The 70,605-nt window shown below is 48.9% G+C and overlaps 2 protein-coding genes across 3 annotated transcripts; one reads left to right on the top strand and one right to left on the bottom strand.

The window, feature by feature from the left end:
• The first annotated feature begins 704 nt into the window (after positions 1 to 704).
• Positions 705 to 21,237, top strand: Tex33 (testis expressed 33). Its single transcript, XM_052161556.1, has 7 exons — positions 705 to 1,079; positions 3,167 to 3,253; positions 8,882 to 8,942; positions 12,794 to 13,224; positions 13,901 to 14,045; positions 20,791 to 20,901; positions 21,088 to 21,237. The coding sequence occupies exons 1-7, from the start codon at positions 1,011 to 1,013 to the stop codon at positions 21,177 to 21,179; spliced, it is 996 nt and encodes a 331-aa protein (XP_052017516.1). The 5' UTR covers positions 705 to 1,010; the 3' UTR covers positions 21,180 to 21,237.
• A 24,097-nt stretch (positions 21,238 to 45,334) lies between these two features.
• Csf2rb (colony stimulating factor 2 receptor subunit beta) lies at positions 45,335 to 70,349 on the bottom strand. 2 transcript variants are annotated; one of them, XM_052161567.1, is made up of 14 exons: positions 70,240 to 70,349; positions 61,168 to 61,409; positions 60,006 to 60,129; positions 57,416 to 57,603; positions 55,814 to 55,971; positions 55,563 to 55,731; positions 54,917 to 55,052; positions 54,636 to 54,793; positions 51,553 to 51,692; positions 50,610 to 50,769; positions 49,685 to 49,775; positions 49,397 to 49,454; positions 48,662 to 48,765; positions 45,335 to 48,071 (listed from the first exon to the last, which is right to left on the bottom strand). In XM_052161567.1, the coding sequence occupies exons 2-14, from the start codon at positions 61,253 to 61,255 to the stop codon at positions 46,958 to 46,960; spliced, it is 2,688 nt and encodes an 895-aa protein (XP_052017527.1). In that variant the 5' UTR covers positions 61,256 to 61,409; positions 70,240 to 70,349; the 3' UTR covers positions 45,335 to 46,957. The 2 variants fall into 2 exon arrangements, with proteins under 2 accessions (XP_052017527.1, XP_052017528.1); XM_052161568.1 differs by lacking the exons at positions 60,006 to 60,129; positions 61,168 to 61,409; positions 70,240 to 70,349 and adding an exon at positions 59,364 to 59,479.
• Between the last annotated feature and the right edge of the window lie 256 nt (positions 70,350 to 70,605).

The following is a 70,605-nucleotide window of genomic DNA, read 5'->3' as shown; positions in this document are numbered from 1 at the left end:
CAAGGCACCTGGTTGCAGACTTTTCCTAAGAAAACACACACATCTACTCACCCCAGAAAGGGAATCCATGACAGACCCAAGCAACAATGGTTACCAGACAGAATTGAAACTATGTTTCAGAATTGAAACATTTCCTCCAGATGGGTTCTTTTCTTTTCTTTTCTTTTCTTTTCTTTTCTTTTCTTTTTTCCTTTCCTTCCTTTCCTTTCCTTTCCCTTCCTTCCTTCCTTCCTTCCTTCCTTTCTCTCTCTCTTTCTTTCTTTTTTGAGGGGGTGGGATGTCTCAATCCAATGCCCAACTTATTGAACTAAGAAGTTTTTATTGGAGTTATTCAGGGGGCGAAGTGGGAAGGGTCACTTAAAGGGAATAACCCAGAAAAAGGTGCATTACCACAGCCCACCCCAACATGGAGGACAACTCAGAGGAGCTGCATCTCTGGAACTCTGCACAGCTTCCAGAAAACTCCACAGGGTAAGACCTGCTCTGCTGGTCCCGGGGCCTTCCCCCTGGCACTTTTGACTCCTGGTTATACTGCTGTGGAGGGGGCTCAGGAATCTTTCAATTTTTTTTATTCTTTCAGACTTGTGACCTCCATTTATCTCTTGAGACAACCCCACCCCCAGCCCCACCCCAAACACTCCTAGAGGAGATGTTTCAATTCTGAAACATGGTTTCAATTCTGTAACGTGGTTTCAATTCTGTCTTGTAGTACTAATTCTGTCTTGTAGTACTAAGTCAGCGATGCTCTCTCATACAGGATGCTAAGACCTGCCTGAGAGGGCACAGGAAGAGTGAGAAAGGCAGAGAGAGATGAAGTGGAGGCTAGCCCAGTCCTGAGGCTTCAGCTGGCCTCCTGCCCCAGGCCCAGTGAGTCTCGAGGAAGAGAAAAAGTTGCCTTCTGAAGACCAACCGAAGACGCATCATATGCCCACACACCTGCTCAAAAATGGGGAAAGGGGAGGTGGTCTCAGCCTTGACTCCCTTGCTGGCTCTGAATAGACCCTCTGGGGATGGTGGAGGGTGAGGCAGCTGTGGAGAGGGTCTGCAAGCCCGGCAGCAGCAGGAGGAAGCCACCAAAGGTGAGGACTCCATGAAGAGGCAGACGGGTCATTGCCGAATTGCCGAAGCGTTTTGAGTTTTCCAAAAACAAGCTTTGAGGTTGTGGGGTGAAATCCAGTCCCGTCTTCTAGAGATTCTGGGTCTCTCCTGTCCAGCCTTCCAGAGTGAAAGGGGGATGTGGAGGGTTAAGATCCTGTTCGGGAGGAAGCCTAACTCAGTGTGTGTGTGTGTGGGGGGGGGGGGGGCAAAGGGGCTCATGAGCTGCTGGGAGAGGCTGGGGAGGGGCTCTGTGACTGCAGGCCAGGCCTCATCTCTTGGAACCTGGATGGACCCAAGCATCCTTGGGTCTGAAGGACAAGTAGCCTTCTCCTGCTCTTGACACCTCCATTATTGCCTCAGCAAGTGTCCTGAGACTGGGAGGTGAACAGAAAAATCAGGTCCTGCAGCAGGCCCTGAAGGCGTCTGGGGGAAAGGAGGCGGCTCAGACGGGAGGACAGTACAAAGGCCCTGAGGCCACGGAGCACAGCTGGGGCCCGAGGTCACATTAGCAGAATGCGAGGATCCATGGCAGAGGAAAGGGAGCACGTTAGGGAGGCTGTGCAGGTCAAGAGGATGACCTTGGCCTTTACTCTGGATAAGATGGGATGGTACAGGAAGGTTCTAGACAGGGAGGTGACATCACTTGGCACAGGTTTGTCAGGGACCTATGGCTATGGGGGAGAGAAGTCTTCAAGGGGATTTGACTCACAGGATTTGTTGTGACCTTGTGTGGTAGGCACCTTCCCATTCCCTTAGAATGACAATGGGATGTGTGACTTGTTTATAGCCAACAAAACAAAGCAAAGTGGACAGGAAACCACTCCTAGGGACACACAACAAGAACGATGTCTGTTTTCTTCACTGGCTTTGACAACGTGTGTGGGGACTCACACAGTGAAGGGGCTTAGAAGCTAGCAGGACCCTAAGCCCTTATAACCCAGTAGAATACAAAGAAGTGTCCCACCAACAGCCATGTGTACCTGCAGACATATTTGTCCCCAAGGGAGTCTCAAGATGAGCCCCACCGGCTGTAGCCAGCACCTCCACTGCAGCCTTCTGAGATGCTGGGTAGCCATTCTAATACTACAGAATAAACTGAGAAGTTTGTGGGTGGGGCCAGCTCCGCCCCACAGGAAGATCCCTGAAGAATGTGGTGCAAGCTGCTCGCCTGCCGAGGCAAGATGGTGATGACTTTAAGGCTGGCCTGGGCCTTAACTGAAAGAGGAAAATGTTTATCTAACAAAGATCAGGCCCCGTGGATCTCAGATTTAGCTGAGTCTCTCTCTCTCTCTCTTCTGGGGAGATGCCCACCTGTGCCCACTGGGCAGCAGAGCTAGTAGTGGTCACACCCATGGTTCAGTCCCCACATCACCATGCAGGAATCACAAGTTTATTGAGCCCATCTGCAGCCAGCCCTGTAGTTTAAGGCGGAGAGGACCCTCACGGTCACACCCATGCTTTACATTTATTCCCTGACCTCCAACATCCAGCTTGGGTACTGAGGATTCACTACTCTGAACCACACTTGTGCTCCTAAACACCCTCTCCTGTTCTGTCTCTTCTAAACTAGTGAGCTCCTATTCATACATCAAGACCCAGCTCAAATGGCCCTTTGGGGAGCCCTGCCCCTTTTTCCCTAGACAGAGTTGGTCACGTTGTTTACTATTTCCTTACACTTCCCAGAGTGTCCTTTATGCTTGACCTGAGCCCTGTGAACCTGGCACATGTCTAGCCTGACCTCGGTGGCTGCTCAATGGTTAGTTCTGAGAGGGTGTATCAGAGAGTGGCACGTGAGAGTCTATCCTGTCCTTTCAGTCTTGGCCCCTCACCCTGATAGGGTGAGCTTATCAGCCTCTGAGGTAACAAAGGCCAGGGCATAGTGTCACCATGGCAACTCCAATGAGGAGCTTGGAATGCTGCTCCCTAGTAACCCACTGGCCCTCTTGGGTAGCAGTGCTACTCCTCTGACCCTCCAGAGTGGCTCACCTGGGGAGGTGAGGCAGAGGGACCTGTGAGGCAGTGGGGCTCCACCGCCACCTGGGGGTTCATTTTCTTTCTTCCCACTCAGCTGCTGGTGAGCGTCAGGTGCCCAGGCTGCCGTCGCGCGCATCCTCCGCCATCCCTGGCTTACACCTCTCAGGACTTTGCTCTCCAGGTCAGTGAGGCGCTGCGAGTTCACCTTCTGTGTGAGTCAGCGAGGGCTTCTCTAACTGGCCGTACCCCTGGGGCTTGTGACTGGGCATGGGGGGGCCGGCCACAATCAGAAAGCTAATTTGAAAGCGCTGATTTCAACTTCACGGTGGGTCACAGGGGCTATCACATGCTTTGCACTCACCCTTCTATCTAGTTCTACCCCATAATCCTACTTCTCTGACTCCCATCTTCTCCGTCATGACGGAATGGAAGCTCACAGAGACCCTGGCCACCTCTGTGGGTCCTTCTGAAAACACACTCATCTGCTGGTTAAGGGAGTTGAATCTTAGTCACTGTTCTACTGCTGTAAGGAGACACCATGACTGTGGCAACTCTTCCAAAGGAAAGCATTTAATTGGGGCTGGCTTATAGTTCAGAGGTTTGGGGAACTTATGGTGAAGGGGGAACCGGGAAAGGGAAAATCATTTTGAATGTAAACAAAGAATATTGAAAAAATTATAAAAATAAAAAATTCAAATATTTGAGCGTATGGGGGCCATTCCTATTCAAACCATCACTGACTGAGTACTCATGTGAGTTGTAGCAGTCAGCTCTTGCTGTGTAACAAATCACCCCAGAATTTTGCAGCTTAAAATGGTGTTTATGGCCTTGCAGTGGGTTGGGAAAATGGCTACAGTTGTGGTGGGTCCTGTTTCAGTGTCTCATGACGTGGCTGGGACTTTGGTCTCAAGGACTTTTTCCCCAAGGTTTCTTACATAGAAAACCAAACTCCTCATGCACCGTTGGACAGAGACGACCTCTGCAGGGTGCCTCTCTATGTGGCCACTGGCCTCCATCAGAGCCAGGGAGGCTAGCTGAGTCTGGGAGAGCACGGGAACAAAGACAGAGCCCGTTCTTTACAAGGAGGCGTCATTCCACCAACTACTAGGCCTGCCTGCCTCAAGGGGAGAGGATTACACTGTAGCAAGAGATTCCCCGGGAGCCTTTCAGCTGGTCCCCAGAAACAGGATGTGTTCCTCTCCCATGGACCACACATGGCACCCCTAGACGTCTCTGCCATCTCGCCTGCTGAGGGGTGACAGTAATGGAGAACTGGGGTATCTCTGAATTAGGTCCAGGCATGGGCAAGGCCCTGGTGTGGCTTCTCACTACCAACCTTCCTGAAGCTTCCAGCTCATGGGAAGTATCAGGCGTGAGGGACGCTGCAGGGGGTCCTGTTCAGAGTAAGGATGGAGGAGACCCACAGCCATGGGTCGCCAGTGATTCTGAGCCCCACATCAGATGCTGGGTGGCCCTTGAGCTGGCGGCAAGTCAGGAAAGCAATCCCCTCCTAAACAGAGCCCAGCAGTCCGGTGCTGTGAATTCGCTTCTTGGCTAAGTGATGTCTTAAAGATTTGGTCCGGTGGTGTCTGCTTGTTTCATACAGTTGGCATGGTTCCCAGTCGCAGCTGGTAATGCTTTGCCGACAGTTTGGTAACACACTGTCCAGCCCATGGGTCACTCTGACAGAAGTCGTGTCTTGTTTGTCAGAGGAAGTTTCCTGAAGAGCTTCTGTGAGGTGTTTCCTTCCATCTACTTAAAATGCTTCCCAGCCTTCCTAATGCTGTGACCCTTTAATACAGCTCCTCGTGGTGTGGTGACCCCCAAGCATAAAATTATTTTTGTTGCTGCTTCTGTAATTTTGCTACTGTAATATATGTTATATTTATATTATTTATGTGTGTAATATATGAATCAAAATATGTAAATATCTTATATGCAGAATGGTCTTAGGTAACCCCTATGAAAGCAGTCAGTCAACCAGTAAAGGGGTCTCGAACCACAGGTTGAGAATCACTGCCTTAAAGATTCAGTCCTTCATGTGGCTAAAAATAATGTTCTGGTCTTTTTTTTCTCCCATGATGTTAGTAAGTTGTATGTGTTGCTTTTGACCTTTGCCTGAAAGTGCTCTGAGCCTTTTCTTGTGTGTGTGTGTGCATTTGCATGTGTGTCTGTGTGTATATTCATGTATGTGTGTGCATTTGCATGTGTGTTCATGTGTGTATATGCATTTGCATGTGTGTGCCTATGTACATGCTCATGTGTGTGTGTGTGTGTGTGTACACACATGTGCATATCTGTTAACCCATGTGTGGATGGCCAGAGGTCAACCTCCAGGTGTCTCTCCTCAGGTGTCATCCACCCTGCTTTTTCTCACTGGTTGGTGGTGCACCAGTGAGGCTAGGCTGACCGTCCAGGGAGCCCCAAGGCTCTCCCAAGCTCCACCTCCCAACTCTGGGATTATAGCTACGTACCACCACTGCTGGCATTTCACATGGGTTCTGAGTATGAGCTCAGCCCCTCAGGTTTACACAGCAAGCACGCTATTAACTGTGCTGTCTCCTTAGCCCCCAGAACCGCCTCCTGGTTGTGCATCTTTTGGCACATGAGAAAGATAAGAACGTTTTCTGTTAAAAGACATTTCACTGTATTTGTTGTGTACACACAGACACATGTGCATATATGCGTGCATGAAGAAGAGAAAAAAAACTTGGAGTATTTCACTTCTTTCATAATGTGGGATTGAACTCAGATCATTAATCTTTTTGGCAAGCACCTTCACCTGTTGAGCCATCTTGATGGCCCAAGTATGAGAATTTTCAAGGCCTTGAAACCTGCCTCCTTTATGTTTAATGGTCCTCCCTACAAGCAGCCAGAGGGTACAGCTTACACCCCGAGTCTAGGTGTGGCTGGCTTCTCTATCGCATCACTTAGTCTGCAGCTTCACCACCTTCCTCCACGTCACTGCAGGCAATGACACCCTTGCGTTTCTACCACTGAATGCCCAGGGATACCTTCCTCTAAACTCTTCTGAAGGTGCCTGATGCCCAATGTGCTCTCGACAGCAGCATCCATTTCTTCATTCCTGCTCATCTGGGTCTCAAGATGAGCGGGAGGCTTTTCCTACCAAGCATCTTAACCTCCTACTTGGTGTACCCACTGCTTGGTTCAGAACATCTCATTTGTTTGTCCTGGCAACACCCCAATCTTGGTACCAAAATGGATGCTGGTGAGATATTGCCATGCAACACATGATCAGATAGCACATGTAACACATGATCAGATAGCACAGGTAACACATGATCAGATAGCACATGTAACACATGATCAAATAGCACAGGCAACACATGATCAGATAGCACATGTAACACATGATCAGATAGCACATGTAACACATGATCAGATAGCACAGGTAACATATGATCAGATATAACAGGCAACACATGATCAGATAGTACATGCAACACATGATCAGATAGCACAGGCAACACATGATCAGATAGCACAGGCAACACATGATCAGATAGTGAAGGTAACGTAATCAGATAGCAGTTTCAAATGTTTGTTTTTGGTTTGTTTTTTGGATTTGGTTTTTTCGAGACAGGGTTTCTCTGTATACCCCTGGCTGTCCTGGAACTCACTCTGTAGAGTGACCAGGCTGGCCTTGAACTCAGAAATCCGCCTGCCTCTGCCTCCCAGAGTGCTGGGATTACAGGCGTGCACCACCACTGCCCAGCCAGTTTTGTTATGTTTTGTTTTGTTTTTTAAGAAGTGTTTAAAAACAGAGGTCTCCCAAGGATCTCACAATTACCATGGCTACAGAGACTCAAATTTGGAAGGTCCCATGTGGAAGAACTTGTGCCCAAGAGATGTGTTGAGGAGAAAGAATGTGGGTTTATTGAGTGATGGACATAGCGTGCCGTGTGGTAGGTCAGGTCCCATGGATGAAGTGTCATTAGGGTCCTAAGCTGGAGGATCCACTTTTAAGTTCTTCCAGGTACTGGGCTCACTTGGTTCTCTGAGGACACTGTGACCCAGGGCCTGTGCTCCTCATCTACTGCCAGCCAGAGGCTGCCCACTCCCCTCCACATGGCTTCTGTCTGGGCTTCACGCATGGCCGCATGGCAGGTCAGGGTAAGCCAACTGGAGAGAGCCCAGGAGAGGACCAGCCAGGCAAATGCTGGGAACCTAACCCAGGAGTGCTTTAACCATTTTCATCACACTGTTTTGATTAAGAAACAAGTCACCAGGTCCAGCACATACTCTAGGACTAACTAGCCTGTGAACATTGTTCATTGGGAGTCATATCAGAAAATGCACAGTTGTCAAATGATAATTTCTACTTTGTGGTGCTGAGTATTGACCCAGGGCCTCATGCATTTTAGGCAAGTGTTCTCCAACTGAGCCTCAGCCTCATGTAATTTAGTCAAAACTAATAGGGCATTTGGACTAATATGTTTACAAGAGAATAAAATTGGTTTGTTTTCTACCTGATCTGAGTTTACCAGCAATTCAGCATGCTGGGTAACCTTACACCTCTCTCTCTCTCTCTCTCTCTCTCTCTCTCTCTCTCTCTCTCTCTCTGCCTCAGTCCTCAGAGCCCCCTTTTCGTGGTTACTTTTGTCAACTTGACCCAATCATATCACTGAGAGATTCTTTGGTTAACAGGTTGGCCTGTGGGTGTGTCTGTGGGAGATTGTTTTGATTATGTTAACCGAGGTGGGAGGACCCAGCCCACTGTGGGCGCCACCATTCCCTGGGCTTGGGTTCTGCACTGTGTAACAGTGGAGAGACTGAGCTGAGCAGCAGGCCCAGGCCCATTTACCTTTCTGCTCTCAGCTGTGGGTAGGATGTGAGTGGCTTTTACGTTCCCACCACCTCCACTTTCCCCTGCGGGGATGGACTGTAATGTGGAATTGCAAGCTAAAAGAAACCCTCTCTCCCCTAATTGCTTTTGACAGGGTGTTTTGTCACAGCAACAAAAATGAAATTAGGTCACTCTTGCGACTCAGACTTGATGCTTCTTTCTGTCCCTCCCTTATTTCAAAGGTGCTTATATCTCAGACCAGGCTTCAACGCAGAGGCATCACTACATTAGTAGAAACTTGGGAAACGTGTCCCATGTGCTTTAAATAAGGGAATACAAATGAGGAAAAGATCCTCTAGGAGAAAGGGACACAGGTGCAAAAGCTGTGGGGACTTTGGAGGGTGCAGAATGGAAGTTCTTGGGTCCTGGGTCCCTTTCCAGGCTCGCCTGCCTTCTTCAGTGAACAACCCATGGGTAACATGGGCTTGGGGTGAGGCTCGACCAGACATTCCTGAGGCGCCCCATGCTGCCACATTTTAGCTGTCCTATGCAGGGGCCATATGGAAGGAACCAAGGTATCTCAGGAGCACAGACCCTCCATCCAAGCCTCGGTGAAGAGCCGCGTGGCAGTGTTAACATAGCAGCTGATGCTTCTGATGACGACTTTCTATTTGAAGAAATAAAGTCAGAGCCTCCTGGAGCTGTTAGAAGAGAGGAGGAAGAGATGGGAAGGAAAAAGTAAGAGAATAGCAATGACATGGTGAAATGAGAAAGGTCATGGAAGCCCAGGTGGTGGCCTTGGCTAGCCAGAAGCATCTGGTGAAAGGCAGGTGGTTCTGGGGTCTGGTGTGTGCTAGATGATGAGCTAACAGCACAGCTGCAGCATGGGGAGCCTGGTCAGGGCTGGCTGGATCTCCAGGTCCTCCCTGAAGAGTTCTCAGATGTCATCCTTTATGGAAACTGTCACCCGAGATCACTCAGAATACGCTGCTTTGTCCACAGGGCCAAGCTCAGACATTACGGGTCCCAGAGTCAGCGTTGATGGAGCTGAGTCATCGACAAGGTAGGACAGGAAGATGGGACCATTACCTGCACAGACTGGCTTCCTGGAGTGGGGTGGGGGCGGGGCTCACCTCCTCATCTCCCTCAGTCTTGCTGAGGCCTGTGGATGGCATGGGCTGACCCACCCAGGGTACTCTGAGCACAGAAGAAAAGTGGAGGGAACAGCTGCTGAGCCTTCCCTCTGCCAGGCCTGGAAGCTCTAACTTCGTGTGTTCCTGGCCTCTGGCTTCTTTGGGTTAAGTTGTTGGAGAGCACTCTATGCACCTAAAGTGCAGGGCTATGGGAATATAGGGCAGGGTTGGTCCATCAGGCCTGATTGAGCCCCACCCAGATTGATATATGGGTTGGGGTTGGTGGTAGAGAGGGTGTGTGCATCTGTGCTCTGGGTAGTGCGTACAAGAGATGGCATGCCTGGAAGGGGAAAAGGGTCTTAGGCAGGTGTGAGTGAGCGAGGTCGGCTCTGGGAAGGTTCCCCAGGGCAGCTGGGAATGGCAAATACAGTGGGGGAGCATCAGGTGACTGGAGTCACCCCAAGAGCTATTTTAAGCCTTGGTTTCTAAGCCTTTCCTGGGAGTTCTGACGCAGGAATCTGTTTTGAGTGAGTGTGAGGGGCATATTTATTAAAAGGCCAAAGTCAGAAAATGCTGTTCATGGTCCTTCAGTGTTCACAGTAGTAAATGAAGTGGGGCTTACTTATTCTGCTCACGTGGCTGGCAAATGGATGATCAGAGATGCAATAAGATTTTAGAAGACCAGATGCAAGCAGGCAGACATCCATCCATCCATCTGTCCATCTGTCTGTCCATCCATCTATCCTTTCATCCATCCCATTCATCCCATCCATCCCATCCTGTCTCAACTCATCCATGCCAACCTATCCACCCATCCACCCCATCATATCATCCTATCCATCCTATCCCATCCATCCATCCATCCATCCATCCATCCATCCATCCATCCCATCCATCCCATCCCATCCCATCCATCCATCCATCCATCCATCCATCCATCCATCCATCCCATCCCATCCATCCATCCATCCATCCCCTCCATCCATCCCATCCCATCCATCCATCCATCCATCCCATCCCATCCATCCATCCATCCATCCATCCATCCCATCCATCCATCCATCCATCCATCCATCCATCCCATCCCATCCATCCATCCATCCATCCATCCATCCATCCATCCATCCCATCCCATCCATCCATCCATCCATCCATCCATCCATCCCATCCATCCATCCATCCATCCATCCATCCCATCCATCCATCCATCCATCCATCCATCCATCCTCCCATTCATCCTATCCAATTCCATCCCATTCACCCCATCCCATCCATCCTATCCATTCGTCCCATTCACCCTTCCTACCCATCCCATCCCATCTGCCCAATATCAGACCCCAAGGAATAATATGACCACCCTCAACACTTGTGGAAATCAGATACAAGCAGGAGGGTGCCCAATGGACAAAGGTAAATGATCTTTGCTCTTTGAGTCCAAGAACCTGGGACCCACCCAGGCTGGAAGTGCTACCAACCCTGAAGGCTGGCAGCAGACTTGGCTGCTTGCTATTGTTAGTTCATAATGGCTTAACAGATGAGGCAGCCAGGAGGGCAGGCTGGGAACATGGCATCACTGAACCTTGGGGTCAGGAAGGAGTGCAAATTCGCTCCCGCACAGACGTCGTCTTCCTAGGGGCAGGTGACATTTCAGCTGACCAGGCAGGTGCTGTGTATTCTTTTCTTTCTACCTCGGCTTGTATTCTTGCAGCCTAGTTGATCTTGGAGGCTCTACTGCCTGGCTGTCCGCTGCTTGTGGCAGAACCTAGGAGAGGAGGGCCGTATGGCTTCAGGAGACAATTTCTCCCTTTGGCTTTTGTGGGGGATAAGGGGAGGGGGACAAAAGGCAGGAGGAAGTGGGGAGACATGGAGAGAGAGCCCACTATTCTCTGCATCCTCTCCCTGGTGAAGCATCCACACCGTTTCCAAGGGGGCAGAGGGTTCTGGCATTGCCCTCAAGACAGCTGAGCTTGCCTTTGAGCAGGCAAGCAAGTCCCAGCAGTGAAGCCTGGTGCTCGCAACCAGTCTGTCCTAAAACCTCACTGGTGGCCACCAAGCAATGGGGTAGCAGCCCGCGTCTGTGAAGTAGGAAGGGACATTCCCTCCCTATCAATGGTGTGGACTCGACCATGAGGGGCAGGGATGTTTTTAAAGCAAGTCAGAATGCAGCATGAAGTCCGATTTCATTGATACACACAAGCTAAACCAACTGTTGTAGACCGGAAGACTCCTCTGGAACATTTTGGGGCAAGCTAACAAAACATTTCCAGCTGGCTCCTGGGGTTGAGGATGGGGGCAGGGCTGGGAGGGCCATGAGGACTCTCATGTACAGCACATGTACCGAGATACCCATCACCATATTGCTTTAGAGAAAACACTCCTGGTTAGCCAAATCCAGGACCATCGATGCAGCCAGCTGTCAGAGAAGGGGAGACTGGTGTCCTGGCTTGGATGAGGTGTTGTTATTCCTTGGGGTCTGATTTTGTGCAGCTCACCATTTGTCCTCTCCTTTATTGAGGGACTCAAATGTTCTGGGGGTGATGGGGGTATTGTGGAAGGCCTGAAACTGGCCCCTACATGGACTTTACCTGTGTGATCCTCTTCCCTTATCTATGGGGAGGAACCAGAGGCATTGTGGAGCTTGTAGCTGAGGGAGAATGGGAAAATCTAGGGCAATGAGGATGGACTGTGGATGGTGCTGAGCAGAGAACTGGACTAGACAGCTTGGGGCTGGTGGTAGGAAGTGTTCACGTGTGTGTGTGTGTGTGTGTGTTGGTCTGAACTTGAAGAAATAATCTGATTTGATTTTCAAGAAGAAGGGTGGTGGATGGTGGGAAGATGGCTCAGCAGTCCAGAGCCATAGCTGCTCTTCCAGAAGACCCAGGTTCGATTCCCAGTACCCGAATGGTGGCTCACAACTGTCTGTGACTCCAGTTGACTCCAGTTTCTGGGAATCCAACACACTCTTCTGACCTCTGTGGGCATGTGGTGCCTGGACTTAGATGCAGGGAGAACAGCCTTCTACACAAAAATAAACGTTAAAGAATTCAAAAATTTATAAAAAGAAGGGGACAACCTCAATAGGTAGTAGACCGATGTCTGGGTGATGCTGAGACGTGAAGCACCTCAGGGTGACCATGGAATGAGGCATCCCCAGTCTGAGCTGGAGATGACAGGAGTGGAAAGCCATAAGCTGAGGGCAGAGTTTGGGGTGATACAAGTGAAAAGGAGAAGGGGAGCCCCGAGATCCAGGAAGGTAGCTGGAATGGGAGGCAGAAAGCGTGCTGGGGGGAGGGGAGCAAAGAGCCCATTCTAGCACTTTGACAGTCCAAAATATGGCCAAGCCAAGAGTCACCCCTGCCACGCCCATGCCTAGTGGATTCATCTTAAGGTTTGTTGCAGTTCAAAGTCAGCAAGGGAGTTGACTGAGTGTGCCAGGGGACACTAGAGCTCAGAGGGGCTGGGTCACTTGCTCAAGGTCATGCAGTTCGGCCTGATCAAGGCTAGACAAGCCAGAGTCACAGCCTCTTTGGTCAGAGCTTTATGTGGACGACTCTGTGCTGTGGAAGTCTGCTCACTGACATCCCTCTGTGTCCTATCCTCTGCTTTCTTGTCTTGCCTTGGGATCCTGTGCCTCCTGTGCTCCACCCCGTGGTCTGGGTCTGGCTCTCTGGTTTTTGTCTATTATTCCTCCCATTGGTCCGTCTGTCACCTTGCCTGCATCTGCTTCTCACGTCACCTTGTGCCCTCTGACCTCTCACCGTCCACCTTACTCCCTGCCCAGGTACAACCACTTTGACAAGGACCCACCTGAACAACAAGGAGGGCCAGCAGGACATGGACTCCTTCGGAGCTCCCCGGAGCTCCTTGGACAGCTCCAAATTTAAGTACCATCCAAGGCTCGCCCAGAGCCCCTTAGGCAGTCCCCTGGGCCAGGGCCACCTGGAGACGCCACCTCAACCGCCAACTCCTACCTGCAGGACTTCTCTGGCTATGGGCTCCCATCCTGAGGATCTGAAGAAGGGGGCATCCAGATCCAGCTTGAGAGATGCCAAGGAGAGCGTCCGAGAGGGATGTCCGGGGGAGGAAGGCCAGGACTCCAGGTCCCCAGAGCAGAGGACAGTACCTCTGAGCAAGAAGGACAGCGTCATTCCTGAAAACATCCGCCACAAATTTGGGAGCAAGATGGTGGACCAACTGATCTCTGAGGATCAGGTGACAAAGCCAGGGACTCGGGAGACTACGTGTGAAGGAAGGTTGTCTTAGAGACTTTGAATAAGGATTCAAAACCCAGTCTTGCAAAGGTCCTTTGTACTGTTAGAAAGTGATGTTTATTGAGACCGGCTTCTTTCAAGGCTCTCAGGTCTACCTTCCATCTGTTTTACGACTAGGAGAACGGAGCCTAAAGGGTTCCAAGACCTGCCAAAGTCAAGCACCGCTCTATATCAGAACTGATCTCATACTTAGGTTTCCTGCCTCATAGGCCCAGACTTCACCTTGTGGGTCTTAGTTTCCTTCTTGGTATGAGAAAGAAGTTGGTCTCAGTGTCAACTAAGAAGTTTGGTTAGTATTAAGGAGCAAGCTGGGTTCCTCAACTGTGTGAACTGGGGAAGTCTGGCCTCTTGAAGTCCAGTTTCCTCATTTCTCCACTGGTGGGGATGGACTCAGCTTATAAAGATCCTCTTCCTAATGGTGTATACAGTAGGAGCTCAGCATGCACAGGATCATTGCTGTCCCTCATGTCTTTGTCCACTGGGAGGAGGGATGGGTGGGGAGGTGCAGAACTTGCCCCGAGGGCTGCAGCCTGCAGAGAGGAAGGCAGGGTAGGAAGGAGGGGGACATCCACTTACCTTCCTGGTCACTTGTCTCTTGTCCTTGCCTCCCCCGTCAGGCTCGACAGGCCATTGGTGAAATCTTTGAAGGCCAGAAGAGGTCAAGCTCATGGCCTAGCAGGACCCAGAGCCCCATGCAAGCTTCCTCAATTTTCTCAGACTACTATGACCTGGGCTACCACATGCGGTCCAACTTGTTTCAAGGTCAGATTAAAAGGCAAGGGTGGGGTTGTAAGCATGGTTGGTCCCCAGGATGTTGGGCACTGGAAGTCTTTGGGGGGGGGTAATCTGGATCTTAAGGCCCAAAGGTACAATCCTACAGACATCCACTTTACAAGCACCCAAGGCATCCTTCATGTTGGCCTGTCCTGTGGAAATACCAGGATCATCTAGTCCCTGGCAGGTGTGACTTCACTATGCAGGTGACAGTGAGGCCCTCCCACACCAGACACCTATGGCTTTCTAGTCTGCAGACAGAAGGCCCATGTACTCCAGACCTGACACCTTTGTTGACAGTGGCAATAGCAGCTTTCTTGGGTTCAAAGGTCAGCTTGGTCACCGACTAAGGCCTGGGGATGGCTGTGAACAGGAGCCCTCACCTCTCTGAATCTCTGTCTTCTTGTACAACTGGGTTGATAAAGACAAAGTGGTCCTAATGGCTATGGGCAGGATTCCAGCACAATAGGGTGGCAGGCCATTTGTTTTTTCCCTTCCCTGGAGCCTGATGGTGACATCATCTTGGGAAAAGGTGGGATGATGAGGTGCCATCTCTAGAAGGGTAACCCGGCCTGTCCAGTCCTGTTTGACTCATGGGTGCCATGTGCTCTGTGTCACAGCTTGGCTTGCAGCCAAGAGCTTAAGACCCCCCCTCAGTCACGTGATGAGAAGCAGGACTCATAATGGTGGTTCCTAGGGGTAACAGGACTCCCAGGTCCTCTCTCTGGGGTTGGGGTACACAGCCAGCGTTCAGGGACTCCTCTCTGTACCCCTTTCATCTCAGCTTCACTGTCCAGAGTCCACTTTAACTGGCCCTCCTCCCTCTAGCTGTCTTCAGTGCTCCCAGGGTCTCTCTGGCAAGACCTCTTTTCCCTGGCTTGGGCCCCTGTCACCCAAGGAACCAGACGCACAACGGAAGCCTTTCTGGGTTTTTCTTTGTGAGGTGTCACTGGCTGGGGGAGGGAAGCTAGATCAAATCAAACTGCTCTGTCTTTTGGAGACTGGGATTCTCCTTTCTCTGTTTGACATTACTCACCAAAAGGTTCTTAGCTACTCTACATTATAAAGTACATGCATGGGCATAAAAGAATCGTGTTCTTAGGAAACTGTAGCCCCTCACCCGGCCTAGGCAGTGGCAGTGTGCCAGGGGAGAGCAGGAACCCGCCTCCGCCAACTCTCAAGGCTCACAAGGGTCCATTGTTGGATTTTCCTGAACTGATTGGCATGCAAATGCTAACTTAAAACTAGGCGGGAGCAGCCTGTACTGAGAGACTGGCGCCAGCAGCACTCTAAGCAGGGACACTGTCTGTGTCCCTGTCAAGGTCCACCTCCTGGGATTCACTCTGGCACTCCCTGATGGGAGTAGGTGTGGCTGCATCCAGGCAGGGGCGAGATGCCAGACAGGAAGAGCAGTCTGGGCCATGGATCCTAGAAAGTTTTTTCCATGGTGGAGTAGGAGACGAAGGTAGTGTGGGAGACAGGGGAATGGACTTGTTTGATTTGGATGATGGATTGTTCCAATGTAGTGTGGAGAAGGACACAGGGATCTATGGGGCCAGATAGGGTAGACACTGGGACAGCAATGAGGAAGGACTGTAAACATGACGGTGGTTGGGTGTGTTTGTTAGCCTTCTGCTATTGCCACAGAAATGCTCAAGATAATCAACTCATAAAAAGGTTAGCTAGATGTGGTGGTATATGCCTATAATCCCAGCACTCAGGAGGCAGTGGCAGGAGGATTACTGTGATCTTGAGGACAGCCTGAGTGTCTCAGTCAGGGTTTCTATTCCTGCACAAACATCATGACCAAGTTGGAGAGGAAAGGGTTTATTCAGCTTATACTTCCACATTGCTGTTCATCACTAAAGGAAGTCAGGACTGGAACTCAAGCAGGTTGGGAAGCAGGAGCTGATGCAGAGGCCATGGAGGGATGTTTCTTACTGACTTACTTCCCCTGGCTTGCTCAGCTTGCTCTCTAATAGAGCCCAAGACCACCAGCCCAGGGATGGTACCACCCACAACGGGCCCTCCCCCCTTGATCACTAATTGAGAAAATGCCCCACAGCTGGATCTCACGAAGGCCTCTCCTCAAGGGAGGCTCCTTTCTCTGTGATAACTCCAGCCTGTGTCAAGTTGACACACAAAACCAGACAGTACACTGGACTGCCTAGTGAGTTCCAGGTTAGCTTTGGTGACAAGGATAAAGTCCCTCTTCAAAGAAACAAAAACAAATCAAAACCCCGAACAGAGGAAAGCATTACTGGGGCTTGTAGTTTTGAGGGCAAAGTAGGTGATGATCAATTGGCCTCTTCTTGTCCCTCTGGGGCTTTGGTGAGGCAGGGTGTCACCGCAGGGAGTGTGTGAAGTGGGGGAGCCATTTACCGCATGATTAAGAGATTCAGAAGCAAAAACAGAATGAGGGCAAGGTCCTATTATCTCATCGGGGTTCCTCCTCCGCACCCAGTGACCTGAAGTCTCAGTAGACCCTGCCTTGGTTTCAACCATCGCCCAATAGTACCAAACGGGAGGACTAAGCTTTTGACACAGGGCCTTTGGGAGACATTTCAAGGCTCACACTAGAGTACTTGGTCTAAGCTGCTGAGCTGGCCCACTGCTCATCTGGAGCCATGAGGCAGGCAGCTCTGGAGGGCTGTGTCTCTGTGGCCTTAGGCACAGTAACTGGGGCCTTTGTGTGAGGTGAAGCAGTTGATCAGACAGGGCAGGCTAAAGAACGGACTTGGGTATGAGAGCAGGATTAGAGCTGATTTCAAAGCAGTTGACCAGAATGGCCTGCAGAACAGGTTCCCGGTTGTGGGGCTGGAACCTTCCAGAAGGCGTGAGGTGGAGCGCAGGCCAAGGCGGAGCACAGGCCATGCTGAGTCATGGGTGTAAGCCTGTTTGCTTTCTCAGGCTTGCTTTAAGCCCTTAATCCACTTCAAGTCCACTTCTGTCTACAGTGAGAAGGATTCTTTTCTAATTCCTTTATGTGGAGTATTTCTCTCTCCAAGAGCCCCATCTTCCCCAGGAGCCTGCAGGTGTCCGCCCTCAGGTTTCCACATACAAGAGGCACTCAGAGGGTTCTCTTTCATCTATCTCATATTCCACTGTGGTCACTGAGCTATTGTAAGGTGTCTGGGAACATACACCGTCCTGCCCCCAACACCACCACCAGGGTCCATGACATCCTGCCAAGATGATCCTTTGGCCTCCAAGTATAAACAGACACATGTACAACCCTGCCACCACCCCCATGCATACTTACACTGATACACATGAAAACGACAGACAGACAGACAGATAGGCACACACGCACACACGCACACACACACACACACACACACACACACACACACCAAGTGAACCAGAATTGTGCAGCTATCACAGATGGAGGTTCTAGAGCAAGGGAAAATACCTGACTCAGGGTCTGGCTTTGGTTTGAACTGGCAGGAGCTTCAGGCCCCCAGGGCCAGCATTCCCAAGGGAGTGTGTGTGTGTGTGTGTGTGTGTGTGTGTGTGTGTGTTGCCCTAAGGCACTGCAGTTACTCTGCTGGTGTGGGCTGAAGGGTGGCAGAGGTTTGAAACCAAGCAATGTGGTCTGTCCTGCTGTCAACCCCATGCCCCCACCCCGGCTGCTTGGCCTTTGGAGACGTTTTGGGTGCTTCTCCAGTTGGTGCCTGCTGACCCACCATCTGAAAGTCTGGGGATAAGACTCATTAGTGCCTTGGGGTTGCACCCCTCTCTCACAGTGCACCCACAGTGCCTGTGGCTGGTATACAGAAATGTGGGGTTCCCTGCACTAGGGGTACAGTTGGCCCATGTGCGCTGATCCATCAACACAGGCCAAAGCATTTTGTCCTGTTGTTCTTTCCTCCAGACTCTGAGGCAGTGCAAAAGCTCTTGAAGTAAACTCCAATCCCATCTAATTAAATTTATTCTGAGAGATGAGAGGTGGGCAAGTCTCTGCCTTGGGGAATCTAAAAAGCCAAAGTAATCCTTTTAAAGGACGCTGGCTGTCACCCCACCAGCTCCAAAGCTGACCATTTTACAACCTCACCTAGGGCTTGCTTTCAAGTTCTGTCCAGAGGCTTGTGTCGCAGCTGGCTTTGATCCCCTGGCTGTCATCATGGCTGAGGGCTTCGGACTAAACCTCTAATTCATTCTGTTCTTTAACCCTTACAAGCTGTAGATACCAAACTTGCGCATTTATTTGCCTTTCTGAGTGATTCCCAGCTTGGTGGCCTCATCCTCAGAAAATGCAGCCTGCAGTGAACTGCAGGTCCTTGGCCATGGGTGGGACCTGCTTCCCAGACCAGTTCGAGGCTGTTCTGGCAGATGTCCTCATGAGCTTGCAAATCCTCTTCTGCACGAGCCTTTGCTTTTGCGTAATAGGAGAGGCCTGTTAATGGCTTCTGCACAAACCCTGCCAGTCTTATTAACACTCTTTGCTTGATCTATTAATTAGTGAAAGATAAACCTCTTAATACGACCCGCGGTAGCAGGCTCATCAGTTACTCTCTTGGCTTTGGTGTATCTATTCAGATGCTTGCACTGAAGCCAGGTCAGCACCGTACCCTCTATCTATACACACATATATACATATTATGAACCATGCTCTCTCTATATACACATATATACACATACATACATACATACATACATGTACACATATATATGTATATATACACACACAAATGTTCTATGAACCATGCTCTATCTATCTATCTATTTATCTATCATTTTAAGTGTGTATGAGGGTATTACTGTGGGGACACACACATATCACAGCATGCCTGCGAAGGTCAGAGGATAATTTGCAAGAGTTGGATCTCTGCTTTCATCAGATGAGTCCCAGGTGTTGAACTCAAGGCGTAGACTTGGCAGCAAGCATCTGTACCTGCTGAGCCACAGAGGCGGCCCTCATTACTTTTATTTTTCCTACTGCTTTTGACTTTACAGGCTATTTTGTTTGATATAATTGCATCCAGCTGGCGTTTGGCTGATGTATCTTTTTCTGTCTTCTTCACATTCATCCCCTCCTTGTGTCTTTTTTTAAAAAGTAGGCTTTAAATAATACAGGTCTGGAAATTATTTACTCTGACGATCTGTTCTCTGTAACCAGTGAGTGAAGTCAGTTTTTATTTCTGTTGCTGATGTATTCGGGTCGATCCATTCTTTCTTTGTGTTTTCTATTTGTGTTTTCCATATGCTTTTTAAAAGCTTAAACGAGCTTTTACTTATTTTCCCCAATCAGTTTTTTTTTTTTTTTTTTTGGTCCTTTCCCCAAGTTCCTCTTCATTTTCTATTTTTGACACTTTAAAGTGCATAGCGGACAAATCCTCATGAGGTTCTCAGGACAGTAGAAGGCCGTCTTCAGTCTCTCTCGCCCCTCCCTGGTGGGACCAGGATGCCCTGCTGTAAAGCCAGAAGGTGGAGCTCCCTGGCTAAGCTCTTTAACTCTGCCACCCTGTGGGTTTACAATCCCTCAGTCTATGCTCCAACGGTGAAATGGGTACAATGAAATAGTCACATGGGTATGTGAAATAGTCACATCTGCTTCCTAGGAGGGCTGATCCAATGAGCAAACTTCCTAGCGAAGCATCTGGACCCATTCCTAGCTCCTGGTAAATCTTCACACACACACACACACACACACACACACACACACACGGCAGGTTGTTGGTGTGGCTCAGTGTAGAACCTAGCATGGCAGTTGTTCTTGACTGTCAATGTTGGTTGGACTGAGGTCTAGAAGATTAGTAAATAAGGCCTCTGTATATATCTAAGAGGGAGTTTCCAGAGACATCAACTAAATGTGTGTCTGGGGTGGGCTTGGGAGTGGTGGTCTACCCTGGACGTGGGTGTCATCTTCCATGTTTCCTGGTTGCCATGGTGAGTGCCTCTCCACCCACACCCCTGGACACCTTGAACTGAAACCTCTGGAACCGTGAGCCAAAATAATTCTTTGCTCCCTTTAGTGGTCTGACTCAGGCATTTTGACACAGTGACCAGGAAAGGATCCATACAATGGCCTCTGCCCAAGACGCAAATGCTTTGGTGTGATTAAAACTAAGCATGGGATTCTGAAATTAGCTTCTAGGAGGAGTTTGGAAACACTTGGAGTTTTGAGCCAGAGAACTTGAGGCTCACTTAGAAGGGGGAGCTGAGGAGTTATAGCACCAATGGAATTGTGCACAGTGTGGATTGGTCTGGTCTCCTCAGATGGGGACAAGGATTCTTGTTGGGATGGTGCTAAAGGCCACTCACTCTACAGCCTGAAAAAGAACATGCTTACATTTTTTCCATGTTCTGAAACTTTGTGGGAAGCCAAGTTTAAAGATGGGCTTCACTGCGTGGTGGTGGCACACACCTGTAATCCCAGCACTCTGGGAGGCAGAGGTAGGCGGATTTCTGAGTTTGAGGCCAGCCTGGTCTACAGAGTGAGTTCCAGGACAGCCAGGGCTACACAGAGAAACCCTGTCTCGAAAAACCAAAAAAAAAAAAAAAAAAAAAAAAAAAAGATGGGCTTCATCTTCCAAAGGTTGAAAGCAGACCTTATCCCCTCTTGTATGCACAGAATCAGAAGCCCAAAGAAGTTAAACATTGAGGCTGCACCAAACCCTCCCACTCCCCTCCTTGTCCACAACTATAACACCCACAGAGTAAACTGATATTAAGATAAAGTGTAGGGTGCCTGGCTTCCGTGACCTTGGGATTTCTTCATGGTGTCTGACAGGCCCACCCCAGGAGACAAAGAGCCTCATGAAGGCTTCCTACACACCGGAGGTGATAGAGAAGTCGGTGAGGGATGTTGAACACTGGCACGGGAGGAAGACGGATGACCTGGGTAGGTGGGAGCCTAGGGGAGGGGCGGCTCTCTCCTCCACGGGCAGGGAAGGTACCTGCAAGGTGCAGAGGAGGAGGGTGGGGGGTCCTCAGAGAGGGTCTGAAGAGATATGGGTCACAGCCACTCAGGTCTGTACCGCCTAGAAGCTGCTGGCCCCTGTGATGTGCGTTCTCTGGTTCCCTGCAGGCCGGTGGCACCGGAAAAATGCTATGAACATGAACTTGCAGAAAGCGCTGGAAGAGAAATATGGAGAAAAGAGCAGATCCAAGGGCAAGTAGTTGAAAGGGCGTTGGAAGGAAGCTTGAGAATGCTGCCAATAAAGAAATAAAGGCTCTGGCCGCTGTGTGCTGCTTCTCACTGTGCCGGGATGGGGATGGAGGAACAGCTGAGGAAGACAGAGCTCCGAGCAGCAGGATACCCAGATGGCTCTTCATGCCTTCCACCATGTCCTCAGGGGGAGCTGGGGGAGCTGACCCAGTGTGAGCTGGTGACGGGCTCTCTACTGGACACTGCTAGGTTGTACCCTGCACATGGGCCCACAGCTGATTTTAACTGTTTCCAGAAGTCTATTCCTCCCACATGAACCCACGGATGTCAGAGGGATTGTCCATGTCACTCGTCTCCCATGTCTCTCATAGGCACAAGCTGATTGGCTCAGAGTGGCTGTTGTGGCTCAGCTTGGGCCAGTGAGGTGGATGACAAGGTGGTGTACATGCTGCCTGGGAAACTCTTATCAGAGCTAGGCACGAAGCAGAGCATTCTACATCCCTAACATACTGAATGAGAAGCCAGGAAGCCATGCAAACTGTCTTGGCAGACATTCTAGAACCAGAGCAATTGTGGCCAGTCCAGCACAGCCTTAGTCTTCCTGGACCTTGCAGAAGCCACCAGTTCTGGACCACAGCAAGGATAGGGTTACTGTGGCTGGGTTGATTGTCACAACTTGATGAGTGACACATCTGGGTTTGAACCACAGTTGGGAAGAAGGGCACTGCCGCTGGGGGTGGGTACCAAATCTGGAAGGGCTACACAGCTGGGATGGGCACTGTAGCTGGGATGGGTGCCACTCCTGGATGGCTATTGTAATTTGGATAAATACACCAACAAGAACACCAGCGATGACTGCCACGGCTTGGATGAGTACCAGTGTGTGCTGAGTACCACAGGTAGGGTAGGTATGGGTGGGACAATACATCCAGGACCTGTACCAAAGCTGAGATGGATGCTGTCTTAGTCAGGCTTCTATTCCTGCACAAACATCATGACCAAGAAGCAAGTTGGGGAGGAAAGGGTTTATTCTGTTTACACTTCCCACATTGTTGTTCATCACCAAAGGGAGTCAGGACTAGAACTCAAGCAGGTCAGGAAGCAGGAGCTGATGCAGAGGCCATGGAGGGATGTTTGTTACTGACTTGTTTCCCCTGGCTTGCTCAGTGCCTCCATGAGAACCCAAGACTACCAGCCCAGGGATGGCACCACCCACAAGGGGCTCTCCTCCCTTGATGATTAATTGAGAAAATGCCTTACAGCTGGATCTCATGGAGGCACTTCCCCACCTGAAGCTCCTTTCTCTGTGATAACTCCAGCTTGTGTCAAGTTGACACAAAACTAGCCAGCACAGAAGGTCTAGGTCCAGGTGGGATGGATAGCACACTTAGGGTGGGTACCACAGGCAGGTCTGTCATCTGTCTGTGGAACCTCTTCATATTTACTTGGATTTCTGCCTGGTGTAGTGACTGGCATCTAGGAAAGATCCAAAGGGAGGCAGACTTAGCGGGCAATGGTTTAGCAAGTGTTAAATTTTTGGGTGGCATTGTCCCCATGTCCTTGGTCCAAGAACACATGGTGAAGTCCAAACTGTGGAAGGAGATGCCACAGACAGTACTTCCGGGGCATCTTGAAGACTGTCAACATGGAAGCCTACCACAGGGGTCAGTCCACTTTGGAGAAACAAAGCAAGAGGAAGCATCAAGGTCCCTGGCAGAAGGGGGCATATGGTGGGCCTCTTTCCCAGCCTCTGCTCTGCTCTGAGTGAGGGAAATGCTGAGAGGCTGCCTAGGAAGGGCTGCAGCTCAGGAAGTACCTCACCTTTATCGAGCTAAGGTGTTCAAGGTGCAAGGCTCAGCTCAAACTCTTCCTGGGTACCTAGTTTCTGCAAGGTCTGTCTCGTGCCGAGAAAGCTGGACCCCACCTCTAGACAGTAGCTACTATGCACCCAGGATACAAGGCCTGAAAAACTCATTCCGGCTTGCACTAAAGTAGGCCCTGCATTGCTGCAACACAGAAGCAGTCGGGACCAAAGGCTTTTCACACACAGCCTCGCCTGCTCCTGATGCCTGTTCTCAGCTGTTATCACTTTAAGAAAGAGAGGAAGCAGATATAGAGAGAGCAAGGAAATTGCACAAGACTATATTGATAATGCCTGGGACGAAAACCCAGTAACTAGGTGTTCCTCCTCTTGCTCCTCCTCTCCCTCCTTGTCCTTTCCCTCTGCTTCCTCTTCCTCCTCATCGTTCTCTTCCTCTTTTTCTTCCCATTCTAGCTCCCAAATGATTGACACAAAGTACTATGAAGTTTATTAACAAGCTCTAAGCAGTACAACCAGGCAGATATACATCTATTCTAACTCTCTAAAATATCTACTTCCCAGCCACAGGCCCCATTGCAGTTTGAATCTCCCCCCCTGCTTAATCTGTGTGTCCTTAGGGCAAATCCCTCAGCGACCTGCTCATTACAACTCCTCCCGGACCTGCTGCCTCATGGCCACTTCCTTCTCTCCTGCTTTGGGACCCTCTCCCTGGGATCATAAATCATCAGCTCTTTATTAACCAATCAGAGAAATGGGGAGCATCCTTTACACAATATTGATATATAAGATAGTTCAGCAATCAGGATAATGCTAGCATCTGGACTGTAACCAGATCTCTGCACAGAAATCAGCAACTACATATATGGTCCATTCATTTGAGGCAAGCACTCTACCAAATGAACTACATCTTCATTCCCAAAGCCACTTTATCTCCACCAGATATTCATACTGCAGCATCATCAAATGTGTCGAGCACCACAGACACAGCCCTGTTAGCAGCCATTGAGGACAGCAATGGGCAATGTAGTCCTTGTCCTCAGGGCACCCTGGTCTGCAGAAGAGTTGCTGGAGAAGCTGGTTCTAATGAGCTGTGCATACACAGATGGATACGCCATGGCACGTGTCTTAAGGGCAAAGAGATGCTAGTGCATACAGCGAGACCCACTGGGACCATGGAGGTGGTGGTAGGTGCAGCAGGAATCGGGTGGGGCCTCTGGTCAGGTGAGAAGCTTCATACCAGAGGCTATCTCAGAGTAATTTTGGGTCACTGAGATGGACCAGAAGGGGCACGACCTTCAGGACAGCATGCTGTGTAGGAATCCCTAGCAAGGAGCATTTGAGGAGACGGAAGTAGCTCGTTTGGAGCCACTTCGTTTGGATCAGAGCTCCGAGGAGAAGAGGTGTAGGGACAGCAGACAGTTTACGTGTGAAGGGGCTGGTTCCCCGAAGCACCATGTCTGGGACACCCGGTGCTGCTTTCTAGGAGCTTATGATCTGGCTGAGACATACCGGGTCCTCAATGACAGTCAACAACAGGAAAGAAACCTAAAGACATGCTCACTCTTATTCCGAGTCATCCAAGGTGCGGATGATGACATCAGTTCAGCAGACTGACATCAATTGGAAAGCAAGGCTAGAAGAGAACATGGTGTCTCACTGCTGAGACAAAAGACCGGACAATGGGCTGGAGAGATGGCTCAGCGGTTAAGAGCACTGACTGCTGCTCTTCCAGAAGTACTGAGTTCAAATCCCAACAACCACATGGTGGCTCACAACCATCTGAAACGAGATCTGACTCTTGCTTCTGGAGTGTCTGAAGACAGCTACAGTGTACTTACTTATAATAAAACCTTAAAAAAAAAAGACCGGACAAAAGTTTAGGGTTTATGTGGCTCACAGTTCTGTGCAGGGGAAGGCTGGGGGTGGGGAGTGAGGCTACTGGTCAGCCAGTCAGGAAGCAGGAATTATAAATGCTGATGTTAACCTCATCTCTCCTTTGCTTCAGCCTGGGACCTCAGGCCATAGGATGTGCTGCCCACACCGGGATGTGTCTGCCTAGTGCAGTTAACATAATCTAGGCACACAGACACACACATGCCCAGAGGTTTGCTTCTATGACGAGGTTTTCCAAACCCCATCAAGTTGACAGGATTAACCTTCACAGATGAGCAAGAACCAGAGTGTGTGTAACAGAATTGAATTTTTTTATCTACCAGCCTCAAAATTCCATTTCTGTGTAATCTAGAGGACCCCCTCATACATGACGAGGGAACCTGCCCCTGAGTACTCACTGCAACACCGATTCATCAGATGTTCCTAAGCTGAAGAGAGAACAAATGGGTGGTGGGAAGGATCGAACCTCCCCTACACACATCACAGAGCCAGGTCACCGTGTGCCATGACACCAAATGACAATCTGCAGAACGTGTCCCGCAAGAGCAATGGCTCTGTATTAAAGGCTGTGACCCTTTAACACAGTTCCTCCTGTAGCGGTGACCTCCAACCATACAATTATTTCGTTGCTATTTTGTAACTGTAATTTTGCTACTGTTAACGAATCACAATGTAAACATCTGGCAGGCAGGATATCTGATATGCTTTGCCCAAAGAGATCGAGACCCGCAGGTCAAGACCTGCTGTGTGAGACCCCACTAATCATGCGACCCTCCAAAGGCTGACCAGGGCTCATGGGGGTGCTTGTAAGAGAAGGGAGGGAGGATTGGGCGCATCCTATGGATTCACCTTCATGCTGCCTTTAGCTCAGCACTTTCAGAGCCAAGCTGGCGAGAACCCCTGGCAGAGCGCCTCCTGGTGGGAGGAGGTGACTTGTTAGCAGTGTCCAGGTGCTGATGGAAAGCGAGCGAGCTGTTGCCATTTGGCCTACATGAACAAATGCGACACATTTTATGACTTTCTGCCTCAGTTAAAGATTCCATCTCGACATGAGGAAGAGCTTGGTTTAGTCAGACGTTTTCTAGAGAGAGCAAAGCTCTCATGCTGACAAACTAAATAAAACATGTATAGCTTTTTTTTTTTTTTTTTAAAAACCTAAAGGAGGCTTTGATTTCCCAGTGCTGCGTTTGACTGCAGTCCTGGCTCTCCCTGGTAGAATTCACTGTGACCGGGAAGTGTCACGTGCCAGGACCAGATGCCACATGACATCAATCAGCATAGGGAAAAGAGTCTTCATAATTTGTGTCGCGGACATCACAAAGAAGCCCCCCCCCCCCCCCCCCCCCCCCGAGGATGTCCTGAGATAGGACACTGCTGCCTTGTGCCCTGGCCTCCATTCCAGGCCACCTCATCCTGTATTTAATGGTACAGCTTCTCCACCCTCCCGCCTTCCTGGGGATGATACCTCCTTCCACATATATTGTCTTGTGACCCTTGTTGGACAGACGTCTCAGGAAGGCACTGTTCAGGGGCAGGTTCCTGCACTAGTCCCAGCAGAGTCAGCCATGAGAACGTTTCAACCGCCAAGCTGACAGCCATCTGTCTGATCTTGACTCTTGAGGAGTCAAGAGAACATAAGAGGCACGACTCCAATTTCCCAATAGACACAGCCATGAAGTCCTCTCTGTGGGTCTCCCAGCTCCATAAAACCCACGAAGGCAGTGGGAGCAGAGACATCGAACAGGGGGTCTGGAAGCCCTGTGAGTACATCGGTGAGTAAACCAGACTGGGACCTTCTGCTTGGCCTCCCCATACTACTTTACAGAAAGGTATCTGGGGAGGGGGTGGGGGGTTTGTGTTTCATCTCCCTCCCCAACTGGCTCTGTGAACTCCTCAGAACACCTCTCCTACTTGATGGAATGAACTGTCATTACAGAATTGATGATGAACATCTCGAACCTGGGTGTGGGGGCATTTATCCATAATCCAAGCACTTGGTGGCCGGAGAAACAGAAGTTCTAAGGCAGCCTGAGCTCATAAGACCCTGCCATTAAAAAAAAAATCAGGGCTGGAGAGATGGCTCAGCAGTTAAGAGCACTAACTGCTCTTCTGTAGGTCCTGAGTTCAAATCCCAGCAACCACATAGTAGCTCACAACCATCTGTAATGAGATTGGATGCCCTCTTCTGGAGTGTCTGAAGATAGCTACAATGTACTTACATATAATAAATAAATAAATCTTAAAAAAAAAACAAAACTGTCTGCAACTAATTTTTAAAAAAAGCAAAACAAAATAAACAAAAAAGAGAAAGAAAATAAATATGAAGATAAATAAATATGAAGATCTTTAAGATTTTAAAGTTGAATGGGTGTAATTTTATCCCTGGACACACAATACATGCTGGAGCTGGGATTCAAGCCAGACGGCCTAACCTGAAACTCGAGCCTTGACCACCAGGCTACCTCACCCCACTGAAGTGCAAACTGTGGTTTTCTCAGGAATCCAGATAGGCGTGCACAGGGCCTCTAGAATATTTGTCCAGCCAGAGTACAGAGGAGGAAGTTCACGTGGAGATTTTTCTTGTTTGCAGTGAGTTCTTAAATTCTTCCAGATAAGGAAGTGCCAGAGATCGTTCCAAGCTGGTGATAGAGGAGGAGGAAGAGAAAGAGGAGGAAGAGGCATTGTGGATGAATTTGGTGAGATTTGGGTCAGAAACCAGGCCAGGCGACAAAGAAAATTACCCAGAGTAACAATTGCTAGGTGCTACTGCTGTACACGCCATCATCAAAGGGGTAAAAGAATAGAAGTCTTAAGAAATACTCTATAAACAATGGGGAAACTGAGGCACATATACAGAGCGAAATGGATGGCTGAGTTCCAGACACAGAGAGGTGGGAGAGAGGGAGACATGGAGTTGCAGTCAGGTCTCTGGACTTTCTAGGTGACCTCTGGGAGGGAGAGCTTGAAGCTTTCTCTAACTATTGTGGAGTAGGCAGGGAGGTTCAATCAGGGCTGGGGTTCAGCGGACCTCAGGCTCCTGTACACAGGAGAGTCAAAGACCTCCCTCACAGGAGCCCCTAGTGCAGCGGCTGAGCAGTGACTGATCGGAACAGGTCACAGACAAGTACACAGCAGCCTCCATAGTCCCCACAGGCTATCACACTTGAACTCATTAAGAAAGGTTTTCTGGAGAAGCTGAGGAGAGGTGACGGACATCTATGGGGTTAGAGATTGCACCCTAGGGTGGCTCTGGACATAGTTTTGCCTTCAGGGGACACATTGTCCACTCCTGGCTGACCCGGCCTTTGCCAGCTGGCTGAGCATGGAGGTAGTAAATCATCAAGGCAGCCTGAGGGAGTGGGTTGAGTCAGCAATGCCTACTGCGAGCAGCTAGCATTTCTGAAGCCTGGTGGGGCGTCAGGAACAACGTCAGAAACTATGGCTTCTTAGACGTTTTAATACCTTCACCAGTCTGGTAAACTCAGAGACTCCGCCCCTCTAAAGTCTCCAAGGGTGAAGAGGTCTCCTTGTTAGGTGGGTGGCAGCAGATCTTTCTGCCCTTGCCCACACACCACACACATAGTGGTGGGCATCATTGAAGGATTCGAAATCCCCCTGAGCCTCTGTCTACCCAGCCATCATTCACAGCCTGCTTTGTCCAAACCTGAAAGAGAAATGAAACAAAGAAAGGAACGAACAGCCCCACCCTCCTCGCAACTAGTCTTCAGCAGAGCTCAAAGGACAGACAGAGAGTCTTTGAGACCAGCATCAGAAGACCAAGGCGGGTCACTTCCAAGCTGACTCTGGGACTAGAGCTTCTATAAAAGGAGCTGCCTTGGGGAGTCTAGATGCAGAGGGAAGAAAGATGATAGAATGTATCCTTCAGCAAACGGCCAGCTGCAGCTGCTGCAGTTTCCAGAGGCGCTCCCGGAAGTAATCAGAGCCTGAACACCTGCGAGCCATCCACTAGTGATGCTGAGAACTCTGCTGTGTGTCCTCATGGGGGCAGAGTGGATGCCCGTGGCTGTGGGGCTCTGTGGAGTGCCCTGAAATATGGAAAGTGCGAGGAAATGAACCAAAAAAACCCAGCTGTATGTGAGTTCATGGGGAAGAGCGGATTTTACCCAGTAATTACTGTCAGCAATGTGACAGGATTTCTTCTTTTCTTTCTTTTTTTTAAAAACATATTTTTAAGATTTATTTATTTATTGAATGTATTTGAGTACACTGCTGTTCAGACATGCTCGAAGAGGGCATCAGATCTCATTACAGATGGTTGTGAGCCACCATGTGGTTGCTGGGAATTGAACTCAGGACCTCTGGGAGAGCAGTCAGTGCTCTTAACCGCGAAGCCATCTCTCTAGCGCCTATGCCAGGATTTTAATGTGTTAATTTGGCTCTATATTTTATTCTAGAACCGGGTAACATTTTATTTTAAAAAATAGAATACTTCCAGTGAGCCAACCGAGTGTTAGCTTTATAGACGGAAAAGGGCCAAAGAAAGTAACTTCACTTGCAGGTATAGACCAGGAAATAGAAAAGCATAACAATCTCCCAGATGACTTCAGGAGGCTTTGCTGTGTTCAGAATTAAGGCAGAGAGAACCCCATTACCCTGCCTGGTGACTGACCTCCTTGGAAGTGTGACAGGTCCCTAATCTTGATTTCTTAGAAGGTCAGAGGAACGATTTGTAGCTTCATGTGTTAGTGACTTGTCCGGGGCTGTGACAAAATCCTGGACAACACCTCAAGAGGAAGTGTTTCCGTGGGTTTACAGTTCCAGGGAGCACAGTCCATCGTGACCAGGGAGACACGGATGCAGAGCAGGAGGTGATTGTCCACAATGCATCCACAGGCAGAAGTAGTTGGGGAAGATGCTTCTCTGTGGGCAGCCACAATCCAATTGTCTGGAGTCCCAGGGAAGGAATCGGGGAGCGCTGGGACGGGGGCTTAGTGTGCTCTGTTCTTTTTCTTCAGACTCTGACCCCAGCCTACAGGACAGCATCACGCATATTTAGGGTAATCACACATTGATTACTTTAATCTAGATCATATCTTACCGACTTGCCGTAGGTCCTAGATGCAATCAAGTTGTCAAGAATAGCCATCATCCCTGGTGCCACAGGACTTCCATTGTACCACCAGCTTGATCCACTGAGGCGAAAAGCAATGGCCTCCTGGTCTTTTGATTTAATATTACTGACAAAGCGGAGGAAGCGTGAGTCTCCCTTTGCTTGGCTGGGCCTTTGGATGGAGAAATGGGGTATGTAAAGGGAGAGAGAGCAGGGACTCTGGGGACAAATGTGATCAGGGCATCTGCATTTGCCAGCTGCCACGAAGCTGTGGCTCTGTTTCTATTGGTTCTGTTTCAAAGGAACGCCTTTCAGGTCCTTGAGAATGGTCCTGCTGAATGGCGGTTGATTCAAGCAGAGAGATGAAGGAAGGAATGTCCCCACCTCCCCCCCCCCCGCCCCCAAGCCTTGCCAGCTAATGCTCCGGAGAAGAGAGGAGCCTGTGCCTCCTGTGCCTGGTGTTGGCCAGAGTAAGATGCTAATCCCCCGGTAGCATGAATCTGCTTTGGACTGGCTATTAAGCGGGAATCGGCTTGCTGGGAATACACTCTTATGCTGCCAGAGGTCATGCCAGAGTTCCACTTGTCCCAGTGCAGATAATGGCAATTCTGTGTCTTGCTGTCCCAGTCAGATCGACCTAGGACCTACATTCTAGAGCCCTGAAGCTTGCTCTCTCAATCACAAGCACTATGTGCCACACAGGGACATAGACACATTGTCACCTAGGCAGTTAAACAGAGACATAGTTGTTTTTCACCAACAGGTGTGCAATATTGTGGTGTGTGCATCAGCATGTGTATCTGTTCATATCTGGACATTAACACAACAGAAGCATTGTTAGCTTCACCCAAATACAAGTGTGCAAGAACCTCCTGCTCCTCCCTCTCTTCCTCCTGCTCCTCGTTCTCTTTCTCCTCCTCCTCCTCCTCCTCCTCTTCTTTTTAGACTAGTCAAGTGCACTAGTTAAAAGGGGGAGTGTGTAGAACGTGAAGTTTTATCTTTGAGCAATCAGTTGAGATAACACCACTTTCGGACCTGCCCACACTAGGTTTAATGTCCTATCTACAGTTAGGGTTTTGCAATTCTTAGCAATGTTTGAACAAGAGGTACGAATTTCCATTTGGCCCCGAGCTCTGCACAGATGCACCCACAGTCGTCTCAGGCTCTTTCTGCTTGGCCACCAGACTTCAAAGACTTCAGAGGAGATTTGCAGCGGGAGGGGCTGACGCCGCAGAATTGAAGTAATGCAAGGTGCCTACCTCTAGGTGGCAGCACCATTCCGCTCAAACCTCAGTGAGCTGTGGTGGGGTGGAAACTGGCGGCTCAGCTATGGGTTTGGAGTGGCCCCGGGATCCACTCTCCCGACTCCCTGCCCCCCAAAGCTTGAGGTTTACCAAAGCAATTGCCCTCGAGGGAATTACCTGATCTATTCTTCTACCAATGCATCTTTAATAGTTTTTTTTTTAAAAAATCTAATTACGAGCCATGGATAGAGGTGCCACACCTTTAACCCTAGCTCTTGAGAAGGAGACAGGCTGCTTTCTGTGATTTCAAGGCCAGCCTGGTCTGCATAGAGAGTTCTAGGACATCCAGAGCTATGTAGTGAGAGCTTGTCTTGAAACAAACAAACAAACAAACAAACAAACCTGATTACAAACGCAACATATTTTATTGTAGAAAACAGAACACATACACACAGATGTAAACAATCTTAACTTGATACTTAAAATATTTTTTTATTTTTATGTGTGTATGTGCGTGTGCCTGTGAGTGTGCGTGTGTGCATGTGTGCGTGCGTGCATGTGTGTGTGTGTGCGCGTGTGCGTGCATGTGTGCGTGTGCGTGTGCGTGTGCGTGTGTGTGTGTGTGTGTGTGTGTGTGTGTGGTGGCCTTTGTACATGTGAGCTCTGGTGCCTCTGGAAGCTAAAAGAGGGTCCCTTTGAGCTGGAGTTACAGGCAGTTGTGTACAACTTGATGTCTCTGCTGGGAACTAAATGCGGGTCCTCTTTAGGAGCAGGAAGTGCGCTTTACCCCCAAACCATCTCTCCAGGACCATATGTGGTTTTAAAAGCCTTTGGCTTTTTCTATCACTCTTTCCACCACATCTTTGGTTTTGGTGGGCACTCCCCAACCACTGCCCCAGTTCAGGGTTCAAGTTAGAAACCAGGAGACGGGCCCAAGTCCTTGAAACTCTCCCCACCCCCCAGGCACTGTTCTGTTGAGATCTCCTCGGGGAAGCAGGTGTAAGACAGACCTCCTCTCTAGGTTTGAATGCCCACTAGGAATGACCATGGTTCCCTTCTGAGATTCTTCCAGATGGCAGAGGTTCCCCACAGTCCCTTGCTTAGAGGCCTGCCTCATTCCCTGGTGGGCTGCTTCTGACTCAGACTTAACAGGCACAGGGAAGGAGTAGCCATCTCTCTCAGAAGGCACCTGCAGCTGGTGTGTGGGCATGTGTGGGCACATGTGGGCTGCCCGCATTACTCTTGGGAGATATTAAGAGACATCCTTGCCATGGTGTCAATGTGGCTGCACCGGGGAAGCTTCATTTCTGGTGTGTCTGGGAGGTGGTTTCCAGAGGAGACTGTCAGGTCAGTGGATTGAGTCTGGGATGATCCACACTTGTGGGCAGCCATGATCCAATTGGCTGGAGCCCCGGATATAAGAACAAGGACAGATGTCTTCCCCTCTCCTGGAGTAGGGACACTCTTCCTGCTGCCCTGAGACACCACAACTTTACAAAAGCCCCTTCAGTCCTGACTTCAGGATTTATAGCAATAGACCCACTTGTTCCAGCCTGTGAGTCTAGATTGAGCCTTACACGAAGTTTTTAAATGTTTGTTGAGCCAAGATATGAAATCCCAGTGTTTCTAGCTGGAAGAGAATCCATTGAGGCTGTGCAGGGTCCATAATCATGTAAAATAATTCCCCAGGCACCATTTCCTCCTCTCCTTCTTTTCTATTTGCCTGTTGTGGGCTAGATTGTGGCCCAGTTGGGGTCAAATGACCCTTTCATAGTGGCCACCCAAGACCATCATAAACCACAGACATATTTATCTTACAATTTATAACAGTAGTAAAATTAGAATTATGAAGTAGCAACAAAAATAATTTTATGGTTAGGGGTCACGGCAACATTAAGAATTGTATTGAAGGGTCACAGCCTCGGAAAGGTTGAGAATTGCTGCTTTGAAGAGCTCTGGCTAAGGAAGATGGCGGCACAACCACACTGTTTGTAGATAATTTTTCCTATAACGGTCTTACAGCTCTGGAAATGATATTGGCACCTTGGAGTCTAGATTTCTTTTTTTATATATCTGAAGACTAAAGTGATTTCACTGCAAGTTGGGACAGAGTTCAAAGGAGTTCCCAGCCCACACTGCCAAATCTATTGTGGGTGCTGGGACCGGAACTCAGTTCCTCTTTGAGAACAGTATGTGCTCTTAACTGCGGGCTATCTCTCCAGCACAGGTCTCATGATGTAGCCCAGGCTAGCTTCAAATTTTCAATCCTGCTGCTTCAACCTTTCTGGAATTGTAGGCATGTAGCCCAACAGTTGGCTTTGGGGGAGGGTATTTCAGTAGATGTACAAGTGTGAAGCTCCAGTAATAAGCGTGGACACTGCTGCATGCATGTACTGTCTCTTTGTGTCCAAGGTCTGAAAGATCATTTCGTCTAGTTCTTCTGATCCGTTTGTCTTAGTTAGGGTTTTACTGCTGTGAACAGACACCATGACTAAGGCAAGTCTTATAAAGGACAACATTTAATTGGGGCTGGCTTACAGGATTGGAGGTTCAGTCCAGTATTACCGAGGTGGGAACATGGCAGCATCCAGGCAGGCATGGTGCACGAGGAGTTGAGAGTTCTACATCTTCATCTGAAGGCTGCTAGCAGCATACTCACTTCTGGGTGAGCAGATAGGGCTAGGGTATTAAAGCCCACACCCACAAGTGACACTCCTACTCCAACAAGGCCACACCTCCTAATAGTGCTACTCCCTGGGCTGAGCATATACAAACCATCACACCGACTGATAAATGATTTTGAATCACAGTCTCTTCCTGTGCTGTAGAGCGCTGGGACTCTCCCTCCTACTTAATCAGTTTTGTTCCTGACAACCATCCTCTATAGGCCCTGTCCTTCCTCTGCTAACCTCCATTCTGATCTCCTCTAGGAGATAACATATTTAGCTTCCACACATGACAGAGAGCATGTGGCACACACCTTTCTGTGAACAGGAAATTTACTTTCTTGGGCCCTGTGTTCAGGAGGGTGTCAGATTTGCAATCATTCATGTTTCACAGCCTCTGAAATGCCTCATTTCTTCATGAAGTGCTGTTGAATCCTTTATGTATGTTTATGTAAATTCTAAGCCATCATCAGTTGTTATGAATTAGTAATAAAATCTGAGTGAGATTTCACAAGTATTTGAATCAACTGGATTACGTGGAGTCCTCATATGTGGAAGGAGGACTAGATGGAGAGGCTTATTAGCTTGACTGGCTCATTGGTGGTCAGGTAGAGCAGAGACTAGCCTGGCTTTGAAGTCTTGGTTCTGGCGGAGCTCTAAATTGCAAGCCTGTTTGGGAACCCCAGCAATCTGGCCTCCAGCTCAGAACGGGCTGTTATCACCAGCTATGCTCAGGTTTCCTTCCTCAAGGAGAGCTTTTATGTATTGTCCCCAGATTAGGGACTGGAGAGTACATTGCACACATGGGCAACCTTTTCTTGCCTCTTGTCCCCTAGCTTGAGTATTATTAATGATACAGGAATTATTTGGCTCTTAAAAGCACTTTGGCCTTTAAGCACTTGAACGTGGGTTTAGTGCTTGGGAAGAGCCTGCTGGTAAACCATGGAGACCATAGGTGTTCTAAGTGATTAATTGTTAATGAGCTATTTTACCTAGTCCCCAGGTTAGTATGTTCTGATTATTTCAGTCTTAAAGGAGGACTTACTGAATTCCCTATGTTTGGTCTCAAGTGCCACAGAAATAGACAGATAAATAAATAAAGGCAGGCTTACTGGTTTCTGAAAACAATCCTTTCTGTATTCCAGATGCCATTCTCCTCTCAAGAGTGTCTGTCCAAGTCAAGTGGTGCTCTGGGGAGCCAGGCTGCCTCCCCCTCTAAGACAGCCTCCAAGATGTTGAGGAATCAAATGGAGTATTAGACTCAGAAACGTCAGAAAGACTCTTGCTTAGCTTTTACCTTTTAGATTTAGAAATGTATTTATTTTTTATGTTTCTGTGTATGGGTGCACGCCTGTCTGTGTGCTCCCGCGTCCCCTTTCCCCCATTACTCCAAATGGCAGATTTGTTTCCAGTGCTTACATAAGCAACCTTAGGGTCTCATATCTCTCTTAAACATCCTGTCCCCCAGATCACTGCACCACCTCTAGCTTTGAGGAGAGCTTAGACCCAATGGGTTTTGCTGGGGGTCAGCCCCGTTCTTGTTCTCTCTTGAAGATAGCCAAGGGGGAAGAGTGTTGGTGGGGGCAAGACTTGATCTTTCGAGATATTTAGGGTTGCTATTTAATAATAAAACGTTTACCTGTTTTAAAACTAAGTTAGTTTGCTGTAGTAGCTGACCTGCCTGTCTGAGTTCCTCTGAGGCCAGAAAACAGAAAACTACAGTCTCTGGCATTTAGTAACTCAACAGTAAAACAGCAGATTAGGCAGCCTTTGTCCTATCGCCACAGAAACTGCACCGCTCCAATTCCCAGCCTACTATTTGAAGTCTCAAGAAGAAAAAGGGACACTTCGAAAAGTGATTTTAATCTTTATTTCTAAGGACTATATGTAAAAAGTTCTCTAAGAAAAGATCTCCAAAGAAAGGTTTTCTCTTAAAAAAAGGAATCTCTCTTCTCTTTTTTCCTCAACACTTAAAGGTCTTTCAGAATACATGATCACATAGTTAAAAAGTTCACCACAAGTTTACACATAAAGTCAAATCATAAGTTAAATAAGAAGTTTACAACAGGGAATGTTTACATGCATATCCATTAAGAATAATTAACTGGCTAAACATTCATTATTTGTCTCAAGCTCAACAGGTTTATGGAGAGTTAAAGATAATAACTAAGTTATCATTGAAGTTTTGTATAGATAAATCCAGTCAATATTTTATTATCCCTCTTTGCACCTATAATAAATCATTAGTTCCCTTTTCATGACCCTTGGTTAATTGTTTTATAACCTCTTAGAATGTGCTCTAAGTTGTAGATGTCTGCTTGGTATCTCAGGAACAATTAACCCATGACACTAAAGACTGGCAGCGTTCTTAATGTAGCTTTGCCATCATAAAGGACATAATAGCAGTCCTATTATAAAGGATCTTAATAATTACCAATATAATTTTAGGAATACTTATAGGATCATCATTAAGAATTAAGAAATCATCTATTTATACAGCATCACAGCAAGACAGTACATCTTTGTTGTTCTGCAGAGACTGCTCAAAAGGGTGGTCTAATACCTAGTGTGACTCTCTCTCTCTCTCTCTCTCTCACACACACACACACACACACACACACACACACACAGGGAAAGCATATAAATATCAGGAATCTTTCCTAAAATATAATTATCTCAGCCTTGCCTAGAGCAGTGGAACTGTCAGAGATTTACAGTTCATGGTGGAACTATCTCAGGAAGAGATCACCTGCTGGTTTTTAGCTTCTCCAAGATGGCTCCTGGAAGGGTTTCATGGTCTGTTTCTGCTGACTGTCATGGCACAGTGTAGTTTACCACATCCCTCTGCATCCTGGTCTTGCCTCCTTGTTGGCCTGATCCTCTTCCTCTCTTGCTGTTTCTTTAATTTCTCTTCCTCTTCCTAGGACTCTGTTCCCATGATGTCTAATTGACCTTGGTGGCATGGACGGGGCTGGAGAGCTCACCCCAATAGTGTGTATGTCGGAGAACTGGAGGGCTGAGTAGATCAGATACCTCTCAGGTCCAGATGCAGAGCTTTGAACTGGACAACCCTAGCATCGACCCCACTGGTGAACTGCAGGAGTACATGGATGGATCAGTTCTGCAGATCCAAAACTACAGGATCTCCATGACACAGGGCAGCAACAGAATATCCAAGAGGAATCACGGTGAGGTGCAGAACTGATAGAGTAGCAGAAGCCAGAGGCCTGGAACCAGACCAATGGGTCTTTGCAATGAACATTTGTAATCAAGGAAGGGTGGGAAAAAGGATATATTCAGGTCTTCTTGATCGATCAGGTCCTGTTGATTGACAGAGAGGCAGGGCAAAGCCAGACTCACAAGTAGGTGGGCTGAGAAGAACAAGAAAAGATTTGTTCTGATCCCAGGAGCACCCAGCACCTTATCCTGACCTCTTGTTGAAGGAGAACACTATCTGAGGCAGATTGGAGAACTTCTTCACTGGGGGCAGTTCCTCACTGTCCTGGCTCAAGAGACAAGTGACCAGGGTAAGGTGCTTCTCAAGTTCCCTTCATCTACCACCTCCACTACTGTGTGCACGGGGCAAGGAGAGATATCTGGTATTACTGACATCTCACTCACCTAGGCATGGACACCACTTCTCCAGTATGGAGCCTCAAGAGAGGCTGCCATCTGCAAGAGTCATACATACAGAACAGTGACAAGTCACTTTGGGGGTTCTTTATGTTGACATTGCTCACAGCAGAGACATCATCTGATACCAGCAGAACTGAACCATCTTCAATGGACCCAGAGTTTGAAAGCTGAAAGATTTTAGGTATCGTGTGTCTGGGTAGTGATCAGCCATCCAGGATGTGGACAGAGAGCTGGGCACCGCCCTGTGCCTGTAGACGTGTTACGAAGCTTGTTGCACCCAGGAACCTGGAATAAACCTCTGTATTTCCAATACAAATTCATTGTCCACTTCAGCTACCAAATGCCCCCATTATTTCTTGATACATCATCTCATCACACTATTTTCCCAGGTGACCAAGATCTGGGTAATTCACAACAATCCACCATATTATTGTGTGCAGCACATCTCTGACTTCTTCTTGTTACACACTGGCTCCTTTCCATACTTCAGCCAACATCTTCCAATCATTTTTGCATCTTGATTTTTGTTCCTCTATACAACATTTTCCTCCTTTTGTGGCTTCCTTAGGTTAGCATATTACCCTCCCGCTTTACCCGTCTTGACAGAAATGGCAGGACCTCTTGCCTCAGATCTGAAGCAGGTTGCTACTGTGAAGCACAGGCTGGCCAGAAACTCTTTTTTTTCTGGATCCTGGGCACTGTGGTGACAGGTTTACCCCTCTTGCCTTTTTAGGCCTAATTTCTAAAATTCCTCCTACACATGTGGGTGTCTTGAGCAGGCACTCCATGAATTTCAACCCTTACCATAAACACAGGTGTTGACTCCTTCATAGACATTTACCACGACTAGAGTTTTTCTCTTGTTTTTTACACACCAGATGCCTTCAGTACCTTAAAGAGTTGATGGCTTGAATTACAAGTCAGGCATGGCCTTGGTAGGGGTGAAATGAGATTGTTCCTGCTCCAGGAGCAGGGCCGGCAGGCATGGGCCTCCCTGAGTGCCAAGGCCTGCCGTGGGAGTAAGGCTTGTTTGTATAATGATGTACATATTTCACGGTCCTTCTTTGATGAATGTCCTCCCTGTTAACATGTTAACATCAATAACTCCATGATGATCAGAGACAGCATGAGTCTGGGAGGTGAAGGTGTGGCTAATGTCTTAGAAAAACGGTAAATGCTGAGTCCTATAAGGCTATGGAAAAGAACTCTAAAACATTAGTTCAAGAATTTATAATATCTCAACTATGCAAAATATAAGGTTGAAATATGAATTATATGAGGAGCTTCACGAATCTAAAGAGAACAAAAGCAGCTGTGCTGGGAGCCAACTTGTTAGAAAAATATTAAGGAGGGAGATAAAGAGATTTAGGGAGTGGTGATCTCCCCCCCCCAGACCCCCAAACCTCCCCACTTCCCCACCTCTCTCTATGTTTATGTGTTCTTTTGGTTTTTCTGGTGTGCAATTTTTATTTCCTGTTTCTTTGGGTATTAGTCAATCTGCTTGGACTGAAGTTTTCTTTCTGGTATCTTCTGTAGGGCTGGATTTTTGGATAGATATTGTTTAAATTTGTTTTTCCAAGGAATATCTTGTTTTCTCCATCTCTGAAAATTGAGAGTTTTGCTGGGTTTAATAGTCTGGAATGACATCTGCTGTTTCTTGGAGTCTGCAAGTCACCTTTATAGGTCTTTCTGGCTTTTAGAGTATCTGTTGAGAATCCTGGAGCAATTTAAAGACATCATCTACATATGTTACTTTCCCCTTTTCTCTTGTAGCTTTTTCTTTCTTTTATATAATTAGTGGTTTGATTATTTTGTGGTGAGAAGTCTTTCTTTTCTGGTCCAATCTATTTGGTGTTCTGTAACATTCTTGTACATTTATAGATATCTATTTAGTGTAGAGGAACTTTCTTCTACAATTTTGTTGAAAATATTTTCTGGTCCTTCAAGCTGGGAATCATCTTTTTCATCCATTCCTATCATTCTTAGGTTTTGTCTTTTCATAGCATCCCATTACTCTCTGGGGCTGGAACATGGCCCCCTTATTAAAATACATTGCCTTCTCTTTCAAATACATTTTCACCAGTTTTCTGGTTTCAATGGTTTTCTTCACTGCCTATGCTTGCATGTCCTGGAAATTGCTCTAAAAACAAGGGTGGTCTTGAACTTTGAAATCTGCTTGTCTCTGCCTCCTCAGTACAGGTATTGAGGCATGTGCCAGGCCCTAAGCTTTACTTAAATACCTTTTCATGAGTCGAAAGCTTGGCTGGGTGGCATCTTACCTTGATGTCAACCCTTCCCTGTATTCCATCTAACATCAAGCTTTTCTTTAATCATTTTATGTCCTTGCACACAGGATTGGGCTCCATTAAACTTCCTGGTGCTCCCTTTCTCAAACTGCACATTTTGTATTTTTCCTAGCTCAGCTTGTTCCGTTTCATTGTAGAACTGTATAAGACAGGTCAGCAAGAGCCACACGGCACAGCCCATGCTAGGCTGCTTTCAACTGTCCTCTGCCAAAGCTTTTAATGCATAACTCTTCATAGCTTCAGGTTGGCTTTTTACATAATGGCAGAAAGCAGTGACATTCTTAGCCAAAACATCACAAAAATTGTTTCTGGGCGCCATACTAAAATTCCTCTCTGTATCCTCCTGAACTGCATCCTCACAGTTTAAATAGCCCTCAGCAACACTGTCTTCCATGCTCCTGCTGATATGACCCAGTAAACCTTGCTCGAATTGCCCAATTGCTCTTCTAGTAAAAAGTCCCAATAAGGATATTTCTCTAAATGAAAGCCTGGTCTGGCCTGCCATAGCAGTTCCCCCGGCCACGCTACCAACTTCCATCTTAGTGTCGTATTGCTGTGAAGAGAAACCATAGCCATGGCTCCTGGGCCTGGCTTGAGCATTGAAGCCTAAATGCCCCCCCCCCCCCAGTGAGACACACCCTTCGGCAGGTCCATATCTGCTCCGGCAGAGCACAGCACTTAATAGTGCTATGCCGTATGAACCTATGGGGGCCATCTTCATTCGAGCTGCTGTAGTCCTATTTCAAAAAGGAGTGATGCTTCTCCTCTACCTCCTCCTTCATTGTCATAGTCATTTGTCTTTGTCATCATCTTCTTCTACTCTTCTTCCTCTTTCTTCTATCTTTCCAGTTCCAGCCAAGGACGATGAATGCATTTCTGCATTCCTGTACACTCCGGGCCTTCTCACACATTATCCTGAGCGTTTGTGCATTCTTCCTATACATGGCTGCTTGGTGACGTCCTTTGCAGCAGGACTGGCTTTCTTCCATCTTTTGTCATTCACTCTTGTTTGCAGCTCCTGATGTTTCCAGCTAGCCTGCTTTTGCTTCTCTTACAGCACTTGAATAAAGTTGTTCGTATGCTTCTTGCAGGAGTCTTACTAAATTATTTATTCATGAGATTAAAACCTCAAGGGAAAAAACTTTGATATTCCTAGCAACACCATCAAAGCATGAGCCTAATGGAGCCTTGATTTATGCGTCCTTGATTTATATCCGAAGAATTCTTGAGACCTGCCAAACCTGAACCATACAGGTAAGCATCCCTTCTGCCACCAATCTTTCCTGCTTGTTGAGTCCTCTGGGCATGCCAAGCTGCCTTGAGCGGGGACTTTCTCTCTGCCCCCTTAGAGTGTGCCATTGCGCCAGGACTGTTTCTTTCTCCTGTGTAAAATTCCTTCAGAATTGATGTCATGTTCAAGAGCTTCATAGTAATTGATCATTGTTCTGTCATTTCAATCACAAATGTACTTTCTTTGCAAATACACTTATACAAAAATGCTATCAATCCTATTGATAAGCATGGCGACACCTGGAAGCCGAGTATCATGGAACAGAAACCATTTGTACTTATGCAGATCTGTGTTAAAATGCCAACCTGGACTTTCATTTCCTAGTTGGCTTGTAACTGACATCTGTGAATGTGATCCAACTACATAGAGACGGGAATGAAGGAAGGGGGAACCTTCTTGTATCATTGGTGAATCTTTTGACTATTTGTAGATTAGCTGAAATTTAAATTATTTGTTAGAATTTTTTTGTTTTTGTTTATGAAATTAGTGAATCCAGAAGTTGCCCAATATATTCTGAACTGATTGGTAAAGCATCAGAATGATGAGAAGATTTTGTATATAAATTTAATTAGGTGGTCGCTCAAAGGCTGAGCAGGCACAGACACCTGCCACGGAGCCTGATGATGTGAGTTTAGTCTCCGGAACTCACATGCCGGCAGGCAGGAAGGGACTCCTACAAGTTGTCTTCTGACCTCCACACTGAACTGTGGCTGGTGTACACCCACATACAAACACATTTAAATAAGGAGTGAATGACTATGAAGATCTGATTAGGATAAACATTTCTCTTGCTTACTTAAATGCTGCTGGACTTTTTCTGAACCACTCAATGATTTGTTCACACAGAATAATAGAAATATCGTTTATAATCTGAAAAAAAATCAATAAGCAAATAACGCCAGGCAAGCCCCTCGTTACGAACTGACAAGTGTTCAGAATGATCTTATTTAAAGGGACCAATGAATCTAGCAATGCCTTCTACACAGAGAAACCAGGTATCAAATTCTACTAAATTGAACCGATGGCCCTATGATTTCTCCCACAGGAGACGACACTGTGTGGCGTGCTGCCAGGTCTTTTGGTATGAAATAAAGCTAAGAGAATGGACAGCAAAAGATGAAATGCTCTGGAAGAACCTCCTGAAGGTGATGGGAACTAGCTTGTTCCCATGCTGGAGGGCTTCCCAAAATGACCCCAATACTGGTGATTTATAGCCCCATATACAAGTCTCAGCACAGTTGACACCTGCAGTATTGTTTACCAGTTCAGAAGAATGAGTGGTGGGCTTCCGAGACAAGGAGATAATGAGCTGCAAGGGATTTCTCTTACAGAGTCACACAGGATATATTGAATTTCTCTGGTAATGCATTGTCACAAATATGCCTGGGCAAAACATATAGAACAAAACATGATGCCAGAGTTACTGTTGGCTTGTCACATGAGTGTCTTCTACTTAGATACACTAACTTCTCAGAGATGTAGGCATTAAGCATAAACCACACGGATTGTATACCATTCAGATATTTGGTATTCTTCTCAGTGAGTGGTAGGAATGCTCCTGACAGCCAACTTTCTGTCTCCCAGGCTGAGGCACATTGCAACAGTCAGACTTTGAGAGAAGCTGTTCTTAGTGCTCCAAGCGCCAATGGACAGAAAGAGTGCAACCCAGAGCGTGTCTCCATGGCTAGGGAAGAGACTCAAAGACCACATCCATAATCTTTTCCTTTGGGCCTGGTGATGGGCAAAGGATGGAAGTCAACTTTTAGCAAAGCAGGAGCCCTTCTCACAGACGAGATGCCATGGCAAGAATGGTTTTCCACTTAGAGATTACGATAAACAAAATAAAATTTAAACTATGAACATAATTGCTTTGCTTTGTACTTTTACATAGGTCATTTCTTCTGTTACAAAACTGCTGTGGATGTAAGCAGTGGAAATGGAGAAAATCAGTAGTAAACCTGGAACGGGAAGGCCTAACTCTATCTGTGAGTATGTATACCAGGACTGTACAGAAATGGAGCTGAAAAGCATTATGATAAGCCCAGGAGTCCACACATTAGAAGACTCAATTTCCAACCATGGACACCATTGTCTTAGGAACCACAGATGTAGCATGCTGCTTGTTCTGCCCTGTGCCAACTCCTGTGTTCACTGAAGGCTTCTCTGTGCCCTGGTGTTTACTAACAATCAGTTCTATATAATTATGTCTTCCCTATTCTTTCACACATGTATAGCATATAGTTTGGTCATTTCCCCTCCCCCATTGTCTCTCATAGCCCTTCCAATAACTGCTAAACCTCCAATTCTTCTTGATGAGTAGACCTCCTGTTCTCAAATCTTTGCTTTGTGTGTTTGAGGAACTGTGTATAAATAGGGCTGCTTATGTGAGTGTGAGTAGAATTTACTTGTGAGAACGTGAAAACATCACTCCAGAAGAACATAGCATTTCTCCTCTTGGCAGTCATTGAATGTTAAAGATTTCTTGGTATAGAAACTTGTCAAGTGATACCTTATCCTCATAACTGTAGCATAATGTGAGTGTAATGGCCACTATATATCAAGAAGTCAGTGTTTCACAGCAATTACTCCATCACCTGGCCCTTGTACAGTCTCCTCCTCTCTTCCAAGGTGTTTTCTTAGCCTCGGAGGGTAGATACTTTAATCAGGCATGAGTCTGTGCCTAAGTTTTCTTTGTCTCCTATTTCCTTTCCCTGAAATTCAACAACCACTCATGCCACGATGAAAATTGTTCCACACCTCTCCATGGTTCTCCTCACAGACATTTCAGAAGCCTTTGGCATTGTCAGGACCACATAACCCAGTATCAGAACCTCCTATGTGACCCAGCATGCGCTCTATGAAGATCCCAGCAGCCCTATAAACGGGCCCCCGTTCTGGCTTTAGCTCTTGGTTGATTGAGAACTCTCATGATGAGTGTCTGAGGACACTCATTCACACAACATCTCCAATCTGCTGCACAGTACCTTTGAGTTGTGATGTTATTCCCTCTGAATCTAATTGGGGAATTCTGGGAGGTGATGGGGCCAGTCCTTCTGCCTCTTAAAAAGCATGCTTGCCCAAATGAACCCAGGCTTTTTATCAGTCTGAGCATGATACTCCCTTGGCTGATTCCTAGGCCTAACCAGGTTCCTTTGTGCCCCCTGAAGTCATTGTCTTGGCATGGTGGGAGGGCAAGCCTCCTAAAGATCAGTGGGTCTTGTGGGACCATGTGAGGTCACCACTCCCGGTATCCTGGAGTCTGGGTGTTTGACAGTCTTGCAACAGAGAAGGTGAATCTCAGGCATGAATCCCCCGAAATCAGGTGGGATCCTCTTTCAGAGACAGGACACCAAGGCTTTCAGCCAGAAAACAGTGTTTATCAATAGTACCACTGACCAGCAGATTCACATCTAAACTGCCCAAGGTGGTCTGGAGCCAGAATGTCTTGTATTTCTACAGAAGACCTTCCACTTTGCCCCAGTGTTCAGTTAACTTGGCCAAGTCAGGGTCAGTTCCACTTTTTCTTGCACATCTGTTACTATGATTCTGAATGTAAAGTCTCCCTACCCATGCCTTGCATGCAAAAGGTTTCGGTAAGAATCAATTCCTTCAAGACTGTAGGAGCCTTTTCTGCTTCAGATACTCAAGTTTCATAACGTTCTCATCAGCTCTCCCTCAATGGTTCATTCCACAATGATATACATATCACGCTAGGTGCTCTTAACCTGGAAGGGTTGTGTAATATCTGCGTCTTCCCAAGACTTCATGATCCCAAATCAGATACAGCTAGTGTGGTGTTCATCACCCCTCAGAATTGATACAAGTAAAATTTACTTTGTATGAGGTGGAAGCTCTGAATTTAATTCAATCTTTCTGCGTGTAGAATGGTGTTGTGCTAGAACCATTAGTCTTTCTTCCAATGCATACCTTTGCCTTTCTTTTGTAGCAAATTCAGTGATTATGATTTCCTATTTTAACCCTTCAATAGTCTTGATTATGTTTTATGTTTTCATTAGTTAACTTATTTATACACTTTACATGCTGATTACTGTCCCCTACACAGTCCCTTCCCCCATGTCACCTTCTCTTCTCCTCTGAGAGGGTGCACATGCCTCAGGTACTGAATACCCTTGCCTATGGAACTCAGTTTCTTCACAAGGCACCCATGGGTTCAAAATGTCCCCAACCCCAACCTTCCAACACACACACACACACACACACACACACACACACGGCCTTAGTTTTTCTAAGTTTTATTGTAGGTAAACATTTTATTACAGTGTTCAATCTTAATGCAAGGCATTTTGGAGTTCCTCTCTTAATCCAGAGGCCGCTCCTGTTTGTTTCTCTAGAGTGGTCACTTTGGAAAGTATTGACAGGCTTGTGTTGAACAATGCCACTGAACCACAGTCGAGATGTTTGTGGTTTTCTTTGCTGCAATGAACAGAGATGATCAAGGAACACTTGATCTGCCTGCTTTGGGCTGAAATCAAATATGGAGAGCTGAGGCTGCCATGGAGTGAGGGAGGCCAGGAGAAGGGGAAGACCAGATCCAGCTCATGGCTTGCTGGGTCATGGAGAGCCTGACAGAGTGAAAATAGGAGGTGAAGACATGATACAATGTCCCTGGGCTCCAGGTTGAAGGAACATATACAGACATCTCTGTGGAACGTGCATGTGTTCTAGGAAAGTTAAAGCCTCCTGTTTAAGGCTTAGCTACAGAAGGAACCGGAAAGAATATAACTGACAGCACATGTACATTTGCAGCAAAGGTAGATGCAAATATGGCCCCAGGGAGGGGTGTGGCCAGGGGACCCATCTCACAGCAATATAGTCACATAATTGCTGAGGGAGCCATTGTGCCTCATGCACAAAATTATCACATTCAGGGGAGAAATATGTGCACCACAAAGGCCATGTGGAAAGAGCTTTTCAGTCTCATCCAAAAATGACACTCTGAGAGATGAAACTGATCATGGGCTCAGCTCCCAGCCCTCCCCCGCCCCAAATAGCAGACACTCAAGATACAGACAAAGGCCAAGAACAGACTTGACCATGATCAAACCAGTGAGAACAGAAGGAGGTAATGCCATTGTGCCTGGATTGTCAAGAAGGTAGTGATTGCCCAGGGCCACAGCCCTACAGCAGACCCTCGTCTGAGGCCAGTGGGAGTGCAGGTATCCAGGCATTCTGGAGGGAGAATGGCCGAGCTGTCTAGACTAAGTCTCTGGTCCTGGATCCACAACTTAGCCTGTCTGCAGTTGACACCATGAGTTCGAGACTCCCAGCCTCCCCATTGCTCCTCGTCCCTCCAGTCTGACCATGGCTGTGTCCAGCTTTGTCCACATCAGTGACATTTATACATAATGAGGGTCCCCAGTGCCCTCTACAAGGTCCCCCAGGAACATCAGACAACCATGGATGACCATGTCCATTCTTGTAACCACATGAGCCTGCCCAATCTCACAGTCTGACCTCCCAAGGGTCTCACCTGAGCCTGCCACCTTTTACACAGAGCCAGAAAAGTCCTATGTTATTGGTGCCTGAGGTGGACAAGCTGACCTCAGCAGTTCTTAAACCCTAAACAGACCACCGCGGGCTCATCCTCAGAGGCCTCATCCCCTCAACAAGTCAGAGGAAAAGGAAGGAAGATCCTATAGAAGGCAGGAAACTGGAGAGAGAGATGGGGGAGGGGGCATGGAAGGAGGGGAAGGGGGAGAGAGGCAGAGGAGGAGAGCACAGGTGGGGTAACTGCTGTGTCAGGGCTGAGAGCAAGGAAGAGTGTGCATCTCAGTGAGGGTTCTGTGGTGATGCTGAGGCTGAGGTGCAGGGCTGCTGGTGAGATCGGGAGGAGGGAGCCTCAGCACACCTTCCCAGGCTGGCTATTGTCCCAAGGGGGCAGTGACAGGTAGTCCTGATGCTTTAGGGACTTGAAAAACTGAATGGCTGGCACCTGGGGCATGGGTTGGTAGGGCAGCTTTTTGACAGACAAGTCCTGATCTAGGTCCTCAATCTCAGAACACGGACCTGGAGAGGGTGGCTTACTGTGTGGTAAGAGGGGGCCAGGTCCTAGGCCGGGGAGGAAGCAGTAGTCCCCAACCTGCTGAAGAACAAGGAGGCCTTCGGGGTGTGGGGATGCTGGGCCTACCTCCTCCCTGGGCTCTCCTGGGCTCACTGCAGGGCTGCTTGTCACAGGAGGAGCAGGATTACCTGGAGGGGACTTGGCAGCCTGGCTCATGCTTGGAGGCAGCTCCACATAGTCGTCAAACACTGGTGACCCAAGAGCTGGCCTTCCAGAGGGGACCCTGGGTAGCTTAAGACAGACACCGGGGCTTTGGGCTGAGGAGAGCCCTAGAGAGGGGCCCAGAGACGTTGACAGGGGCCCTGTGGGCAGAGTGAGTACCAGATCTGCAGGAGTGACATAATCAGAGGCCATCATACTGTCCTCTGGGCCCCCAGAGCTCATGGGCAGAGTCACTGGGCTGTCCCTCGGCTCCTGTTCCTCCACCCCCAGCTCAACTGCAGGGATCTCCTTTGGTTTCACGGAAGGGCTCTCTGTGGTTTCCAGGCTGGACCCACACTGCGCATCCACAGCCTGGCCCTGTCCCATCACCTGGGACAATGGGACCAGGTGTACTTGTCCTCCAGGGGGCAGACACATGTACTCCAGGGAGCCTGGCAATGCCGGCTTCAGGTTCTCACCAACCTGGGGGGAAACCAGCTGGGCTGGGAGATCAGGCAGGGAGTGGGACTGGGGAGGCCCGAGGTAGGGGCCGTTGAAGTCAAAGCTGGGTGTTTTCTTCTTAGGTCTGCCAGGAGTTGGTGGGTCTATTTGAACATCGGAAGGCTGCTCTGTAGGTTCAGATGAGGCGTCTGGGGTTGTATCAGGCCCAGATGGTGGATCTCGAGCCATGTTAGGGTCCTCTATGGTGAGAGGTGACACTTCATTGTCCTCCAAGTGTCTATATGACACCCTGTGGGGATAATAGAGGCAGTGATGCAGAAGCTAGATATTTAGTGTGTACCCAAGGCATCTGAGGCTCTCTGGAAGGCTTGATCTCGCCTCCAAGACTCACAGTAAGCACCGAGGCATGAGATCCTGTGAATGACATGGCATATGTCCCGTGTCCTGGGATCATGTGCCCAGGGCTCAGTTCACACCATCATCCTAACGTATGTTCTCTCCTGGTCCTTGCAACCCACTACCTTCAGGGCCAGGTTCACACTTTCCTGGGCACCATATGGGGCTACTGACTCCCTGGCAGGTAGGCTGAGCAGTCTAGAGTCCCACAGTATACCCACTCGGTCATCCAGGAGGCTATTGCAATGCAGGGCTTACATAGGTCACCTGGCAAGAAGAGGCTTCGTGCTCCGGGATGCTGCCTCTGGTCTCTTGTCTGTTTCACCCTAACCTGGGAATGAGGAAAAATCTTCCTCATGTCTACCTGGAGTGCCACTTGCTATAGTGGACAACGTCTCATTCAGAGACCCACAGGCTCGGGATGTGCGCCATGGGGAGGTTTCCTCCCGCAGGCTCCCCAAGGATCAGAGGCCAACCACTTACCCCAGCTGCTCAGCGAAAAGGTTGCTCTCTGGCCCCTGGGGAATGGGATTCTTAGTGATGAAGGCTGCCTTGCTGCCAAGAGTCCAGAGTCCTTTGCCTCCGTCCTAGAAAGGGAAGGGCATTTGTGTCTGTGAATGTGGCACCTCAGGAAGGAGGGGACAGTGGAGGACACACCTGTATATGGTATCTTCCATGAGCTTCATACATGGGAAGAATGTACCCATGGTGGGGCCCAGCTCACACCTTGGACTCAAGAAATGGAGAGGCAGCCGAGGGCTTGTGAATTCCCTTAGCCCTAAAGCCCCTGAGGGGAGCAGCCATGCTCTTCCCCCAGTTTCTTCTCTCATGGCCTCCCCATGGCCATTGTTCTGTGAGACATGGACAGCCGTGTCCTTCCGTCCTTCACTTTCCTGTCGCAGGATCTGACCCTCTGGAGACACCCTGGCTGCAGCCAGCTCTCCCACCAGCTCAGAGGCATCTTGCTATCCTGGAGCCCCTTACCTCCTCTCTGCCCTCAGGAGCAGATTCTCCTGAGCCGCCTTGTGCAGGAGAATGCCTCTAATTCTGTCTGTGACTCCAGATAGAACTCAGGACAATGCGTGAGACTCCTTCACCTACGGTGCCCAAGCAGTGCCAGAGACCCACCTCCAGCTGGCCTAGCCTGCTGGCTCTCCCACCCTTCCCCACCGTGACAGTAAGGGGACAAGGAGGCAGCAGCAGGGCCTGCCTTCCTACCTGGAACAGGAGGCTCTTGCTGGGGCTGGGGATTTTCTCCTTCCACTTCCTGTACAGCCTGGAAGAGAACAGAAGGGTGGGGACCTGTGTATGCGCGGTTCCAGAGATCTCTTGGCAGCTACTTCTGTGCCCATGTATAGAGGGAAAACTGAAACCAGGGGAGTAAACGGTGGGCTGGGAATGATAGTGTATCAGGCTGTGTCACCTGGGAATGATAGTGTGCCAGGCTGTCACCCTGTGAGCCCCGAGCCTTGTTCCCCCTTTGCTCTGCCCACAGACTGCACTTACCTGCACCCAAGGACACAGCCAAAGCGGAGGGCCAGCAGCAGGGTGAGGATGAGGAAGACCAGGATGAGGACCATCCACAGCGTGGGCATCACTTGTTCAACAAGGAGAAGTAGCATTAGGAGGGAGGCACAAGATTCAGGCTACAGGAGGAGGCTAGTGTCCCCTAGGCCCTCTGTGAGAAAGGCCAGAGGAGGAAATCTTGGGTCTGTACCCCAGGATTGACATGGGCAAGTTCTGCCTTAATCAGCACCAACAACCTGGACAGGGGATGACTGAGCTTGGCAACATGGAGGACTTCTTGAAATGAGAAGCATGGGGCATGGCTTTCTGATCCAGGGAGGGCCAGATGGGAAGATTTGCCACATAAGTTTCCTCTGGCAGCACCCGAATCTTCTTGACCTGAGTCCTGTAAGTAGCCTCCCCATCTCCAGTGGGAGAGCCAGCAGGCTAGGCCAGCTGGAGGTGGGTCCCCCTTTATATAGGGCTGACTGTGTGGAATGCTTCATTACCCCCACCCCCCCACCCCACGTCCCCATTTAACCCCGCCCAGTGTGTGTCAGGCGCTGACCATGAGATGCACCAGCATTGGTATCAAGGGAAGAGGATTGGAAGGACCGATGGGTCCCACCAACCTTCGAACCCCAGGCACTCATCTGTGTACATAGTTCGAATAGCTTTGCAGCCATGGTAACAAGGAACCCAGACTGATCAATCATGGCTGCCACAAAGGCTAAGAAGGCCACAAGCCCTATCAGTAGAGGCCTAGTCCCCAGCTCCTTTCTTTCCCCAAGTCCCCCCTTACAGTGTGTGTAATATACCAAGTGCCATTCTCCAGGGATGTGCACGGGGTAGAGTGGTTCTCCAGCCTCCCTTGCCCTGTGCAGTGGGGCTGTCTCAGGAGTGTGGTGGTGGCCAAGGGACATACCCCAGTCAGTCGTCCAAGTGTACTCATTACTCCACTCGCTCCAGCGCCCATAGTAGTCACGGATGGGCCTGACCCTCACCCTGGCGCAGTATGTGGTGTCAGGCACCAGCTGTGGCAGGTCCATGCTATGGGCACGATCTAGGTTCTCTGTCTTGCTGTCCTGCAATGGCAGATGTGCTGAAGCTAAGCCACTAGGGGTTCAGGGGTTCAATTGCCATCCTTCTAGCTGCCTCCAGATCCATCAAATCTCTAGTCCAGTCTAGGATACCAGTCCAGAGCCTACTGTAACCACCCACTGTGGTGGCCCCAGATCCCACCTCTTCCAGCTCTTCCAGGCCCAAGTCCAGGATCTCCCCATCTCCCAATTTGTTGCTGTGCCTTGGCCTAATTTCTGTCTGATCCAGGAACATCATGCTAGTTTGCTGGGTCCTAGGCTATGAGTTGGGGGTCAGGACTGACTTTCTCGTGACTCTCTGCTGGTCCCAGTTTCCACACTTCCTGTTTGAAGTAAGAATCCTGGCTGACTGGTCCTGCTTTAGGCTTTTTGGAGCCCCAGGGTCTGCATCTAGGTGGCAGGCCTCTGCAGGTGTGGGATGTGTGCTGGGCAGGACTTGCCCTCAGCTTAGCCCTCAGCAGCTATGCCATTGGGTCAGATCTGGTTCTAGGGAAAAAACACACCCAGGTCTTGGTGATCTTTGAAACCTTCATTCCATACCTCTGCCAGTCTGACCCTTCAGTTCAAGGGCGGCACCGGCCATGTGACCGTGTCACATCACCTCTCTGAACCTGAAAACTTCATCAAGAAATTGGACTGTCACCTGTTGACCATGTGGACCTGTGTCCTAAGGCACAGGGGTCAGGCTCCTGGCAGATAGGGCTCCCTAGAATGCCCTCTCTTTCCTCTTCTCCCTGTCCATAGCATCCCCTAAGTCTTGGACCTCACCTCCCAGCTGTCCGATTTCTTCTTGTACTGAACCTGGAATGTATGTTCAATGAATGAGTACGACATTTTCTGAGTTTCCCAATGCAGGCTGTAGCTGTCTCTGTTCTTGGTCAGGTTGAGGGTTGGAGGCTTCATCTGGACTGGAGGGAGGATAATTTCAGGGAATATCATCACATCCTAGCCCCAACAGAATGTTCTCCATTATCCATGCTGGTCAAGGTACGCTCTACTCTGGACTAATATCCCTAACCCCAGCCACTCTGACTCCTTGGAACTCTGTGGTTGTAGGAATTAAGAATGGTCTCATAGGTTTATATGTTTGAGTCCTTGGTCTGGTCCCTAGTTGGAACTGTTTGGGAAGGATGAGGAGGTGTGGCCTTATTGGAGGAGGTGTGTCACTGGGGCACGGGGGTGGGCTTGTGCTTCAAGATGTGAGCATGGTGGCACACACCGTAAGTTCTAGCACTTGGGAGACAGGTAATTGGATCTTCATGGGTGTGAGGTTAGCCTGGTCTACAAGTTCTAGCACTTGGGAGACAGGTAATTGGATCTTCATGGGTGTGAGGTTAGCCTGGTCTACAAGGTGATTTCCAAGACATCCAGAGCTAAAGAGACAAAACTGTTTTGAAAAATCAACTAGCCAACCAACAAGCAAGCAAGCAAGCAAGCAAGCAATGAACATGAGCTCTCAGCCCCTTCTCCAGCTTCCTGCCCCTGATCCCTGCTATGGCTGCTCTGCATTGTGGACTCTTACCCACTGGAACCATAATCCCAAAGTAAACTCTCTTCTATAAGTTGCCTTGGTCATGATGCCATAGCAATAGAAAAGTAACCAAGGCAAACGCCCATCATTGCCACATCCCAGTGTTATTCCACGATGGTCCCTGGGGTCCACGATGGTCCCTGGGGTGAGGGGGGAGCACCTGAGGTAAGCCTGGGTGGCCCAAAGCTTGTTGGTGCTTTGCTGCTAGTGTTTAAAAAAATAATCATGGCTTTCTATCTTCGTCTATGGAATGTTCCAGCTCTGGGCAACACACTCACTTTGTGGGACCTCCCTAACTCTGTCTTCCCCTTTCCCTTGTGACATCCTTTCATTTTCCCATTTTACACATGGGAAAACTGAGTCTAGAGAAGATAAAGACTGGGCAGTGGGGAGCTTGTCCCATGTTAGCCACTTCCGCTGTCACTTCAGTGACTCTGGGAGCTGCCTGAAGTTAGCATGGGATGGCAAGTCCTCGCTGTTCTAAAAGCCTCCCCTACACGGCTGTGTAGACATACCCGAATGACCATCTCACCATCGCACTGTGACCACACTGAAAGCTGGGGACTTTCGGTGACAGCCCTGACCACTTGGAGAACAGACAATGACAAGCTGAGACTTGGGCACACATTCAGACTTCCTCATGTTGCTGTGATGTGCATTCTCAGTGAGGTGGGCATTTTAAAGGAAAGCGCTCAGTCACCTCCTATCTCTCCACGAAAGCAAAAGGTTCATAGCTTATGACTTCATAGGCCTTACCCAAAAGACTCCCTGTGTCAGGGTCCTTGTCATGAGCCAGGAAGGTGGGACACAGGTCTGTGAGGAGGCTGTCTGTGGGAACCCACTCCCTCCCTCCAGACATAAAAGTAAAACAGAGGGCTGAAGGTGAGCATTAGCTGAAGGAGGGCCTGGAGATCTCAGCAGGAAAGGACAGGTATGGAAGGACAGCGGTCCAGGGGAGGGGCAGGCATGCAGCTGGGACAAAGCAGAGGGGAAGCAGAGCAGGTTCCAAGTGAGAGTCTTGAGGATGGAGGGTGTGGCCTGCAGTAGGGAATGAGTTACAAGCTGGCTGTAGCATGGCTGTCTCCTTGCAAACGGCAGAAATGCATTAGAATAACTCTCCATCTCTCTCCATCTCTCTGTCTCTGTCTCTGTCTCTGTCTCTGACTCGGTCGCATATGTGGTCATGTGGATATGGGGGCCTGTGATGGTTTGTATATTGGGCCAGGGAGTGGCGCTATTAGGAGGCATGGCCTTGTTGGAGTAGGTGTGTCACTTTTGTTGCTACTTTGTTTCCAACCCAGTTCCCCAGAAAAGAAAGCTCAACTCAATCAGTTAACAAAACAAGCTACAAGCCTAGATTGGGCCACCTCCCACTACACTAATTCCATCTGTATTATCCCATATAACTTGCGGTTTCTCCAGGCCACGAGCTTCTCCCTCTCTCCACCGCCTCTCTGGTTCCCCCCCCCCCCGTAGCTCCTCCCCCTCCAGTTTATTCCTGTCGCTCCTCCCCTCAACTCTCTGCTCCTCCCACTTCCTCCTACCTAGTCATTGGCTCAAGCCTTTATTTGCAAAGTTAAGGTGGGGAGAAGGTTCACTAGGCAACTCCTCATCTGCAGCCCCTCTGAGGAGTGGAATTAGCATCAAAATACAAGCCCAGAGCTAGCCACAACCTGTCACTGTGGGTGTGGGCTTTAAGACTCTCATCTTAGCTGCCCGGAAGTGAGTATTCTGCTAGCAGCCTTCACATGAAGGAGGAGCTCGGCTCCTTCTGTCCCATGCCTGCCTGGATGCTACCTTGCTCCAACCTTGATGATAATGGACTGAACCTCTGAACCTGTAAGCCAGCTCCGGTTAAACGTTGTATTTATAAGATTTGCCTTGGTTGTGGTGTTTGTTCACAGCAGTGAAAACCAAACTAACCCAGACTATACACAGGCGTGCAGAAGCCAGAGAAGGATGCTTTTTGTCATTTTTCTGTGTCCTTAAGACAGGATCGCTCACTGAAGCCAGATCCAGATGAGCAGACAGAAAACCCCAACCATCTCCCGTCTCTTACCAGGTGCGCACGAGCCTGCTCAATTGTTTTATGTGGGTGCTGGGATTCAAACTCAGGTCCTCATGCCTGTTCATCGATTACTCTCACCCACTGAGACATACTCCTAACCCAAGAATAGTCATTTTATCCCTATGAGTGAAAAATCTGCAAATCTTTGAAAGTGACAAACGCAAAGATGCCAAAGAGGTCCCTGTGCTTATTGGGATGACCCGATGAATCCCTATAGTTCTGGGAACTCATGCAGAGGCAGGGCACACTCACTGTGGTTATAGCTCTTGATGGTCTTCCCTTGTTCCAGGTGTCTAACAGAGACTGAGTACTGGTTGTGTGCACTGGAGTTAGACACCGTTAGACTGCAGTGGTAGCGGGTATAGAGTCCGGACTGCAGCTCCTTCACCACCGGAGAGCATTTCTCCTCCCTGGGGAGGTAGAGTTAAGCTGAGAGCAGGGTTGGGGGAATGTCAGATCCAGCTAAGACCTTAAAGAGGTGTATGGTCCTGGGGATTAGAAGAAGCAAGGCAAGAAGGACAGGGGACACTCACGGATCTGCAGGGCTGGGGCGATAGAAGAGGCCAAAGGAAACAGAGCTGGTCACCTGGGTCCACACCTCCCAGGAGCAGTTGAGGGACTGGATCCCATCAAAGAAGCATTGCAGGTTCTGTGGCTGGGCCTTGTCCCCTGTGGAAGTACATCCTCTGTCAGCCAGACCACCCTCTCCCATTGGTTGGGATAGTAGGTTATTCACAGAGAAGAGCTCCTGGAGAGCAACAGAACCTGGCTGAGAACATCAGCCCAACTCTTTTCTCAGCCTGCCTTCTGCATATCCCCAGCTTGGGAAGAACCAGGTACCTCTGCCCCATCTTGGGAGAGGTGGACCAGCTCTAAATGTTGAGGGTTAGAATGAACTCAGAGACATAGGTGACCCTACACACAGCCCAGCGCTTGTAAACATAAGGGTCTATGCTGCTGCTATTGCAGCCATGACCGCATGGCAGTCATTAACAGAACATGTATGTTGCCATCGAGCCAAGCGTGTGTGACACAGAGTGGCCCAGATAAAGAACTGGGAACACAGGACTGGGAGGAGGCACTGATGACGAGGTAGGGCAGATCCTGGAGCCTCACTCAGGTATAGACTGTCTCCACTTCTGGGCTCTTAAGTGGGGCGCTTCCTATCAGCTCCATTACCTGACTGGGAGTTCCAGTGTACCTCTGGGCTCCATCTGCTGGGTCTTCCAGACAGGCTTGAACCTGGGGTGAGCTGAGTGCGCACACGGGCCGCATAGATACTGTTGGGTAGGAGTAGCTTTGGCTCGAGAGTGACCCGAAAGTTGCTAGTGTGGAGGCTGGAGGCATCCTGTGGAGATAGGGGAGCTGAAGGAGGAGGCCACCCTGACAGGCCATCCTACAGGGTGGGCACAGATGGCTCAGGGTCCTACCTCCCAGGAGTCCTCAATCCGCTTATAAGCCACCTCGAACTGTATGTCCTTTTGTGTAAGCCAGGAGACCTGGGCATCCCCGTGGGACACATTCCACTCCAGCAGGAAATGATCCCCCAAGGGGCTGATGCTGATGTTCTTGGGAGGCGGTGGCTGCACTACAGGGAGGGAAGCAGAGGGAGGGTTCATGGGGCTTGCACGCTGAGGGAGCAGAGGGCAGACTGGCTGTCTGGTTACCACTTGGGCTGAACCCATGCAGCTTCAGGTCTAAAACCTGCAGAACTGCAGATTTGACAGAGATTGTGTCTTACAATGCCTGGACAATCAACTCAGTGGGGCCTCCTACTGCCCTGCTGTGCGCTGATGCTTTTTGCCCAGCAGAGGGTGCTGTGAGCCAGCGCGCCCCTTGTCTTGCTAAACACCCTCTTCACAGTTCAAGTGCCTACCACTGATCTTCCTTGCCCAGAATAACTGTAGTGTCCCCAGATGACTTTCTTGAACTTCTGTCACCAGACAGAAGCCCTTATACCTTGTCTTGTCCAGCTGCAGCTCATTGTAACCCCCACGTCAGTTTTGTCACACCAGGCTAAGATTTCATTTCTGTGTCCCCTTTCCCTAGTTCAAGGCTTGAGATACAGCTCCCTGTATCTCATGTTTTCCCTGCCATTGCCCAGCCTTTCAAACTCGCTGCTTCCTGGAATCCAATGGTCATGTGTGGCGTATCCAGCATGCCCCACTCGCTCAGATCTCCCCCTGCAAGCCCCCTTTGCACACATGATTTCCTGCCTAAGCAATGCTTCTGGTTCTGTGATCCTCCCAAGCAAGGCCTTGGCTGCAAAGCTTCTTCCTTGCTTCCTTCTGGGAAGCCCCTCCTGATTGCCAGAGCCCTTTGCTTTCCATCCCTGCATGGGGCAGCTGGAGCCTAACCCTTCAGTCTACACCCCCAAGAGAAGGGACTCTTTCAGACATCAGCGGCAGTCACATGATCAAAGGCCTCAATCTAGCATTATTGGTGCGCAAAGAGGACTCACAGTGTCCTCCTAAGAGCGACATATGCTAGGGCCTAGAACAACAATCCAACTACAGTTTCTCAATTAGTCTGCAGTGCTGGTGATGTGTCTGCTATGGTCCCCCAGATGATCCTTGACCCCACTTAGATTGTGCTGTAACAACAGGCCTTGTGGACCTGCAGGATGCTCTCTGGTGTCCAAAGAAGGTGGCAAGGAGCCTGACTCTGGGTCAGAAGTATGGACAGTGCCTGACAATGTGACCTATCACAGCCATCTCTGTGCCACAGTTATACTCGCGGGACCTCTGTGGGTCTTGGGGCCTCAGCGACAGGGCAAGGTGTTGCAGCCATGGGCCAAAGCAACCAAGAGCAGAGTTCTGTCCCCTGGAGAGTCACAGGAGTCACAGCCACAGCTCCTCCAGGAGAGAAGCTTTGCTGCCTGGCAGAGGCAGCTGGGACAGGAGCAGCCTCACATCACATCTGTTCTATCCCCCAGGACAGGGCCCTAAACCTGCGGGACCCTCACTCTTGCCTGTCTCCAGTATCCTGCCCACTCCTGCCCCCACTGCCTCGGCAGGACCCCAGCTCCTCACCATGCTGGGTCAGTGGAACCATGAGCTGTATACCCAGATCACGATCTGGACGGAAGGAGTAGTAGTCTTCATTTGTGATGAAGAACCGAGTATAGGGGATGACACATCTCCTGGGCACACAGCGGTGGGACGTCGGGCACTCAGACCACATGAGGTGCTCACTGAGGTCACAGGACACTGGCTGCTTCCTGTCAGGGAACATTCATTAATTTTTACTACGTGCCCGCTTTTATCCAAGGTCAGTGTCTGGCAGTGAACAACACACACACAGATACTCTCTCACACATGAGAGAGGGAGAGAGAGAGAGAGAGAGAGAGAGAGAGAGAGAGAGAGAGAGAAGACAGAGATACACAGACACACCAAGAGAAATTGAGACTCGCATGCACACAAAGACACAAACACAACTTATATACATGCAAAAGAGAGACACAAAGATACACACAAGGACACACAGAAACAGAGACACACACATGCACACTGAGACACATGCATAGAGAGATATAAACATGTACAGAGAAAGACACATGCATGCACACATATACACACATCTAAACACACATACACATATATCAAAGACACACACACAACACAGAAACTCACATACAACACACATGCACATGCGCAGGGACCTGCCCATACAGTGAGTATCCTTATGGGAACAGGCACACACACAATCACTTAGTAATATATCATCATTAGAAAATGGAGAATACAACCAACAATCAAGAATGAGGAGCCCAGAAGTGTCTGTGAGGAGTACAGGCAGACCCACCGCATGCATGATTTGACCAGAATCTCCAGGGACTTGCGGGGAAAGCAGGCAATTTCTGCAGCAGGCTGATTGCCAGCAAGTGCAAAGTCCCTGGGGCTGCCACCAGGCCTGTAACTGGATGCACAGACTGGCGAGTGTGTATAGTGTAGCGTCTATCTGGTTAATGAGCTTGCTCAAGCCACATCACAAGAAATCTGACTGCAGTCCCGGTGGAGCCCCAGAAGCCCCTAGCTTCAGAGATTTCTAGTGGACGTTAAGCGTCACTAATTTGGGCAGCCATGCTGCGGAGTAGTGTGTTATTCTTCCCCGAGAGCTTTGCCGCACACAGCGCCTCTGACCAAGGTCATATAAACAGGTCAAGGTCATTCTCTAGGTGAAGTTTATCTGCTCCCCTCCCCTTTTCTGTATCTTCCCCCTCAAGGTTAATATTCCTGAGAACAGAATCTGAAGAGATGAGTTCATTGAGCTTACAGATCAGTAATTTCTCTCTAGATGTGGAGCCAGTGACCTTCATAGAATCATAGCACTGTATCCGAAACCCAGATCACTCTGAAACCTATGGTCATTTGGCAAATGCCTCAAAGCCCTGAGACCAAAAGGAGCCTCTCCCCAAATCTGAATTCTTACACTTGTGTCCCCAAGTCCCTACTGAATTCCTACACTTGTGACATCAGCGCAGGGTGCTCTTGGCACCTCCCTCTCTGTCATCTTCTTTAGTTTGTACTCTGGCCCTGATGACTTGTCCCTGAGTACTGGCTGTAAGCAAAACAGTCATGGGTCTGGTCGCAAGGAATGTAGGTTTCGTGTGTTTGTTAGTAGAAGGCAGGCAGGAACTGAGACTGAGGAAGTGAGAGACGTGTTCCGGTGCAGGATTTGAAGGGTTAGGATGGTGGAGTAAGGAGATAGCTCCATTCTGGTGTCCTAAGTACACGGGATGGTGGTGGTGGTGTCCGAGTTGGTGAGACCTGCATCTCATTGGGAGATAAACTCAATAGTGCTAACTAAGGAGCAGGAAAGGAGGTAGGGACATTTAAACCCGGCCTTCACAGTCATTTAGTCAAGCTGTCACCTCTTCCCAGATAATAAAGTGAGATGTGGCGACAGCAGAAGCAGGACCATCCTGGAGCAAGAGTGGAATGCGGCTTATGGCATTAGGAGTCAGAGCAATGGATTACCTAAATAAAACCACGGAGGGCTGCTTGTGTGGCAGGCGGGATGTCTGTGCTAGAGTTGGTCACCCTCATCCGAGTCTCTGCCCACGATCTCTCCAAAGACTGCACATACATAGGAAGCCAGGGCTCCCTTTACAGACCTCACCTTCTCCAGTGGACAGGAAAGAAAAGGGAAGCAAATAGACCAGAAAGAGTTGTCAGAGACATCAGAGGACCTCAGCAAGTGTGGTGACCATGACACAAGTAAAGGTGAGTTACAGGAGGTCACCCTGGGTGGGTGGGTGGGGAGAAGATGGTTCAGGCCTGGCCATTTGGCTAGGGGGTCTTTCTCAGTGACAGGTGCAGTTTGATTTCCTTGGAGATAGCCAAATCCTGGGGGAATATGTTCAGGCAAAAAATTCCAGGGGAGACAGGAGGACTATGAGATCAGCAGCTGCTGAGAGGCGGGGGCAGTGAGGACTGGAGGAGAGAGACAGGATGCTCAGGGCAGGGGAGGCCTGGAGCTGCAGGAGCTGCAGGTGTTGGGATGGCGGTGGAGCACACATGCAGGGTGACTGGGGATGATGGCGGCAATCACTGACAGCACAGCGCTGGGGAGGAGAGGGCTTGGTGACCAGCAATACCAGTGGGCTCAGTGGCACTCACTTCTCGAGCTGGTGATAGAGGGTCAGGTTGATGAGCCCCTGGGCATCCTCTGTGTCGGCCCAGCTGCAGATGATGTGGTTGGTGTAGTCATTGTAGCACTGCAGAGTCTTCAGAGGGACAGTTTCTGGTGAGGAGAGGCAGAGGATCAGGAGAGGCATCATTTCCCCTCCAGGTGTCCCCTGTTCCTCTCACTCCTGTCCCACAAGCTTTTTTTTTTTTTTTTTTTTTTTTTTTTTTTTTTAAGACAGAGTCTTTCTATGCAACCCAGGCTGTCTGAAACTTGCTTTGAAGACCATGCTGGCGCTAATCTCATGAGATCCTCCTGCCTCTGTTTCCTGAGTGCTGGGATTAAAGGCATGTACTACAAACCCTGGTCTCCAGCTTCCTGCCGAGGCCCAGGTGACCAGGTGGAGGGCCCTGAGCCTGGTTCGACTGTGTTGGTGAGCCTGTTGAGGACGGTCCTTTTCTGTCAGAAACTTGAGATGCCATGGATTCTCAGCCCTGATGTATGCTCTGCGCTGCAGATGCCCACACGTGGGCATTGCTGCCCCTGCTCTCTGAGGTGTCACTTGGTAAGACAGACACAGCAGTGCCTGAGAAGTAGGGTCCTCATCTGCTAAGCCTTGGCCTCTCTCTAAAGCTGGGCTTGGTAAAGAGAAAGTGGCTCCTATATCGTCATGGAGGAAGTCCATGGGGCACTGGGGGCAGCCTTCTAGCTTCAAGACCCTCTGGAGTACCCCAGAGGAGAGGGCTAGAGATATTGTGTGGAAAGGTCCTTATGCCAAAGCTCACAAGAGCAAGGGTTAGGGGACCAGAAAGTCCTTAGAGGAATAGTGTGTCTGGGGGATGGGCAGAGAAGATGCTGGCTCACTGGAGGTTGGGGTTTGGGGGATATGTTTAGTAATATGGGCAGAGAGGGACACCGTTGAGCTTGATGGTCCAGGGCCAGGCAAGGATGAGCAGATACAGGAAGAGCAGGGAAGAGAGGGGCCAGGGGAACCCTGAAGGAGAGAAAGAATATAGGAGGGAGAGGGAAAACCAGAACTGAATACAATAGCCGGAGCTGCAGGGGTTCTGGGAGCTTCTGGGATTATGGTGGGTTCAGTTCCTACCAGACTCAACACTAAAAAGGCAGATAAATGGAAGGGGTGTTCAGTCTTACCTTCTGCCTCTGTCACCCCGTGTCTCCAGCAGAGAGCCAGCAGGGCCATGTAACGCAGCCCCCAGGTAAGCACAGTTTGCTGGTCCATTTGTGGCACTTTAGGTGGCTGCCCAGGAAGTTATGGGCAGGGTGGTGTCCTCATTGTCCCCGGCTTCTGGACTGGTGCTTGGCTGGGGGTTGGGCCCCACTCATGTTACAGGTCTTGTGATTCTTCACTCCTAGATTGCATGCATCCTCTGCAGCTGCAAAAAGTGTGTAAGGTTGTGGTTCCTCCTCGGACCACAGTGCGGTGCCCAGAGATGAGAGCGAGGCTGCTGTTAAATTTGCACCAGGCTCCACAGAGACCCGCGCCTTTGAGGGATGTGGGGGTGGGGCGGGGCATGCCTAGGAGGGCTCGCTCTCTGCACACCCCCAGCCTTCCTTGCTCTCTAGCACAGGCAGAGCTCGGTGCTCTCCCCGCCTCTGCTTACTTTACCATCGGTCTCCCACAGGCCCCTCTGCTTCCCAGTTCCCCTTTCTCTGAAGCCTGGGGATTTCCTTGTTTTCACTGAGTTCACTTGGGAAGTACCAGGGGAGCAGAGCCCTTGCTGAGGTTCCTTCTCCAACAGGCATTTGACGCTTGAGTCAAGATATGCATGGCACACACCCATCTGTCCATCTAGCATCCATCTATCCATCCATCCATCCGCCTATGTATCTATGTACATCTATATCTATATATTATTCATCTATGTATGTGCACATCTGTACATCCATTCATGTATCATCCAAGTGTCTGAATTATGCATCTGTCTATTTATACTTCAGCTGTCTGTCTATCAATCATCTTTCTATCTACCATCCATCCATCATCTATCATCTATCCATCAACCATCTATCATCTATCAATCATCGATCTATCAATCATCTATCCATCATCTACCAAGCATGTGTCTATCATCTATCTATCATCTATCAATCATCTATCTTTCTATCATCTATCAATCTTCTATTTATTGATCTATCGATCATTTAACTATCAATCATGTGCTTATCATCTATCTATTTATCTATCTATCTATCTATCAATCAATCATCTATCAATCAATCATCTATCTACCATCTATCTCTCATCATTAATATTTCACATAATGCTCATTATGAAAGGAGAAACCAGTAAACAGCATTAAATGATGGAATATTCCATTTGAAAATTCCAAGATGATTGAATAACATAACACACAAATCCCAAACCTTGTTCTCACCTCACCCCACCATACATAAAGTCAATTAAAAAGTACGTGCTAGATCACGTCAAACCTCTGCTATTGCTGCCCATGAGCTGTCAATCTTAAAAGTAACCAAAGGGTTCTGTGACAAAGAGGGATCAAAGGGTTTGGCAGCCAACTGCCTGCCTTTCATAAAGCCAACAGAATCAATGAGTAAGGGGAAAAAGGGGGATGTACCAATGACCAATGTCTTCATCTGGGAGGACTGCTGTCACAAAGCACCACCGATAGCTCATCAAAACCACAGACATTTATTTCTGGAATTTCTGGAAAGTGGTGAGGTCAAGGTCAAGGCACACACAGACTGAGGTCAGATGAGGCTTCTTCCTCACAGGCTTCTCACTGTGACAGCCATAGTGGAGGCATCAAGGGAGCTTCCTGGAATGTCTAACATAAGGACACCGGTCTCCCGTACCCTTCCCCTGGGGATGGAGTTTCAACGTGAGAGTTTTGGTGTACATGAGTATTCAGTCTCTATGGATTTCAGTGGTGGAGAACAAGTTATCCTCTACTGTAAAGACAACAGAGCTGTGTCATCAAGAACCTCAACAGAGAATCTAAATATACACAGAGTCCAAGTCATCAGCTGACGGAGGTTGGACGCCCACCATCAGCCAGGAAGTATGCAGAGCGCTTTGGGGAAATCAATGCATCTTGGCCAAGGCAGCTGTTAGAATCCTTGCAGACAGGAAACGGAATAGGGCTGTGGAGTGATGGACCCACAATGCCACAGCTACGGAGGCAGGCTGGGACTGAGCCCAGGTGGGTTGGCCGAGGACCCGCCCTCTCTAACCATGCTGTACTGAGTTGTGTTTCCTGATCATTCGCAGAGGATGTGTCCTATGTCGGCCCCAACTCAGATTGCTCTGCCATATTTTATTGACCAGAAGGAGAGGAAAAGTTGAATCTCTGAGCTTGAACTCCTTGGTTGCTGCAGAGCCTCGAGCTATACAGACTGCTGTTGTTAAAAAAAAAAAAAAGCCAAGAATTCCTGAGATAGGAGACGCGGGATTATAGAAAGATCAGCGTGCTGAGGGGTGAAGTCACAGAATGGATACCACAGATGATCACCCAATGTGGTGGATGTGCAAAGATGGGGACAGGGCCAAGGCATGGGACACTCTCCAGAACACAGTGGAAGCACTAGGAAAGTGGACCAGGTAGAGGCTCAGGGGTAGGCATGGCCAGCAGTGCCAGCGGCCTCCCTGTTCCTTACCTTATTGGGCTCATTTTTTTCACAAGAATAAAAGGTAATAATATGCCTTACTCTCTCCTTCCTCTAAGCATGATCACATGACTAGATGCTGTCCGAGGAGCCCTGAGGGAAAGCTCTGTGTATGTCTTTCCCAAAGACGACTTAAAAGGCATGGGCTTGCATGGGAAGAGGTCTGTTTGTTTACACTTTATTCTTTTCTTCCGCTATCTCAGAAATGACGGTTGCAACTCCAGTAGCCGTTTGGATCACAAGGAAAGGATGGAAGCCACATGCAAGGAAGGTGTGATTGGAAGAGAATCTGGCTTCCTCGTGTGCCTCTGGGGTAACCACCCCCGCCTAAGGCCTGCTTCTGTGTGTCTCTTAATGTGAGGGGGGAAACGGGACAGCTATGGAGTTAAGCACTGCTCGTGAGAGTTTCTGTATACAACTACCATACAGCTGGAAATGTCCTCTGGATATAAAGAAGATGGCTCTCTGCCAATCAAGAAACAATAGGGAAAACTTGATTCAAGGAGGTGCTGCTGAGGAAGGGGTAGAGACCAAGGTCAAACTCCCACGGTTCCCCCACGGGAATGCGGCACTCACTTATGCACTAAACGTGAGCATTCAGCCTTTCAACAACAGAAGGGTAATCCCAGAGCTTCCAGAAGGAAACACACAGCATAGGACAAAGGTCATCTTGGCAGATAACTTCAGAGAAGAGACCTAAGTTTCTAAACACAGTGAGGAGGCAGGGAGATGGTTTAGCAGGTATTTCACTAGTCTGAAGATGTGAGTTCAAGTCCCGGATTCCAAAGTGGACAGAATTCGCCCAGAAAGTCATCCTTTGACCGTTGCCACCCATGCTGTGAGACACTCATGCCTTGTCCCACAGTAACAATAATTCACAAAATAAACAAAAAAAGACCAACTCATCCTTTTTGTTCAAATATCAACCGCAGAGTTTGCTTATGTAAAGGCAGAGAAGAAATTTTCAGATATTTCCTGAAAAGAAGTTATTTTAGCATGTTTTTCAGGAAAAGACAGATTTAAAGCAAAAACAACATGCCGGATGGGAACAGAGAACCCAGCATGCCCTGCAGTTAAGTAGGGGAGATTTGCCACTGCATGAAGCAAAAGCACACAGCGAAAGCTCAGATGACTAAGGCGGGGAGGCTGTGAGGCAGGCGAGGGGGAGTGTGAGAGAAGAACTGAAAACTGACTGAGGACCTGCCCAGCTGTATGAGGGCACAAAATGCTAATTAAACCCAAGTGCTGGTGAGGAATAAATATGAATAGTAAGGGACACTGACCACGAGGTTTGAGTCGGGGCCTTGGTGGGCATTCATTTCCATCTACTAGTGAATTCAGACTAGGAATTTGGGGGCTAGCCTGGGCAACACAGTAAGAACCTGTCTGAAAACAAAACAAGTTAGTCTTGAAGGTCTTTGAAGATGAAGGGTAAGTATAGAGACAGAAGGGCCTCAGAGAAATGGGGCAGGGTGGGGGTGGCAGAGAGGGAATGAAGCAGGAAACCGGATGTATTTCTACACCCTAATTCCTGAGTATATGAAGAAATATGATTGCAGGGAGGGCAGACAGAACCATTTCACAAGCCAGTCAGATCCAGATTTGTTAAAGAAGTGTGCATGCTGGCCACGTACGGAGCACTTGACAAGGGAAGGAGAGAAGCTCGAATATCTACTCACAGTGCATCGACAGCAAGAGGCTAAAGGGCCAATTTACTTGCCAGGCCCGTGGAAATGTTTAATGTGCAAACCATTCTGATGACTTGAGTCTGTCCCCTTGATACCCAGGGGACTATCAGAGCCAAAGAGGACTTGGACTGCCCCTCCTGGCCAACGCTAGCAGGGGAGAAAACCCCACCTCTGTCTCCAGGGGTCAGTGTGCTGAGGATAATCCCAAGGCTCAGTGAAATGGTAATAAAGGATGTGGAAGGATTTTGAATGCCCTGAACGAGCCGATTCTGAATCCCTAAAAATGGAGCAGAAAAGGTACAAGCATTTGCTAATAAATAACTGTAATCAGAGCGAAATACCAAAACAACAGTGACTATAACCATGTGCATCAATGCTGTCTCCAGCCACAGGCATAGAGGGACTGCTCACTGGTGACTGGTGCCCTTTAGTCACTGAGCTGACCGTGCCAAGTTAACTTCTTCCTTTACATCCAGATCCAAGGTGGATTAAAGATCTGAAACCCAAAACTAAAACATTAAGAGCATCAAAACTACATCTTTCATCTTAGGGGTTGAGTAAAACACTGAAACAGAAACCACAAAGCAAAACAAAATGCAAACCCACAGACAGGGCTGGAGAGATGGCGTAGCTCGACACACTTGTTAGCAAGCGTGTGGACCCAAGTCTGAGGCCCAGAAGCCACGTGAAAAAGGCCAAGGATCGTGGTGTACAGTTTTGATCCCAGCAATGGGGAGGCCGATTGAAAGGCAGATCCCAGGAGATTCCTGGCCAGCCTAGTCTTTGTACTTCCGGGCCAGTGAGAAACCCTGTGTCAAAAAGAAGATATTCTGTCCCTAAGGAAGGACACCTGAGAGTGTCGTCTGGCCTCCACATGCATGTGTACATATATGTACATCCATGATCATACACCCAGAGCAAACAAAACAGGGGCAGCGACAGATGATAGAAATGCTTAATTTGATACAGGGCATCTTGAGCTTGACAGAGAAAAAGCTAGCCCGGGGACATATATTTTCACCACAGGTTACTAAATCTGAATTCATGGCATAACTAGCTTGGCTGACAATCATGCAGATAAAGATTAGGGAGCAGCATGAAGGGAAACTCCATCCTGCACTCTAAGACTTTTAGGGGGCTATTGCCTTCCAGTGCTTTTTCTGTGGGACGCCTGGATAGTCTTGACTAATATTTTAAGCACACCTCTGGGATCTGACTGGAGCCAGAGATGTTTCAGGATTGGTTACTGGAGGATGGAAGCTGCTCTGGTATGCAGAGGAAGTGAAATGGGCTCAGGGACAGCACGTAACCAAGCCAGCACGGAAGCAGAGCGGAGCACCTCGAGAAAGGCATTGTGGGAAAGTTCCGGGATGTGTGTGGCCAAAGGGAGAAAGGGTTTGTGGAGTCAGTGAGACTGTCAGATGCCTGGGAACCTGGAGAGGGGCATCCTGTCTGGAGTGAATCATCTCCTGGATCTCAGAAGGCCAGGAGAGAAAACGACACGGAGAAGAAAGCTTTACACAGTTGTGTGAGAGCAAATGAAAGGAGGAGAGATATCAGTGATGAGCCGGGGTTCCGCCAGAGCATCGGCCCACACAGCGGTGGGCGCCAACGTGTCTCACAGATGCAAGGCCCTTTGGAGTGGGTGAAATGCTGGCTAAGAGAGGCAAGCCAGAAGTGTCCTCAACACGCCATTGCCCATGAAATGAGGTGAACTTGGTACCCTGTCTTTGACCGACAGACCGATACCTATTCGCATATATTTACAAGTGGAGGAAAAAAATGACTATCTTTTTCTGGAGACATTTTCCAACAGTCAATCTTCAGAACTGACTTAGGTGGCTTGCTGGAGGACTACTCTGGGTTTGTTTCTTTATTGGTGGTGTGTACACACAACACCCTGTAAGAAGTATTTGTTTATAAATGTTCCTTCGCTCCAAGCAGTGAGTGATAAGTCCAGGTTTCTGAGCTCCTCCTATTCTGAGTGATGTCAAAAAATAAGTTCAGATAAGGCAGAATTTCCTCAATCCAGAACCTTTCAATTTAGCAGAGGGTGTGTGTTCCTTGCCCAGATTGGATTGGATAATTTAAATGCCACCACTTCTGAATATATACCTAGCTACACAAGTGTGTTTGCATCATCCATGATTCTGGCTGCGTCTAACCACTAATAAATCAGGTGTCTGTGTCTAGTGTGTCTTTCTTTGACATTAAACACTCATGAAAGCATACCCTTTCCTACAGTACTGGGTTATGAATAATTTGACACAATAAAAGCAAAACTGTTGAGTGGGGTTTCTGGGGAGAGTTGCCAGGAGTGTGTACAAAGGTTTATTCACTATGAAACTACAAAGAAACCAGATAGGATTTAATTAAGTTAGAATCTGAATATGCAAGAATGTTCTGGCAAGGCCTCTGAGGAGGGAAATCCCTATAGCCAGGCCAAGAAGCTTGTATGGTGAGGCTACAAGCCAATCCCAGGTGTGGACAGAAACGCAAACACACGCACATGCACAAACACACACACACGCGCGCGTGCGCACACACACACACACACACACACACACGCGCACACACACACACACACACGCACACACATGTACACATGCACACACGCACATGCACACACACATGCGCATGCACACACGCACACACATGCACACGCACACGCACACACACACACACGCGCGCGCACACACGCACACACACACACACACACGCGCGCGCGCGCACATGCACATGCACACGTGAGCACACACATTCATGCATGCCAGCATGTACCTGACTACACCTAGGCACTCACCCTCCATAATGCTCTCTTATGCTGGGAATAGCTCAAGGCCTGGAATGAAAGAATCTATCCGATTAAATTTGCTCCGAGAGTTTCATTAAGAGTAGTTGCTATGGACAGAGGCACAGTGGGCAAAGTCTTACAGAAAAAACATGATGGATCCTTTTATAGTCTGACATGTGGTCCCAGGCTGACAGAGAGGCAGCAGGAAGAGGAAGGGTGCTCAAGTGTAAGGGGCGTCGCCTCACCTGCTTTGATTTAAAATCTAGGACGTTTTAAATCAAAGAAGCTTTTTTCTCAGGGTTACGTGGGTTGAGGTCAGTGTTGCTAAAGAAACTCAGGATTTGAGGAATTGCTAAAGGAATTCTCAGGATGAAGTGTGTAGAGGTTATGTAGAGGTCACCCAGAAAGCAGCTGAGGAGAGTCCTTAGACACATGGAACAGAGTGATGCCATCATGAACCCCGATCAACAGGCCTAGACCAATGGCTCCCAACCTTCCTAACCCTGTGACCCCTTAAAACAGTTCCTCATGTTGTGGTGACCCCCAACTGTGAAATTATTTCATTGCTACTTCAGTATTTTGATGCAGTTATGAATCGTGATGTAAATATCTGATCTATAAGACATCTGACAGGAGACTCAAAGGGTCCCAACCTGCAGTTTGAAGAACCATAGTCTAGAGGAAAGGCAGCAAGGGAAACAAACATCCTTGTGACACTCCGGTTCCCTTCCTAGGGTTAGATGCACAGGCGGCAGCAGCAAGTGCGGGGGACCCTTTCAGGGCAATCTCATTGACACCTTTCTGGTTTCCATACTGGACATTCGGTTCCAGCTAAAGACTGTAGAGCCGATGGCATGGTAAGGTCTAACGTGGCATTTTGGCCCCTGCAGACAGAGAAGGAGTCTTCTTCTCAAGCCTTTAAGAACGAGGTTGGGAAAGAGGAGATGCTGTGTTACAGAGAAGCAGGTGAAGGCCCCTTTTATTTTCAGGGCCAGATTAGGTTCACAGGCCCTGTGTGCTGGGTTTGAGCAGAGGCAGGGCCTGAACCTCAAGCTAATTCTTTGCTTGACAGGTCACAGAGGTTTCTGTCAAACAATGGCTAACATATGACCTCTGGAACACAGCATGTGGGACATATGAACAGGTGAGTTTATGAGCTATGAGACATGTCAGTGGTCATGCCCTCTGTCATCAGAGGGGCTGACTGTGTGCCTGTCTAGGAGGACCGGTCCCTAGCAGTGTGATGAGACACCTACCAGCTGGCACACTACATACATAGCAGACACATCTGGACTCAAATCCAAATCATCCGTGGTGGTTCAGAGCACTGTATTGTGTGTGTGTGTGTGTGAGAGAGAGAGAGAGAGAGAGAGACAGAGACAGAGACAGACAGAGAGACAGAGAGAAAGCATGAACGCATGAACACACACACACACACATACACACACACACACACACACACACACACACACACACACGCAGCCAAGACTCGGGGTGGTAACCTGGTATGTCTCTGGGCACTTCCCAAGTGAGCTTGCCAAATTACACCTGGTAACAAGGAGGCTCTACATCTCCGCCTCTGTCTCCAACACTTCTTCATCCTTGTAGGTAAATTTTCTCTACCCTCTCTCTTTCTCCTACTCCCCCCACCCACCCCTCCATCCTCCATCCTTAGTTGAGGACGGAGGGGGCTGTTTCTCCCACTCACGCTGACCCACAGATGTGTGACATGAAGCTCAGGACAGGGACAGAAGTAACATATGGATGGCAAAGCTAGAAGGAACATGGCGCTGAGCTCCATGGAGCGCGTTCGAGGGAGTCCTCCCTGCCACCAGACCTCCAGTGATAAAGCTGGGTCCTCCCAGAGCCCCAGAGCCCCAGAGCACATCCTCACCCTAACCTACCCCAGTTTGAATGCTCCTGGGTGCCCCTCCCCTATAAACTGCCTTGGGATCTGAGACCGAGTCACAGAGAGGCCAAGTTTGAGGAAGATGCTACCCCAGCTCCGTCTTATGCTGTCCTGTCCTGTCCTGGAGACCCCCACCGCCCCTACTTTGAGCTCATCCTCAGCTCCGTATCAGGAAGACAGACACTTACCTCTGTGCTTCAGGAGCCTCCAAGCAGCAGTGAGCCGCAGGCTCTTCCTACTTATGCCCCATCGGGAGGAAACAGAAGCAAATTGAGGAAGTTACTAGTGCCCTTTCGCAAGCAGCTTCGCCTGCTTCTCAGAACTGCGGACACGAGCCTCTGATAATACTCACGCCATTTATTTCTTCCAGAGAAGCTCGCGCTCCACTGTCTCCCTGTCAGCTCTCATGTGCCTTTCAGGTCTCAGTCAGGAAGGGCCTCCTCCACACCCTGTTCCCTGACTCCTCTGGAGGAAGCCGACACAGAGGGCAATGACCACCTTCCTGCAAGTGTGTGTCCAGAGCCAGGCAGAGACTGAGTGGACCCTTCTCAGCA

The sequence above is a fragment of the Apodemus sylvaticus genome, chromosome 17 (assembly GCF_947179515.1).
Source record: "Apodemus sylvaticus chromosome 17, mApoSyl1.1, whole genome shotgun sequence".
Classification (NCBI taxonomy): Eukaryota; Metazoa; Chordata; class Mammalia; order Rodentia; family Muridae; genus Apodemus; species Apodemus sylvaticus.
The sequence above is the reverse complement of the archived record's forward strand: the minus strand, read 5'-3'. Positions and strand labels throughout refer to the sequence as shown.

Excerpts from the sequence above, each read along its gene's own strand:
- Tex33 (XM_052161556.1), top strand. The coding sequence starts at position 1,011 with ATGGTGGAGGGTGAGGCAGCTGTGGAGAGGGTCTGCAAGCCCGGCAGC. Across the intron at positions 3,254-8,881 it reads CTCAGGACTTTGCTCTCCAG|GGCCAAGCTCAGACATTACG; the intron begins GTCAGTGAGGCG and ends CTTTGTCCACAG. Across the intron at positions 13,225-13,900 it reads AACTGATCTCTGAGGATCAG|GCTCGACAGGCCATTGGTGA; the intron begins GTGACAAAGCCA and ends CTCCCCCGTCAG.
- Csf2rb (XM_052161567.1), bottom strand. The coding sequence starts at position 61,255 with ATGGACCAGCAAACTGTGCTTACCTGGGGGCTGCGTTACATGGCCCTG. Across the intron at positions 55,972-57,415 it reads GGTTCCACTGACCCAGCATG|TGCAGCCACCGCCTCCCAAG; the intron begins GTGAGGAGCTGG and ends CCCTCCCTGTAG. Across the intron at positions 55,053-55,562 it reads ACACTGGAACTCCCAGTCAG|GGGACAAGGCCCAGCCACAG; the intron begins GTAATGGAGCTG and ends GTACTTCCACAG.